Source organism: Pinus tabuliformis, chromosome 2_1, assembly GCF_031772625.1.
Source record: "Pinus tabuliformis cultivar Carrire ecotype Pingquan chromosome 2_1, CPIR1, whole genome shotgun sequence".
Taxonomy (NCBI): domain Eukaryota; kingdom Viridiplantae; phylum Streptophyta; class Pinopsida; order Pinales; family Pinaceae; genus Pinus; species Pinus tabuliformis.
Genome location: NC_142299.1, coordinates 366,583,979 through 366,656,067, shown reverse-complemented (window position 1 = coordinate 366,656,067; position 72,089 = coordinate 366,583,979).

The window sequence follows — 72,089 nt, the reverse complement described above, 5'->3', positions numbered from 1 at the left end:
CTCTACAAGTTGGAGGTAGAATATTGTTCTTCCTTGAGCACAAAAGTAGAGAAGGTGCAGAGCCGAGACATCGATGAGTTGTGGCAAAAGCAGTTGGGTCACTTGCATCATGGGGCTTTGAAAATAATGTAGCATATTTTTATCGATCTTCCCAAAGGTATGCTAGAGCAAGTTAACACATGCAAGGAGTGTACTTTGGGAAAATTCACCAAAGCTTCCTTTCACAACAGAGACAATTGAGCATAGGTGATTCTAAAGTGAGTCCATTCAGATGTGTGTGGACCATTCTCAACAGCATAAACGTAAAATCACATGCATTATGTTATATTTGTTGACGATTTTTCTAGTAAATGTTGGATCTTTTTCATGCAGAAGAAAGATCAAACTTTCACAAAGTTTTGTCAATATAAAGCATTGGTTGAGAAAGAGTCTGGAAATAAGGTTAAATCTCTAAGGAGTGATTATTGTGGTGAGTATGTATCAAATGAGTTTAAGAACTGATGTGCGGGAGAAGGGATTAAACGGGAGTTGAAAGCACCCCATAACCCATAGCAGAATGGGGTGGCTGAAAGGAAGAACATAAGAATTATAGGGGCAGCACGAGCGATGTTGCATGATCAAGGCCTGTTACACAGAATTTTGTCACTGTCCCTGTACTCCCCGTTTCTTGATCCTGGAGGACCTCTATAGTGAACCCCGCATGCTTTTCCTTCATGAAGAAACTCCCATTGTGTCCCTCTTCATGAGCAGATAAATTCCCATTTGCACCATTTCCCCTAAAACCTTTTTTTGCCCAGTTTACAGGACCGACACTAATGGCATTTGTCTCCCCTGCGCCGATGTGTAGTGATTAGCACCACTCCTCACACTGACCAAAGCGACTGAGTTGTGTTTTAGTCACATCATTCATGTTATGGAAAGTTTTTTAAATTAGAGTCGAAGCTTCTAGCTCTAGAAGCTTCATAACGAAAGTCTAGTAAATGGTTTGGCAGAGGGGGTTGAGGATGACAATTTGGGCTCCTTTCCCCTATAATGATGGAACTACCTCAAGGAATAAGTCCTTCTCCCACGAGAAGAGGATCCATCTCCCATCCATATTTCCTATATAAACCTCCCTTCTTCCCAAGCACAAGCTAATTGTAGTCATAGTTTTTAGTTGAGTGTGAGTGTTATAGTTGCAAAGTGTTGATAATATTTTGGAGTAGACAAGCAAGCTATTACTAGTCGTAGCTATCTAGCTATTTAGGGAGAAGTGTGTTTTGGTTTGGAGTGAAGCCTAAAGGGAAGAGTCTTTACAATATTGTTGCTTGAAGCCATCATGGAATGCTACCAAAAGTGTGTGTAGGAACCTGGTCTTGTCAAAGGAAGACTGCAGCATCAAGACAAATGGTTGTAATCTCTCTTTGATATTAATATATGCAACTATCAATTGATTTCCTACATGTTTTGTAATATTACATATCCATGTCTTAATGCTTCTTGACTCGTTAAGTAGGTAGAATTGCAATTTGTCTATTATTATGTTTGTATGTTGTTGTTGTTCACTTGTTTCAGGAGCTTGAAGAAGGAAGCGAGAGATTGTTGGAGCGAGCAAGCGAGGACATCATCAAGCAGGATAAGCGACCAAGAGGTAGACCATCTTGATTGACTCTAACCTAAGGAAATATTCCATAGAATGTATCTGTTATGGCTAAACCCATTATCGGGCTAGAGGAATTCATTCGTGTCCACACTTATAATTTTAGTTCACCACATATTGGTGACTCCGCTGGGGATCCCAATCCTTTTGTTTATCTTGGATTTCATGATTTCGTGAGAACTTTTCTAGTTTCACGTTTTCCCTTTGGTTTTGTTTCTTTTCTCCTATTAACTGGTCTGAATCTAAAATTCATAGTAGCAGATCTGGTCCCTATTTTCAAAAAGAAATATTTTTCCCTTAGCTGCCTCAATCAGCTCGCTTAATCCGCTGATAGTCACGCTGACCAACCTCTAGCGCTTGTTGTCAGTTTGGCAATCGCAATGATGCCTGTAAGTGAAGATTAGGGCCTTACCCCAATCTTGGCCAGTGTGTTCTGCTCTTGTGATTTTGACCCCTTAAGCCTTTTAGACTGTCTTCTCCCTGACTAGAAAGCTTCATTTAGCTTTCTTTGTATGCTTGCTTGGTTTAGCCCACCCTTTGATGTGTTAAGTCTGGCCATGTGTGAAGTTCTTTTTATTTTTCTTTGAATCCCTTGATCGACGCTATTTTTGGCCAAAAAGTCGCACCGATCGGCCATCAGCGCTAGTTGTAGTACTAGTCAATCATGCCAATCAGCGCTACTTTTGGTCCAAAAGTCATCCAGTCTCAGGGGTAAGAAAAAAAACAGAATTTCTCCCATTCCAGTGCTAGTGTGTCTTGACCCTCAAATTCTCTTCTTCCTCCCAGAAGTCACTAGGATGCTTTGTTTTCAATTGAATGCGTGAAAGAGTCTCATTTGTTCTCTTATTTTGAGTGTCTCTTTTCTCTTTACAAGCATAGATTACATTGCTTGGTTTCTCGATTGAAGCATTTATGTGTTTGGATGGTTTGATTCAGAGAAGAAGTTGTTTTTAGTTTCGTTTATCATGCTTTGGATTTGATTGATGATTGTTTGCTTGGAATTGTGAAAATTTTCATTTAAAGTGCTTTATGTGAAAGATTCATTTTTCATTTTATGAAAAGGAGAACATCATTCTAGTTTACTTAAGCAAAAATATTGTATTAGTAGCATTATTGAGAAGCTATAATTGCATCATCATGAGCATTGTAAATGAAGTGAAACTTCTTATGTTGTTATAGGAAGATTAAGTGCATTTAGGAGATTTATTAGTGAAAGATTTCATTCTTCAATTGTTGCATTAATTATGTGCTCTCTATCTCTCAATTAATGATAACTTTCATCAAAGACAAAGATCTATTTTCTCATATAGCTGCATTATAGGAGTTTTTTTTTCACATGACAACGGTAGGGCCTTGTAATTGAAACTTAATTCAAGACCAACCATTAAAATTTATTGAATTAACCTAAGGAAGCATTGAAACTTAACGCTCAAATTTAGTGGTCTAGGCTAGAGACATGTTCTGACATCTTTAAACCTAGCAGTTGTCATTCGCTTCGGCATTAGATAGTGCTAGTATGGATTTGTGCTCCCCGTATCGTCGAGTATATAATGGGAGACCCCTCTAGGCTGCAATCCTCTATCCATAGGAAGCTGAGTCGACCGCCTTGCAAACGTAATACACTAAACACAACATTCAGGGAGATTGCCTACCCGTACTTCTTGGTTCGTTGGGAGGTATTATGCAGTTCATGGTTGCCTGGTAATCCTTTTTACCTAGACCATCCAAAGCAGTCATTTGATCTTTTTGACTCATTAAACTTAAAATATCATTCAAGCACTTGTCCTTTCGAGCTCGTTTCCAATTGGAAGTGATAGAGTCACCTTTCGTCCTTTTCTTGACTCTTAAAACATGAAAAGAAAAATTTTTGTTTCATTGGTCTAAAATTAACTTCCCACGAAATATTCCTGGTAAAAGTTATCTTCCTTAGTAATTCTTTAGAGTTGATTCCAATGGCAAAATTTCCAGAGTCCACCAGTCAAGGGTTCCCCTCGAAAGGGAATCCTGGTCCTTTTTCCTTCTTTTGGAAATGTGGGTGCTCCTTATATGGCAACGTTGTCCCTCCCTAGGTTAACCATTGGTTTACCTGTCTGATTATTTTCGACCTCGATGATCCCGAGTGTCCCAACTCCTGCCCCGCCATCTCCTTCATTCGAATCACATCACGATGATTCCATGGTTGACCCCTCGCCTTCTTCCCCTATTTCTTCACCTTCCTCTTCTACTTCGCCTGGTGAAAGCTTCAAATCTAGTAACCAAGAGGCTAAGAAGAAGAAGAAGTTAGATAAGCAACAGGCCAACTATGTGGTTGTTACTTCAAATGCACCTCCTGTAGAAAAATCTTCTGACCCTCTACGGAAGGTTAGATTCCCTTGCAAGTTGTGTAAGGGTGACCATCTCCTTCGAGACTGTCCTGGCATTCCTAGAGTCTTAGAGGTATGGTCTCAAAATCTAGATCGACCATCCACATCGACCTCTAGAGATCATGTCGATGTTGCACCCTTAGTTAGCGATGGTAAGAAGAAAGGGAAGATTAGATTCCCTTGTAAGTTATGTGAAGGAGAGCATCTTCTTCACCTTTTTCCTCTTATGGATAAAGCTTCCAAAGTTTTGGAAAACCTTGTAGCTCCTCAACCCAAACTTCCTGTCAGTTATTAGAGGCTTTCTTCTGACCCTCTCCTAGTTGGTAAAGAGATTGACTTGGATTCATCTCTTGTCGGTCCTGCTCTTCTTGAGTGAGACTCTTTTGTGTCTGTTCCCGACCAACCATTTCTTGAAAAAAGTGTCAACTTGGCTCTGCCTTCAGTTGTTCACTTTGTTCCCAAGGAGAGTAGTGATCATACTGCTCATGTTCTTCTTGTCTCCTCAAATTCTCATGAATCGAAGAGTGACCCTCCCATCCCAGTTGTTCAAGAGAGTCCTTCTTCTATTCCTACAGAGCATGGAAGCAATAATTTGATACCCCCACCAAGTAGTTCTGTCATCTCTTTCGATTGGGGTCCATTGACTACTTTCTGCCTCCCATCTTATGTGCCTTTCCAGATCATAGTACAAGCCTATAATATGGTAGTACCTGGAATTATATTAGATGAAGGTGCGTCTATTAGTATCATGTCTTGTAATACTTGGCAAGCTTTGGGCTCCCCACAGCTTGTGCGTGTCACCCAGAATCTGTTGGCTTTCAACGAAGGAACCAGTCAACCCTTAGGGATCCTTCCGAAGTTCCCTATTACTTTGAGAGGAAATACCATCTATATAGATGTGATGGTAGTCCAAGGTCCATTAGATTTCAATCTCCTCCTTGGACGCGACTATGTTTATGTCATGGGAGCTCTTTTTTCTTCACTTTTCTGTGTGGTTTGTTTTCCGCATGAAGGGAGAATTGTGACTATTAATCAACTATCGTTCATTAGTCACCAGGCGTCTCCTTTGTAACCATCATCCCCTATCGGCTCTTGTTTTCAAGAAGTACCCTCCCCACCACAGATCAATTATGTGGCTACCCGTTCCATCTCCACGTCTGTTGATGATAACATAAATGGTATATTACACTATGTACTAGGGGAATTGGAACACGATCTATCTATGGTACCAATTGACATGTATTCCTCCCAGAGTGTGGTTCTTTTGTCCAGTGAAGACCTCTTGGGAGCCATGTTCTCGTATGGTTCATGAACATATGTATGAGTATATTTCCTAGTCTTGTGTCCACCTCGTTAAAAAATGAAACAAGGGGCGTGAGCATAATTCCTTGTCTTGTGTCAAGCTCGTTAAAAAATTAATCAATAAGTATGAGGATAGTTTCTTCCTGTATCAACCTTGTTAAAAATGAAACATATGTCTGAGGATAGTTCTTTTACTGTGTCAACCTCGTTAAGAAATGAAACACCTCCCTTTTCCAAATCGATTCTTTGATTAAGATCTCATAAAATCTAAGTCGAGTCTTTCCTGGATCTCGAAGGTGAACCTTCATTCCATCCACCTAGTTTATTGACATGAAGCTTGGGGGGCATGTACCTCGTTTGAATCATTATGCTAGGGGCATGCGAACTTATAGCAAGCATATCTTTTAGTGTCAAGCTTTTGTAAACATGAAACCGAATCCAAGCAGAGTTCTCCATGGTTCAAGCTTGTGTAAAAATGAACCCATGCCCAATTTACATCCCGTGATTGCCGTTTTTATCAGTTGATTTCTGCTAGATGATCCTTGGTTGTTTCATTCCATCGCCACCATCTCTTTGGCCAATCATATGCTTTCACTTGGTTTTTTTCCTTTCCTGAGGGACCGCAGTGATCAGTGTTTTTATTAGCCAACCTCTTCACCATTACATGTTTTGAGCATTTCCTCCATTGCCAGAACTAGTTGCTACCCTTTATACCACTTGTTCCTCTAGAATGAGTCACCTTTCAGTTCTTTTATGACTCGTAAAAAATGAAAAGATCATCAAGTATTTTTCCCTTTTTGCTCATTAAAGAGAATAAAATGGGAGGTCTGCTTTCAAGCTCTTTTTCGACCCTTCAAAAGTGAAAAGATAGTCGATCCCTTGTCCTTTTGAACTCGTTAACAGATGCGAAATTTCGTGCACCCAGTATAAGTTTACCCCTTTTTCGGGTTGGGAGGCACTGCTTACGAAAAAGGCACTCCTTGACTAAAATGGTCAAGAAGTTATCTCAAGTATTTTTTTCTACCTTTTCAGGCTTCAGAGACACAAATGTATGAAAAGGGACCATGTGGAGTTTTCTTTTACGTGTTTTTTTCAAACTTTCTAAACATGGAAAATATACCGAGTTACACCTTTGTCGAACTCATTAAACTATTAAACGACATCAAATTCATCATCATGACGAACATGAGCTTCTCCTTCCTAGGGCTCATTAAACTTACTAGGTCGGATTCGTCTTAAGGATGAACTTACAATGCAAGCATATGTTATCCCCTTCAAGCTTTCGATTAAAAAAAAATTGGGGTACTTGCTAGAAATGGTGGGGGAAATTTGGAAATCTATCAGTCGTGTCGGTAGCTCACTCTTGAACATGAAACTCTTTTCTCCATGTCGGGTTGGGACATCCTCCTTTCATCGTTGACCTCCCTAGGTTTAGGCTGTTCATTTTGCCTTCCATTTGATATCTACTATGTCATCATGACCACCGATCCTATGGATCCAAAAGCTGCCAAACTTCCATTTGTGTCGCTGATATGTTCAAGAGTTGTCCTTCTGTAGTTACACTAACCTCTGATTCTCTGTATCATCCAAAATCATTTGGCATCCTCTCGTCTCACGTCGATGATGTGGGATTCATTATGGCCCTCCTTCAATAAGGTCACTTTCCATCAACTTCAACTCATTATCTGGGAAGTTAACCGAGAGACTCCCTTCTAGTACCTTAGAGCTTGCATGCCCTAATGGCAAGTTCTTCACACTTGACGACAAGTTCACGTCATTGGCTTTCGATCAAGTGATTTCACGGGTGTTCGAATTCAGTTCCTGTATTCACATTCCATGAATTATGTTGATAGTACCTTGAGGACCATTGTCATTATTGGTGGTTTCTCTCATGCTTCTTAACAGTTTACATCATTGACTGGTAATCAAGCGACTTTCTAGCATGTTCGACATCAACACATCTATTCACATGCTAGGATCTGTACTTTCATTGGGTCATGTTGGAGCGCAAGACCCTGGACTCAAATCACAAAAGTCCAGGTTGCGTAGTGGTGTGACATGGTTGTGATGATATGCATGTCCCTTTCAAATGGCTAGCTATGACTAGACCATGAGTTATCATATGTGATCCTTCTCATTATTAGATGGTTGTGACCATACCTTAGCTTCATTATGATCCTCTTTGACAGATGGTTTCGCCCATACCTGGATCCACTTACATGATCATTCTCTAGATGGTTGTGTCCATGCCATGATTCATGTATCATTTGACAGAGATATCAGTTTATGTATATGTATATGTACTTTCTTGCAATTTTTTTGATGGCAGATCAGTTCCCCACACTAATTTATAAAGAATTTCATCCCTCACTCTAGATCAACCTTCACGCTTTAGGGGGCATATGTTACACATCATTTTTTCACTATCCCTGTACTCCCTGTTCCTTGATCCTGGAGGACCTCTACAGTGAACCTCGCATGATTTTCCTTCATGAAGAAATCATATTGTGTCGCTCTTCATGAGCAGATAAATTCCCTTTTGCACCGCTTCCCCTGAAACTTCTGTTTTTTCCCAGTTTACAAGACTGACGCTAATGGCCTTTGGAGCGCAAGACCCTGGACTCAAATCACAAAAGTCCAGGTTGCGTAGTGGTGTGACATGGTTGTGATGATATGCATGTCCCTTTCAAATGGCTAGCTACGACTAGACCATGAGTTATCATATGTGATCCTTCTCATTATTAGATGGTTGTGACCATACCTTGGCTTCATTATGATCCTCTTTGACAGATGGTTGCGCCCATACCTGGATCCACTTACATGATCATTCTCTAGATGGTTGTGTCCATGCCATGATTCATGTATCATTTGACAGAGATATCAGTTTATGTATATGTATATGTACTTTCTTGCAATTTTTTTGATGGCAGATCAGTTCCCCACACTAATTTATAAAGAATTTCATCCCTCACTCTAGATCAACCTTCACGCTTTAGGGGGCATATCTTACACATGATTTTTTCACTATCCCTGTACTCCCTGTTCCTTGATCCTGGAGGACCTCTACAGTGAACCTCGCATGATTTTCCTTCATGAAGAAATCATATTGTGTCGCTCTTCATGAGCAGATAAATTCCCTTTTGCACCGCTTCCCCTGAAACTTCTGTTTTTTCCCAGTTTACAAGACTGGCGCTAATGGCCTTTGTCTCCCCCGCATCAATGTGAAAAGATTAGCACTACTCCTCGCTCCGACCAGAGCGACTGAGTTGTTTTTCAGTCACGCCAGTCCTGTTATGGAATTTTTTTTAAATTATAGCCAAAGCTTCCATCTCTAGAGGCTTCATAACAGAAATCTGGTAAATGGTTTGGTCGGATGGGGTCGAGGATGACAGTTTGGGCTCCTTTCCCCTATAATAATGGAACTACCTCAAGGGATAATTCCTTCTCCCATGAGAAGAGGATCCATCTCCCACCCATATTTCCTATATAAACCTCCCTTCTTTCCAAGCACAAACTAGTTGCAGTGTTAGTTTTTGGCTGAGTGTGAGTGTTATAGTTGCAAAGTGTTGATACTATTTTGGAGTAGACAATACTAGTTGTAGCTATCTAGCTGTTGAGGGAGAAGTGTGTTTTGGTTTGGAGTGAAGCCTAAAGGGAAAGGTCTTTAAACTATTGTTATTTGAAGCCATCATGGAATGCTAGCAGAAGTATGTGTGGGAAACTAGTCTTGTCAGAGGAAGACTGCAGCGTCAAGATGAATGGTTGTAATCTCTCTTTGATATTAATATATGCAACTATCAATTTATTTCCTACATGTTTTGTAATATTACATATCCATTTCTTAATGCTTCTTGAATCGTTAAGTAGGTTGAATTACAATTTGCCTATTATTATGTTTGTGCGTTGTTGTTGTTCACTTGTTTTAGGAGCTTGAAGAAGGAAGTGAGAGATTGTTGGAGCGAGCAAGCGAGGACATCATCAAGCTGGATAAGTGACCAAGAGGTAGGCCCTTTTGATTGATTCTAACCTAAGGAAATCTTCCATAGAATGTATTTGTTGTGACTAGACCCATTATCGGGCTAGAGGAATTCGTTCATGTCCGCACTTATAATTTTACTTCACCACAAGGCCTTCCACTACACTTGTGGGTTGAGGTATGCAACACAACTATTTATTTACAGAGTAGAAGCTCGCATCAGATTCTTGGGATGAGTACAAAAAAGGAGACTTTCTCAAGGAAGAGACTAGATATTGGTGACTTCATGATTTTTGGGTCATCGGTATATTGCAATGTGACCAAATATGCATGGAAGAATCTTGAGCCGACAGTAGAGTTGGGGATATTTTTTGGGAACACTAATACACCTCACAGCTATCGTGTGTACCTACTGACCAGCAGGATGACAGTGGTTCACAAGGATATCAAATTTGATGAGGATAAGGCCATGTGATGTTTCCTTGAGAGAGAGCTTCATCTACATGTGGTTGAGGAGATTTTAGCTCGTAAGGTTGAGGAGCGTCAGAGTGATGTGGAGAAGCCACATGTAGAGGATTCGGGAGTGGAGACATCCACTCAGGTAGAGTCTTCCTGAGATGGGAGAAAGTGAACTAGAGAGGTTGATAGGTTATTATAGGATGTGAGAGAGAATTCAGCAGCACCCACATCACATCGGGGGCAGAGGAAGTCATTTGAGAGGTACACTGGATACATGGCTCTAATGATAAGATGTGTTGAGACAGAGTCATTTTCCTTTGAGGAGGCAGTGCAACAACCAGTTTGGGTTGATGCCATGGTGGATGAGTATGACTCCATTATTCGTAACAGATTTTTGGATGTGGTCCCAAGTCCGGAAAACAAGTCATTGGTTAGATCCCAGTCACTTTACAAGGTAAATAAAGTAGTGAATGGTAGTGTGGAGAAGCTTAAGGCCAAGTTTGTGGAGAAGTCTTGCAATGAGGATCTTATAAGACAGTTCGAAATGAAGGACTTGGGGCTCATGCATTACTTTATGGGCATGGAAGTATGGCAAGGTAATGGGGAACTTTTTGTCTCTAAGGGAAAGTATGCCAACGAGATATTGAAAAGGTTCCAGTGGAGATAAGTAAACCCATGGAGACTCCTCTAGCAGGTAACTTAAGGAAGGAGGATGCTACTTCGGGTCAAGCAGTCGAAGTTATTGTTTACAAATAGCTTGTGGGTTCACTCATGTATTTTGTGAACACACTACTTGACATGTGCTATTCAATTAACCAGCTTATTCAAGCGATGGTTAGGCCTACCAAGCTGTATTGGAAGGAGGCCAAGCATGTGTTGAGACACCTAAAAGGCACTACTAGGTATGGACTGTGGTACAAATGAACAGAGTGAATGAAGCTTCAAGGCTTCACTGATGCAGATTAGGCAAGGAGTCCATCTGATAGGAAGGGCACATCAAGAGGGATCTTCAGTATTGGGTCAACAGTTGTTTCTTGGTACAACAGGAAACAGAGTTCGGTTGCACTTTGTTCGGCAGAGGAAAATTACATGGCTGCAAGTCAAGCAGCATGTGAGACCATATGGATGAGGAAGATTTTGGTTGGTTGATTTGGTCCGTAGATGGATCCAACTGTGATTTATTGTGATAACCATAGTTGTATCAAACTCTCTAAAAATCCATATTTTCATGATTGGTCCAATCATATTGATATTCAATATCATCATCTTCGAGATTGTGTATTGAGGCAGATTATGTTGTTGGAGTACATTCCCACAAAGGAGCAGGATGCTGACATTTTGACAAAGAAATTGTCAAGATGTAAGTTTGAGTTTCATAGAGATAGGATTGGGGTAGTTAATCATCCATTTCTTGTTGAGAGGGAGTGTTGAGAAATGGCAACAAGAAATTCCAGTTTAATTTGTCCTTGAATTAAATTGTGAAATAAAATCGAATTCTATTCTCATAGCAACCTATAAATAGTTAATTAATTTTAATTGACTTAATTAAATTAGGAATTTTGAGTTGGAAGTCTTTTCGTATTAATTTATGTGTGATTCCTAAAGTTTAGGCATCCATGATGAGTTTATTTGAGTTATAATTAGATAACTAAGTTTGACTAAGTTATGGTCAGTTAAACTAGTTCTAATTGTTGGAGGAACTAGTAGAGGTCTAGTAGTGAGTTGGTGCACTGGTCCATCCTCAGTTCTACTCCAACTAACTGGAGACTCACTCAAGATAAACTCATGCATGTTAGTTCATAGAAATACCCAGTTGATACTAGAGTGTAGGGACAATGTACTATCAGTTGTATGATTTTATGATTTGTACAGATCATGCATGCAATTAGTTATGGACCTAAATTTGGATTGCACGGTTTTTGAAGAAGGGTTTCCCAATTATATATGGGTTGATCCCCTTATTAATTGCGCAAGGAAATAGGGGCTTGGAAAGTAGCATAATTGGCTAAGTTTTGGCTAGAGTGGGCTTGTGAGGCAAAGAGTTGATTATACTTGTGTAGGGATTGTTTTAGAGAGAACAAGCATTGTATTTTCATCTTGGATTCCTAATTAGTGCAATATAGATAGTCGAGGTTTTGAGAAGTTGCTTTCCCCATATAAATATTGTTTTATATGTGATTTATTATCTTCCTTTTGTTGATTATTATTTTCATCGATCTATTGGTTTCCATTGTTGAAAGTAGAGTAAATTCTTGTCTTGTGTTTTAGAAAATAAAATGAGTTGTTGAATCTATAGGAAAATCTACATGGTATCGAAGCTGAAGATAGTATACTATAGGATATTTCAAGTTTTGGGATTATAGGTGAAATTTGAATTTGTAATTCATACCTCAGGATCGGAAAATGGATTTCTATAGTTTGAGACTCGAGTATGCCTTAGAAGGAAACTAGAATTACATAGCATGGAAGGATAGGATGGAAGCAGTGTTAGAGGACAATGGCCTCAAGGAACTCATTGATCAAGACATTTCTAAGCCACCAGCATCGAATGCTAATGGTTTGGCTAAACGGAAGAATTGTGTGGAAAAGGAAAATCGATACCACATTGTCTAGAGTATCCATGACAAGGAAAATCCATACTCAATGTGGAAGACATTGATAGACCTGTTTCAGAATAGCAGTGACCATAGGAAGTTGGCACTGAAGGAAAAACTCATAAATATGAAGATGTAGAAGGGCGACTCAATTCATAAATACTTGACCAAGTTCACTCATTGTTGATATGAGCTTGGAAGTGTTGGGATTATTGTTGTCGAGGATGATATGGTGAGCTTAACTCTTCTAGGACTCCCCAAGAGTTGGCATAGTTATCAGGACTCTATCAATGGGAGGGACAAGTTTCCAGATTGGGAACAGTTGTGGTCGGATTTGATGCAGGAAGAGATTAGAAGAAACACCAAAGACAGTCCCTCATCAAACACTGATGATGATGAAAATTGTGCCTTAGCAGGTAAGGAAAAGAAAGGGAAGGGGAAGTTTCCCATTCCAAATTGGATTCTTGTCATGGAGGCAAGAAGAAGGACATGTCAAAAGTCAAGTGCTTTCATGGTCATGAGTTGGGACATTTTGCTACAAATTGCCCACTCAAGAAGTCCAGGAAGAAGTCCTCGGGAGGAGCAATAGGTGAGGCTCTCTCCTCTCAATCCAAATTTGACTTTACCCTCATTGCATGCATGGTGTCATCAATGATGGGTAGTTTATGATACCTAGACAGTGGAGATTCATTCCACATGACTTGTAACAAGGAGCTCTTGGGTGACCTCGAGTAGAAGGATATCCGGATGCATATCGAGATGGGTGACGATGGGAGGTATATTGCTATTGGATTGGGTAAGGTTACCTTTTAGAGGGTTCCAAGTGCTCCTCTCACCTTGAGAGATGTTATGTATGTTCCCAGGTTGAAGAATAACTTGGTATTTGTTGCCATGCTGGAAGATAGAGGCTATGATGTGATCTTTATTAAGGGAAAGTGTAGAAATTTTGAATAATATGACACTTATTCACAAAGATTATCCCGATTATACACTATTGCGGAATACATGCATAATACATAACCTCCTCTATGTTGATCATCAATTTAGCAGCATTAAAAACAATGAAACATCAATCATATGCGCACATTATATACAGCTGAAAACCCCACACTATCTGTATATTATAATGATTGAGAACATGTAACAATACATAGTACAATACTCCTCACAAGTACTCAGTACTATCTCCACCTGTTACACACAAACTAGCTCAGATCTGATGCCTCAAATCTCCTCCACTGTTTTCCTGCCTCCACTGTGCAATCCTGCATAAGAATAATGATGAATGGCTTAAGCAAACTCATATTTCCTTGGCTGAACCATGCAATCCTCATTGGCATAACTCAATCCCATTGATTGTGCAAGATCTCATGCACAACTATAGTCACAACTGATAACAATCTCAACCTCTAACACCTGTCTCCACTGAACTGTCCATGCGCTGAGTTAACTGATGTATTCTTTAGTTAATTTATGAGTTAATAATTAGTGAATTAATTAATAATTAATTCACATCACTCATCACTATTGTATTATGCAGTTAGACTAAATACAACTAGTTCAACTAAGTCAAACTGAACACAACTCCATCAACTCCTCAATCAACTCCACCAAACTCAACCACTTGAGTTCTAACTGAAGTCCATCATGCAATATCTCAACTGACCCATAAGAAAAGTGTATTTCCTTCTGACAGCTGCATGCACCACATCCGTAGCTCGAACTGAAGTGCTCCAAGAGGATAGATAATGTTTATAGTCCAAATATTATTAAGAGCTAATAATATTCGACTGTTCTATTTTTAGCCTAGCAGTCTAAAAATAGACTCCGCCCATATGTCTAAAAATAGAAGTCCATCTATTTTTACCAACATGACCAATCATCCACAAATAGCATCCTTCAACTCATAGACCATGATCCATATGTCTAAAAATAGACTTTGCGCCAAAAATAGCCTGCAGGCCCACTTAGTGAAGGTGACTCCTTTCCACTAAGCTCCATCATCTTGTTGCATTTTCAACACTCCCTCTCAACAAGATATGGATTATCTGCAACCCCTATCCTGCAACTCTGGAATGTTCTGCATGCAACACATTTTCCCGGTCCACTTGCTCCAACAACACTTGGAACAAAAACACTCCCAACTGACCACTCTGTTGGGCTAGGAACATACTTTGATGCTGAAGCTCTACCTGCTGCTGACAAGTGCTCCCTCTCTGACATCCATGCTACCATAACATCTCCATGCATCTCGCACCATTGCACACTTCTCTGTGCCACCTAGCACTATGCAAAACACTTGTGCCTCTCGCATTGCTGCAGCCTGCTAGCTGTGCGCTGTCCTGGGATTCCCTACATTGTCGCTCTCTCTGCCTCTCCATTTGCATCTGTCTCTACCCAAACAGTTAGTTCCTGCTACTCCACATCGGGGCTCCCGTAGCAAGGTCTCATCCAAGAGGTTGGGTACCTCAAGGATCCTGCCCCTCCTCCTTGGGACGATCAATCCACATCACCCCACCTCCTACCTGGAGATATGGCTACATGCGATCCCTCTGCCCACTTGGCTTGAAGTTTCCCCCTACTAGAGGTCTCTGCATGAGTAGATGTCTCTACTCGATCTCCTCTCAGCTTCCCTTGTTGTGGCTACTCCACAACCTCCTGAAGTTGCTGCACCAATTGTGGCTCCTCCACAATCGTCTGAGACTTCTTCTGGCTCTGCATGTTGAGAGGTAATATACGCTCCCTCTCAACCACCAAGTCTCCATCAGTTGCCTCGCTGCTCAAGGATTTGCATGCATCTTGAACCTCAAGAGCATACAGGTTCTTGACTCATGAACCAATCTGCTTCACCTATCTAGTGATGATGTGTCTAAGGAAAACCTTTCCCTTACTGAAGACTACATCATAGCCTCCGCCTTCCAGCATCACGATCAACACCAAGTTTCTCTCCACTCCTGGTACATACTTGACATCGGTCAAGGTAAGGCAAGCTCCATGCTCCCTCTGAAAAATAACCGTGCCTACACCTGAGACACTATACTTCTCATCATTACCCATCGCTATGAGTATCTGGAGATCTTTCTCCTCCAAAGTACTGAACAAACTCTTGTCACCGGTCATGTGGAAAGAAGCTCCACTGTCAAGAAACCAACCACTTCCCACCATGGATGAAACCATGCATGCGAAGAGTGTAAATCCAACTCGAACTATGAAGCAAGTGCCTCACCTTCAGATCCTTCCTCGGATCCCTTCTTGGATTTCTTCTTTGGGCAATTAGTAGCATAATGACCCAACTCATGACAACGAAAGCATCTCACCTTCGACTTGTCAACCGTCTTCCCATCATTGGAATAACTGGATTCAGAAATAGAACCCTTCTCCTTCCCCTTCTTCACCTTACTCACTAAGGCACGGTTCTCCTCATCATGCATGGATGAAGAACTGTCTCTGGTGCTCCATCTGATCTCCTCTTGCACACGATCCGACCAAAGTCTCTCCCATCCTGGAAATTTCTCCCAACCATTGACAGAGTCCTAATAGGAATGCCAACTCTTTGGAATACCAAGGAGAGCCAAGCTCACCAAGTCCCCATCATCGACAGTCACCCCCACACTTCCCAACTCATCCCCGCATTGGGTGAACTTCGTGAGATACCTGGACATACTGTCTCCATTCTCACACTTAATGTTTTTGAGTTTATCCTTGAGCGCCAACTTCCTTTGGTCACTCTTTCTTTGGAATAGATCTATAAATTCTTTCCACATCAAGTATGGAGAAGCCTTTCCATGCAGGTTGGATACAATGTGATCCTTCATGCCCTCCAACAGAATCCTTCGACACTTTGTTGTCTTCTTTTGCCAAGCCACAGCTTCAGCAGCATCAGTAGGTTTTGGGACTTCAGCCTCTATGAAATCCTTCAACCCATTATCATCTAACACCACCTCCATCCTATCCTTCCATGCAATATAATTTGAGCTGCCCTCAAGAGCATACTCCAATCGCAATCTATTGAAAGACATTGCAACGTTGACACCAAGAAAACACTGCTGCAAATTCAAATTCCACCATCTCAAAACTCAACTGCTTCTGATCTAAAATTCGTGAGAACAAAGTATTTCTCGTACAGAGATTGACTGTATGGGCATTTACCGGATATCTCACCTTCCAAAAGGAGGATGAATCCAGAGGCTACCTGGCCCGATTACAGACTCTGCCTGAAGAAATAAAATGTAAACACTTTCTGAATAATAGATCTGATTATCAACTCTGCTATGATACCATGTAGAAACTTTTTCTACAAATCATCTAGCTCTGATACCATGTAGAAATTTTGAATAATATGACACTTATTCACAAAGATTATTCTGATTATACACTATTGCGGAATGCATGCATAACACATAACCTCCTCTACATTGATCATCAATTTTGCGGCATTAAAAACAATGAAACATCAATCGCATGCACACATTAACACAGTATGTAACCCGGGGAAAGCATACAGCTGAAAACCCCACACTATCTGTATATTATAATGATTGAGAACATGTAACAATACATAGTACAATACTCCTCACAAGTACTCAGTACTATCTCCACCTATTACACACAAACTAGCTCAGATCTGATGCCTCAAATCTCCTCCATTGTTTGCCTACCTCCACTGTGCAATCATGCATAAGAATAATGATGAATGGCTGAAGCAAACTCATATTTCCTTGGCTGAACCACGCAATCCTCATTGGCATAACTCAATCCCATTGATTGTGCAAGATCTCATGCACAACTATAGTCACAACTGATAGCAATCTCAACCTCTAACACCTGTCTCCACTGAACTGTCCATGCACTGAGTTAACTGATGTATTCTTTAGTTAATTTATGAGTTAATAATTAGTGAATTAATTAATAATTAATTCACATCACTCATCACTAGTGTATTCTGCAGTTAGACTAAATACAACTAGTTCAACTAAGTCAAACTGAACAGAACTCCATCACCTCCTCAATCAACTCCACCAAACTCAACCACTTGAGTTCTAACTGAAGTCCATCATGCAATAGCTCAACTGACCCATAAGAAAAGCGTATTTCCTTATGACAGCTGCATGTGCCACATCCGTAGCTCGAACTGAAGTGCTCGAAGAGGATAAGATAATGTTTATAGTCCAAATACTATTAAGAGCTAATAATATTCGACTATTCTATTTTTAGCCTGGTAGTCTAAAAATAGACTCCGCCCATATGTCTAAAAATAGAAGTCCATATATTTTTACCAACATGACCAATCATCCACAAATAGCATCCTGCAACTCATAGACCATGATCCATATGTCTAAAAATAGACTTTGTGCCAAAAATAGCTTGCGGGCCCACTTAGTGAAGGCGACTCCTTTCCACTAAGCTCCATCATCTTGTTGCATTTTCAACAGAAAGGTGTTCCTTCATCACATAGCCATAGGACAGGTAAAGAGGATAGGGATTCAGGTGAAGACTCTCTAAAAGTTGGAGGTAGAAGATTGTGTTATCTTGAGCACTAAAGAAGAGAAGGTGCAAACCTAAGACATCGTGAGTTGTGGCACAGGTGGTTGGGTCACTTGCATCATGGGGCTTTGAAAACCATGTAGTAGATTTCTGTCAGTCTTCCCAAAGGTACGCTAGAGCAAGTTGACACATGCAAGGGGTGTACTTTGGGAAAATTCACCAAATCTTCATTTCACGACAGAGGCATTCGATCACAGATGATTCTAGAGTGATTCCATTCAGATGTGTGTGGACCATTCTCGATAGCATACATAGAAAACACAGGTATTATGTTATATTTATTAACTATTTTTCTCATAAATGTTGGATCTTTTTCATGCAGAAGAAAGATCAAACTTTCACAAAGTTTTGTGAATTAAAAGCGATGCTTGAGAAAGAGTTTGGCAAGGAGGTTAAATCTCTAAGGAGTGATAATGGTGATGAGTATTTCAATGAGTTTAAGAACTTATGTGTGGAAGAAGGGATTAAATGAGAGTTGGCGGCACCCCATAACCCACAGCAAAATGGGGTGGCTAAAAGGAAGAACATAAGCATTGTAGGGTTAGCATGGGAAACATTGCATGATTAGGGCCTTCCACTACACTTGTGGGCTGAGGCATGCAACACAGCTGTTTATTTGCATAACAGAAGCCCACATCATATTCTTGGGATGAGTACTCCAGAGGAGGATTTCTCAAGGAAGTGACCAGATGTTGGTCACTTCAGTATTCTTGGGTCATCTGTATATTTCCATGTGAACAAATATGCACGAAAGAATCTTGAGCCAATAGTAGATTTGGGGATATTTTTGGGGTACACTGATACACCTCATAGCTATCGGGTGTACTTTCCAACCAGCAGGATGACAGTGGTTTGAAAGGATATCAGATTCGATGAGGAGAAGGCCATGTGATGTTCCCTTGAGAGGGAGCTTCAACTACATGCGGTTGAGGAGCCTCAAATTGATGTGGAGCAGCCACATGCAGAGCATCCGGGAGTGGAGACATCCACTCAAGCAGAGTCTTCCTGAGATGGGAGAAAGAGAACCAAAGAGGTTGATAGGTTATTATAGGATGCGAGAGAGAATTTAGCAGCACCCACATCACAACGCAAGTAGAGGAAGTCATCTAAGAGGTCAACTAGATACATGGATCTTATGAGCGAATGTGTTGAGACAGAGCCATCTTCCTTTGAGGAGGCAGTGCAGCAGCCGATTTGGGATGATGCCACAATGGAGGAGTATGACTCCATTGTTCATAACAGTTTTTGGGATGTGGTCCCAAGACCGTAATACAAGTCATTGGTGAGCTCCCGGTGGCTTTACAAGGTAAAGAAAGTAGCAAATGGTAGAGTGGAGAATCATAAGGCTAGGTTTGTGGCTCGAGGCTTTTCATAGGTAGAGGGGATTAAGTATGATGAGAACTTTTCTACTATTGCAAAGTACTAATAGATTAGATCCATATTGGCACTATTAGCACAGATGGGTTGGAAGATACATCAAATGGATGTAAACAAATCCTTCCTTAATGGTAAGATTGAGGAAGAGGTGTATATTAAGGAGCCTGAAGGTTTTGAGACCTTTGATTGTGAGTTGCATTTGTGCTGACTCAAGTGAGCATTGTATGGGCTGAAAGCACCCTATGCTTGGTACACTAGGATCGAAAGCTACTTCATCAGGTTGGGCTTCACAAAAGGTGAAGCAGATGCGAACCTGTACCACAATGTGGTGGAATGTAAATTGTTGATCATTATTTAATATGTCGACAATTTGATTCTGACTGGTGATGATAAGTTGATCATGTCTTTGGATGAGGATCCTATAAGAGAGTTATTATTGAAGGACTTGGGACTCATGCATTACTTTCTGGGCATGGAAGTATGGCAAGGTGATGGGGAACTTTTTGTCTCTCAAGGAAACTATTCCAGCTAAATACTAAAAAGGTTCCACATGGAGAGAAGTAAACCCATGGAGACTTTTCTAGCAGGTAACTGGAGGAAGGAAGATGCTACTTCAGGTGTAGTGGAAGCTATTTTTTACATGCATCTTATGGGTTCACTCATGTATTTGGTGAACACATGACTAGACATGTGCTATGCAATTAACCAACTTAGTCAAGCAATGGTTAGACCTACCAAGTTGTATTGGAAGGCAACCAAGCATGTGTTGAGCTACCTTGCAGGCACTACTCAGCATGGATTGTGGTATAAACAGGGAGATGGAATGAAGCTTCAAGGATTCACCGATGAAGATTAGGCAGGGAATCCATCTGGCGAGAAGAGCACATCAGGATGGATCTTTAGTACTAGGTTGGCAGTTTTCTCTTGGTACAGTAGGAAACAGAGACCAGTTGCACTCAGTTCGTCAGAGGTAGAGTACATTGTTGCAAGTTAAGCATCATGTGAGGCCATTTGGATGAGGAAGATTCTGGTCGTTTGTTTTCTCAACAGATGGATCCAACTGTGATTTGTTGTGATAATCAAAGTTATATCAAGCTCACTGAAAATCCAGTTTTTTATGATCGGCCGAAGCATATTGATATCTAATATCATCATCTTTGATATTGTGTATTCAAGCAGATTATGTTGTTGGAGTACATTCCCACAGAGGAGCAGGATGTTGAAATTTTGACAAAGGAATTGTCAAGATGTAAATTCGAGTTTCACATAGACAAGTTCGATGTAGCTGATAATCCCTTTCTTGTTGAGAGGGAGTGTTGAGAAATGGAAACAAGAAATTCCAGTTTAATTTGTCCTTGAATTAAATTGTGAATTAAAATCAAATTATATTCTCATAGAAACTTGTAAATAGTTAATTAAGTTTAATTGACTTAATTAACTTAGGAATTTCGAGTTGGAAGTATTTCTATAGTCATGTATGTGTGATTCCTAGATTTTAGGGGTCCAATATGATTGTATTTGATTTGTAATTAGATAACTAAGTTTCACTGAGTTATGGTCAGTTAAACTAGTTCTAACTATTGGATGAACAAGTAGAGGTCTAGTAGTGAGTTAGTGCACTGGTGCATCCTCAGTGTTACTCCAGCTAACTGGAGATTCACTCAAGAGAAACTCATTCATGTAAGTTCAGAGAAATACCCAGTTGAGACTAGAGTGTAGGGACAGTGTACTATCAGTTGTATGATTTTTCGAGTTGTATATATCATGCATGCAATTAGTTATGGACCTAAGTTTGGATTGTGTAGTTTTGGAAGAAGGATTTCCAAATTAAATATGGGTTTATCCTCTTAGGAATTGTGCAAGGAAATAGGGGCTTGGTATGCAGCAAAATTGGCTAAATGTTGGCTAGAGTGGGTTTGTGAGGCAGAGAGTTGATTATACTTTTGCAGGGATTGTTCTAGATAGAACACGCATTGTATTTTCATCTTGGATTCCTAATTAGTGCAATATAGATAGTCGAGGTTTTGAACAGTTGCTTTCCCAATAGAAATATTGTGTTATGTGTGATTGATTATCTTCCTCTTGTTGATTATTTTTTTCATGGATCTATTGGTTTTCGTTGTTGAAAATAGAGTAATTTCTTATCTTTTGTTTTAGGAAATTACATGCGATGTTGAATCTACGAGAAAATTTACATGGTATCGAAGCTGAAGATAGTATACTAGAGGATATTTTAGGTTTAGGGGTTAAAGGTGAAATTCAAATTTGCAATTCATACTTCAGGATCGGCAAATGGCTTTCTAAAGTTTGAGACTCGAGTATGCCTTGGAAGGCAACTCGAATTACATAGCATGGAAGGACAGGATTGAAGTAGTGCTCGAGGACAATGGCCTCAAGGAATTCATTTATCAAGACATTCTTAAGCCATCAGCATCGGATTCTAATGATCTATCTGAATGGATAAATTGGGTGGAAAAGGTGAGGCGTATTATTCTTGAGGGAGTTCGAGACCACATTATCTCGAGTATCCATGGCAATGAAACTCAATACTCAATGTCGAAGATAGTGATGGACCTGTTTCAGAATAGCAGTGATCGTAGGAAGTTGGCAATGAAGGACAAACTCAGAAATATGAAGATGGAGAAGGGTGACTCAATTCAAAAATACTTGACCAAGTGTACTCATTGTCGAGATGAGCTTGTAAGTGTTGGGATTACCGTTGTTGAGGATGATATGGAGAGCCTAGCTCTTCTAGGACTCCCCAAGAGTTGGCATAGTTATCAGGACTCTATCAATGGGAGGAAGAAGCTACAATATTGGGAACAAATATGGTCGGATTTGATGCAGGAAGAGATCAGAAGAAACATCAAAGATGATTCCTCATGAAAGACTGATGATGAGGAAAAGTGTGCCTTAGCAGTTAAGTTGAAGAAAGGGAAGGGGAAAGCGTCCCATTCCAAATTGGATTCTTGTCATGGAGGCAAGAAGAAGGACATGTCGAAAGTCAAGTTCTTTCATGGTCATGAGCTCGGACATTTTTCTACGAATTGTCCACTCAATAGGTCCAAGAATAAGCCCTTAGGAGGAGTGGCGGGTGAGGCTCTTGCCTCTCAATTCGAATTGGACTTTAGCCTCATTGCATGCATGGTGTCATAAATTATGGGTATTGTATGGTACCTAGACAGTGGAGCTTCATTCCACATGACTAGCAACAAGGAGCTATTAAATTACCTGGAGGAGAAGGATCTCCATATGCATATCGAGATGGGTGATGGCATGAGGTATAATGCTATTGGATATGGTACGGTCGCCTTTCGGAGGAATTTGGGTGCTCCTCTCACCTTGAGAGATGTTATGTATGTTCTCAGGTTGAAGAATAACTTGGTATATGTTTCCATGTTGGAGGATAGAGGCTATGATGTGATATTTAGTAAGGGTTAAGGTGTTCCTTCATCACATAGCCACGGGACAAGTAAAGAGGATTGGGATTTGGGTGAAGAATCTCTACAAGTTGGAGGTAGAATATTATGTTTCCTTGAGAACATAAGTAAACAAGGTGCAGAGTCGAGACATCAGTGAGTTGTGGCATAGGAGGTTGGGTCACTTGCATCATGGGGCTTTGAAAATCATGTAGCAGATTTCTACCGGTCTTCCCAAAGGTCGACTAGAGCAAGTTGATACATGCAAGAGGTGTACTTTGGGAAAATTCACCAAATAGTCCTTTTACGACAGAGAGAGTCGAGCACAGGCGATTCTACATTGAGTCCATTCAGATATGTGTGGACCATTCTCGACATCATCCAAGGCCAAACAAAGGTATTACGTTATATTTGTTGACGATTCTTCTCGTAAATTCTGGATCTTTTTCATGCAGAAGAAAGGTAAAACTTTCGTAAAGTTTTGTGAATTTAAAGAATTGGTCAAGAAAGAGTGTGGAAAGAAGTTTAAATCTCAAAGGAGTGATAACGGTGGTGATTATGTCTCAAATTATTTTAATAAAAGATGTGTAGAAGGTAGGATTAAACGAGAGTTGACGGAACCCCATAACCAATAGAAGAATGGCATGGCTGAAAGGAAGAACATAAGAATTCTAGGGTCAGCACGGAAAACGTTGCATGATCAAGGCCTACGACTACATTTGTGGGTTGAGGCATACAACACAGCTATTTATTTGCAGAAAAGAAGCTAGCATCGGATTCTTGGGATGAGTACACCAGAGGAGGATTTCTCAGGGAAGAGACCAGATGTTGGTCACTTTAGGATTTTTGGGTCATCAGTATATTTCCATGTGACCAATGATGCACAAAAGAAGCTTGAGCCAAAATTAGAGTTGGGGATATTTATGGGGTACACTGATACACCTCAAAACTATCAGGTGTACCTGTCGACCAACAGGATGACAGTGGTTCGCAGGGATATCAAATTCGATGAGGAGAAGGCTATGCGATGTTCCCCAGAGAGGGAGCTTCAGCTACATGTGGTTGAGGAGATTTTAACTCCTAAGGTTGAGAAGTCTCAGATTAATGTGGAACAGCCACATGCAGAGGATATGGGAGTGGAGACATCCACTCAGGCAAAGTCTTCTAGAGATGGGAGAAAGAGCACTAGAGAGGCTGATAGGTTATTGTAGGATGCGAGAGAGAATGTGGGAGTACCCACATCACAGTGCAAGAAGAGGAGGTCACCTGAGAGGTACATTGGATACATGGCTCTTATGAGCGGATGTGTTGAGATAGAGCCATCTTCCTTTAAGAAGGCAGTGCATGAACCAGTTTGGTTTGATGCCATGGTGGAGGAGTATGACTCCATTGTTCATAACATTGTTTGGGATGTGATCCCAAGATTGACAGACAAGTCAATGGTGAGCTCCTGGTGGATTTATAAGGTAAAGCAAGCACAAGATGATAGTGTGGAGAAATATAAGGCTAGCTTTGTGGCCCGAGGATTTTCTTAGGTAGAGGGGATTGACTATGATGAGACCTTTGATCCTGTTGCAAGAACTCATCGATTAGATCCATATTGGCACTATCAACGCAGATGGGTTGGAAGATACAACAGATGAATGTAAAGACAACCTTCCTTAATGGAAAGATTGAGGAAGAGGTGTATATTGAGCAGCCTGAAGGTTTTGATACCTTTGGCCGTGAGTCGCATGTGTGTTGACTCAAGCAAGCGTTGTATGGGCTGAAGCAAGCACACAAGGATTGATAACTACTTCACCGGGTTGGGCTTCACAAAAAGTGAAGAAAATGTGAACCTATACCACACTGTAGTGGAATGTAAATTTTTGATCATTGTTTTATATGTCGAAGATTTGCTTCTAACAAGTGATGATAAGTTGATCATGTCTTGTGACAAGGATCTTGCAAGAGAGTTATTAATGAAGGACTTAGGGCTCATGCATTACTTTCTGGGCATGGAAGTATGGAAAGGTGATGGGGAACTTTTTATCTCTCAAGGAAACTATTCCAACAAGATAACTCCTCTAGTAGGTAACTCGAGGAAGGAAGATACTACTTCGGGTGAAGTAGTGGAAGCTAGTGTTCACAGGTAGCTTGTGGGTTCACTCATGTATTTGGTGAACACACGACTCGACATGTACTATACAATTAACCAGCTTAGTCAAATGATGGTTAGACCTACCAAGTTGTAGTGGAAGGCGGCCAAGCATGTGTTGAGATACCATAGAGGCACTACTCAGTATGGATTGTGGTACAGACGGACAGAGGGAGTGAAGCTTCAAGGCTTCACCGATGCAGATTGGGTTGGGAGTCCATCTGATGGGAAGAGCACATCAGTAGGGATCTTTAGTATTGGATTGGCAGTTGTTTCTTGGTAAAGCAGGAAACAGAGTCCAGTTGCACTCAGTTCGGCAGAGGCAGAGTACATGGCTGCAAGTCAAGCAGCATGTGAGGTCATTTGGATGAGGAAGATTCAGGTTGGTTTGTTTGGTCAGCAGATGGATCCAACTATGATTTACTGTGATAATAATAGTTGTATCAAGCTCTCTGAAAATCCAGTTTTTTTATGATTAATCAAAGCATATTGATATCCAATATCATCATCTTTGATATTGTGCATTCAGGTGGATTATGTTGTTGAAAATAGAGTAGATTCTTGTCTTGTGTTTTAGGAAATTACATGCGATGTTGAATATACAGGAAAATCTACATGGTATCAGAGCTCAAGATAGTATACTAGAGGATATTTCAAGTTTTGGGGTTATAGGTGAAATTCTAATTTTCAATTCATACTTCAAGATCGGCAAATGGCTTTCTACGGTTTGAGACTCAAGTATGCCTTGGAAGGAAACTCGAATTACATAGCATGGAAGGACAGTATTGAAGTAGTGCTCGAGGACAATGGCCTCAATGAATTCATTGATCGAGACATTCGTAAGCTATCAGCATCAGATTCTAATGATCTATCTGAATGGATAAATTGGATGGCAAAGGCGAGGCGGATTATTCTTGACGGAGTTCGAGACCACATTATCTCGAGTATCCATGGCAGGGAAACTCCATACTCAATGTCAAAGACAGCGATGGACCTGTTTCACAATAGTAGTGATCATAGGAAGTTGGCAGTGAAGGACAAACTTAGAAATATGAAGATGGAGAAGGGTGACTCAATTCAAAAATACTTGACCAAGTTTACTCATTGTCGATATGAGCTTGGAAGTGTTGGGATTACCATTGTTGAGGATGATATGGAAAGCCTAGCTCTTCTAGGACTCCCCAAGAGTTGGCATAGTTATCAGGACTCTATCAATGGGAGGGAGAAGCTACAATATTGGGAACAAATATGGTCATATTTGATGCAGGAAGAGATCAGAAGAAACATCAAAGACGATTCCTCATGAAAGAATGATGATGAGGAAAAGTTTGCCTTAGCGGTTAAGTCAAATAAAGGGAAGGGGAAGGCGTCCCATTCCAAATCGGATTCTTATCATGGAGGCAAGAAGAAGGACATGTCAAAAGTCAAGTTCTTTCATGGGCATGAGCTCGGACATTTTTCTATGAATTTTCCACTCAATAAGTCCAAGAAGAAGTCCTCAGGAGGAGTGGTAGGTGAGGCTCTTGCCTCTCAATTCGAATTGGCATTTAGCCTCATTGCATGCATGGTGTCATAAATGATGGGTAGTGTATGGTACCTAGACATTGGAGCTTCATTCCACATGACTAGCAACAAGGAGCTCTTCAATTACCTGGAGGAGAAGGATCTCCATATGCATATCAAGATGGGTGATGGCAAGAGGTATAATGCTATTGGATATGGTACAATCTCCTTTCAGAGGGATTTGGGTGCTCCTCTCACCTTGAGAGATGTTATTTGTGTTCTCAGGTTGAAGAAGAACTTGGTATCTATTTCCATGTTGGAGGATAGAGGCTATGACGTTATCTTTAGTAAGGGTTAAGGCGTTCCTTCATCACATAGCCACGAGACAGGTAAAGAGGATTGGGATTTGGGTGAAGAATCTCTACAAGTTGGAGGTATAATATTGTGTTTCCTTGAGAATGAAAGTAAACAAGGTGCAGAGTCGAGACATCAGTGAGTTGTGGCATAAGAGGTTGGGTCACTTGCATCATGGGGCTTTGAAAATCATGCAACATATTTCTACCGGTCTTCCCAAAGGTAAGCTAGAGCAAGTTGATACATGCAAGAGGTGTACTTTGGGAAAATTCACCAAATATTCCTTTCACGACACAGAGAGTCAAGCACAGGCAATTCTAGATCGAGTCCATTCAAATATGTGTGGACCATTCTCGACATCATCCACGGCCAAACACAGGTATTATGTTATATTTGTTGATGATTGTTCTCATAAATGTTGGATCTTTTTCATGCAGAAGAAAGGTCACTATCGCAAAGTTTTGTGAATTTAAAGAATTGGTCAAGAACGAGTCTGTAAAGAAGGTTAAATCTTTGAGTGATAACAATGTTTCTTTTCAAAGAAAGTTAAGTGAAAGAATTATAATCATTTATAAAGCAATGGCCACAATAAAGGGTTATATAGCAAAGGAATATGCCAGATTCTATCATTTTTATTTTGCAAATCAACATATAACTCTATTTCCTTGTTGAAGATCAATAATAAAGAAATATTAAAAGGAAAGAAAATTGTTAGAAACAAAATGAGTGTTTAAATATTTGTACATAATTGATTTTTTTTAACCAATTAATATATTTAATTATGATTAATATAATAATTTAGCAATGTACATAATTTGGTATTTTATAAAATTATCTTACTACAATTATTTAATTGATTCATGTATAGCTTTTGATAAAATTAAACAAACAAATTCATGTTATGTGATTCAAATGCAATAAGATACTAGGTCGAGTCATATGGGAAAGAAAGAAAATTTCAAATGCAATAAGATTCTAGGTGGAGTCATATGGGAAAGAAAGAAAAACAAAGAGAGATTAGGAATTTTTAAAAAAAAATCAAAGAAAGAATTATCAAATGGATTGCATAAATGATGGAGAAATCATTGCATTAATAAATGGGTAAATGAATGCTTATAAAAGAAATGCAATATTACATGTAGCATATAGCTCAAAATACAAGATATTAAATAATTCTTTTCGCATTAATAAATTAGTAAATGAATGCTTATAAAAGAAATGACATACTACATGCAGCATAAAACTTAAAATAAAATACAAAGACATTATAATTATATATATATATATATATATATAATTTTTCAGTGATAAAATAAATAAATACTATAATTATATATAATTACATGTAAGTATAATGAATATTGTTTGTATTCATATTCAATTTTATTTTATTTCTTAACTTTATAAATTTGCATTACTTAAAAAAGAAAATACATGATGAGCCATATCTAGATGGTCTTAATCAGAAATCAAAGATAGAGGAACATAAGTTTCCTCCAGACATCAAGATAAATTGACTCCTCATAACAATCATAGTTCATTTTCCATACTCCAAGGAGTTGAGACAATTCAAAATACAATGACTTAAACCAAATGTTATGCATCCACAAACCAGAGGTGACTATATAACAATAGTTACAAGAAAAATTTAACCAAAAGCCTTGTAGCCAATATCCAAAGGTAACAACAAAGTCGACAGTAATACTCCACAGATAAAAGACACGGGTAAAATATTTCAAGTGGCACTGGCCACAAGCATCTTCTCCCACGTAACCAAAGGTCAACCACTATTGTTGATTTACTAAGTCGATGTGATAGGGCCATCCATCACTAATGGAAAACAAAGAGCTGACAAGCCAAACAAACTATGATGAACTTTGAACAACAAAAATAGCAGGAGTAATGTACTACAAGTCCTTGCTCACACCAAAACTAGTACAAAACCAAAAGGAACACAAACATGACCCAACATCTCCGCAAGTCCCTGTTGTTGAGAGAAAGTAAACCATCAACATCACTGAAATAAAATTGTCAAGAAAAGGACAAAACTTTGATACTATTTTCTAGTCTTGATATGAAGAAATGATAGTAAGGTCTTGGGCATTATCAATTGGTGGATCAGTAGGATTCGTGAGATCCCCCGAGGCTAATTCTAACACCAGAAAACACTTCACATGACTCAAACGATATTTAATGTTACTAAGACAAAAAGTTTGATTACTTAACATACACTTGATGTTCTCCAACCCAGAAAACACATTATAATTTTCAACTTGTGTGTCCTTGAAAATTAAACGTAATAGAGTTTCCATTTTTTGATGCAAGGACAGAGAATGCAAGAAATGAAGTATCCTCTTCTAAAATATGGCCAAATCCGGGACCCATTTCAAACCATCACTAACAATTTCCAAATCATAATGATAAGGGTGATCCCTTGAATCTTTTGACTCTAACAACAAAATTTCTTTACACACTTCAAGGGGGGCAGCATCAAAGAAAGTTGTCACTGCGTCTTAGGCAAAAGGTTGAATTCATTTGACTCCAACACTACCTACACCACCTCTTTTGCACACCATTCTCTGGTGAGAAGGCATAATGTTAGAAGCCAGAGAACAAAAAACAACCACTAAGAGCACCATGACCAAAAAGGCAAGAAAACGGACAAACCACCACCCCTTCAATGCTAAACCAAAAGACAACTAGGTCATCCCCCTAATTCCACACCAGAGGTCCAAATTCCAGTAAGGTTTAAAATTCACCACACTTTAAAGAGATAATACACCTAAAAATCCAATTCCATACCAAGGCTTGAAGATTTTGAATACCCAAACAGGCCACAAGAATAGTCCCAACACCGAGGGAAAATAACAGCAGAAACGAGGTGTTACTAAATTTAAAGAAACAATTTAGCTCCTAATTTGACTTAATAATGCCCCAATTCACAAACCCAGAGTACTCCAGAGTTGTAAACCAAAGAGATCTAAGAAAAACCCTAAATATATGCTAACCCTCTACTAATTGAGACTGTATACCAGAGTTATGACCCCAGGAAGTTGATGTACCAGTTTACCCCAGTGGGGCCCACAAACTTTTGGTGCTTCATCTCCTAGGGTTAGGTTCTTTTAAGCATATGGTTTTCCATTACTTCTCAATAATAAATAGGCCTTCGAGCCTCATTTTAGCATAGTTCATAAGGCATGTAGGCACCACATCTCTTCTTAGAGATAAGCTACCATCATCTGGCCTAGTTTATTTCCATTCTATATGTAAATAATTATCAATACTTTGTTATTAATTAATTGAAGTTATGTTTTCGTTATATATTTGTGTTTTTGTTTATCTTTTTATTTCATTTCGTTCCTTCATAAATATGGATCATTGGTATCATGAGGATGACAAAGGTTGAAAGTGTAGTTCATTATCTTAGCAGGGTCAAATAGGTACGTGATGATTTCACTGCTATTGGTAAGGCAGCTGCACCCACAAAGTTAGTCAGGATAGTTGTAGCGGGACTACCTAAGTCTTGGGAGGTACTTGGAGATGTTATTACCTCTAAGGAGAATCTTCCCAATTAGGACAGATTCTGGGATGATTGTGTGCAACATGAGATACGGAAGACTGGCATTGGTGGGGTGAAGATAGCAGATGAGGAGGAGGTAGCCTTGACAGCCAGGGGGAGAATAAAGGGAAGGCCAAGAAAGGGGCCTCATCAAATGGGGCTAAGGGAAAGGAGAAGAAGAAGAAGAAAGCTAGAAACCCCTCTGCTTTAATACCACACAAACAAATGACCAGGGTACCAACATTCACAAACAAGAACCGGATAAGGATAAGAAATACCTTTGAATTCGCTATACAAGATGGGTGAAGTTGAGTATACAACTATCTTTTCAAATACAGATCCAAGATATGTGGCTTGAAAATAAAGAACGAACATCAACCCCACAATCTAATCAGCATGGACGAAAACGCAAATAAGACTGCAGCCTCACAAACAAAACCCATCCTAGTGGCATGCAAACGAAATATTAAAGAAATCACTACCAAATAAAACCAAGTGCAAGAGGTTGAGAATTAATCCTCACCTCTACTCCATTGCTTAGCATATCTCTGCCACCCCATAACAATAAGCATGCATTTATAACACAAAGATATCAGGTGTAAAGACTAACTCCTCTTACTCGTGCACTGCCACGCCATGACTAGAAAAAGACAAATGTAATACAAACACGTCTTTTAAGACATCTCCATCCCTCCACCATTCGCACCCATCAAGGAATTTATATTCAAAATGTTAAAACAAATATCTCATCATAATATATCCTAATTACATACATATATTATTTTCTATTCATAATCATCTATCTCTTACATCACAACACGTGATTAAAATTCTTTATTCTTCTCATGTTCAATCTATTTATATGATCATCATACTTTTTAGTGACAGATATAGATGAGTAACAAAAAAAACAAGATTGCAAAGCTATAATGTCTTTTTAGTACATCAATCACACACATGTTACAAACAAAAATGTAATTAATAATGAATAGAATAAAAAAACTATAAATGAAAATATTTATATAGAATATAATGAATTATTTAAATCAATACCACTCAAATATAAGTGGTTTGATCTTTTTAATAGATCACATATAAAAATAGATGAGATACCCCTCTACTTTTAATTAATTCAATTAAATCTTTATTAATTATAAATAAAGCATATAAAAATTAAAATCTATAGAGTCAAATACTTTTCAATTTTTGGGAGAAGAAATATAGTTTATATATACTAAGAAATAAATAAAATTTTGATAAATTTGACTTGAAAAGTATAAATCGGAAATTTCTCTTTTAAAACTTCAAAATGATATCCCACACATGGAAGTGATAAAAAAACCGGAAAAAAAACATTTTAAAATTTTGAAGAGAAAGATGTCTATAAAGAAACGTGTACAAAATTGATTCAATTTAAATATTCAAACGTACCTAATGACCAAGTTCTATCAACCATTAAATAGACCAAAGAAATGGAAAATTATATAAATTCGGGGTTGAAGTTTAATAAGGGCTACAAGGGAACTTTGTCATACAAGGGAAACTTGGTCATCATCTCAATCACATGAATCTCCATGATGAGTAGTGAACACACCACCTTCAACATCTTTCCGAAGCAAAGACAAAATTCCATTTGCTTTCCAAGGAATCACAATTTTCAATATTCCATTTAGAAGGCAATCCTAGAGCCATAAGAAAAAACTAAAAGTCAATATAGAGTGATTCAACCTAAATACATTAATATTGAATGGAGATATGACAATCTTCTCATATGATTTGATAATATGCTTCAAAGATGGAACCTTTTTGGATGGGAGGGATGCTATGTGAGGTTGTGGTATTGAATGCTATGTCAGATTGTGCTCTTTAGAGTAGTGTTATATAAAATAGTATTCTCTATTGTTGATTCATTAATCATTAAATTTTCACATTTATTAATATATATCTAGTATGGGGATAGATGATCGTGTTCTTTTTCTAATGGGTGTTCCCATTACCACTAATAAGGTACATCATATCATTGGACATAAGGGTAATTCTATAACCATAAAAATGATGGAGAAACTACAAAAACTTGAGTGAGGATCATCTTATATTATTAAGGTTCCTTATTCAAGTAATTAAGTTGAATTTCTTTAGCCATTCAAAAGTATTATTATGCAAGCAACCTTATACAAGGGAAATTAAATAAATGTGTTAAAAAGTGTTTCTTATATGGGCAAGTCTCACCCACAAAATGGGTCACTACTTCATGTGGACACTACAGTCACAAATCAAGTGTTATGACCCAAAGGGGGGCTATATTGGGTTAAATGTATATGGTATGACCCCAAGGGGGAGGGAATATATGGGTTAAAAGTACATATAATATCTAAATGTATATGTAATACGGTCATCCAAATGATGAAGGAGAAACATGGGAAATGTGTAAATAAGTATATATAGAGATCATATACATCCAAATCTATGTATTTAATAATGATTATATGACCTCTATATATACATATTCACACATTATCCATGTGGCCCCTACATAACTAGGCTGACTCTATTATATATACATTTACATATTTCATGTGCATTTAACCCCATATTCCCCCGATGGGGTTGTACTATATACATTTAACCCAATATAGTCATCTCTTGGGGTCTATTGTAAAAACTACAACAACCCCCCTCAATTCATCCTAGTATATTATTTCTCGGAGTAATTTAAGGGTCCCACCTAATCAAAGGCCTCCTAATTTAGCTTACAAAGATTTATTGACCTTTCTCTCTCTAAGATTAGCTTTCTGTGAATCTGAAGACCCATTAGGAAGGATTTTAAGTCTAAGCATTTTTTCTCAACCCAAAGATATAGGGGGAAACTAATAATTAGTCCAGTGATATAAAGGAGCACTAATGGTTAGTCCAGCAATATAATCACTCTAGCAGCTCCTTATGCTAGTGAACTAGCAAGTCTCAGGGAAAAAGCTTTAACTTGGGTTTTTCTTGCAATTTTTTTTTCAATTCAATATATCATGCCACTGAGCCTTAACTCAACGATACATCACTCCTCTAACCCTCAAACTAATGAAACTACTTTCTTTTTTTACTTGAAACCTACTATGTAGCATTTGAGCTTCTTTGTATTTCCCTTATGAGAATTAAATTAGTGTTGTATCACACCCTTGATCATTAGCTCAATGATATACTCTTAGCGTTGGTCTTCAAGCTTACTATATTACTCCTCTGGAATTCCATATCTCCCCCCTGATCCTTTAATCAACGTTGTATCACTCACTAAGCATCAAGTTAGTGATATAGTCTCATTTCTTAGTCGTAAACTTGTCTTATGGTTCATTCACTGAATGTATCACTCCATTGATGGATAGTGTAGCAATGTATCACTCTGTTGTGCATTAAGGTAGCGACACACATTGATTTTTGGGCTTAAACTTATCTTGTAGACTTGTTATCTTGGTCTATTGCGCCTCTCAAGGATAGTTAGCAACACATTGCCTCACTATGCACTAAGTAGAAATACCTCACCCCATGAAGATCAAGCTAGCAATATGGCATTTGTTTTTCTTCTCTTCCACACATGACACTTCACTCTTAGTTTTTACATCTATCATTGACTTAACTCCTGGTGAAAGTAAAGTTACAACGAAATTTATTGAGGGAAATAATACATCTAAGCCTAATGGAAACTCTTTAAAAGGACCCATAGCACTCCCTTTTCCTCACATCACTTAGCTCTTGGAACTAAAGAACTTCATCTAAAGAGTAATACACCTTTTTTATTCTTCTTGCACTATATTAAGCTATCTTAGCTTAGGTATCTAACTAATCACACCCATTCAGATTCAATTTTGTCTTGTTTATTTATTTTATGACTATTTATTTTCTTGACATCTATTTTCTTTACTTTATAGCACTTCCACACTTATTTTCTTGCTTGATTGAGAATTTTTAGTCATTTTTCTCGAAACTTTAATTGCGCTTGTTTGCTCTCCCATCAACCCTCGTCCTCTGAAGGCCCCCATTCCCTAGAATGACCTTGTGAATCTCATGAAATAGGGTGAAACCCCTCAATTTAGCCCAAGTAACATTTTAAGTAAAAAAATAAAGGGACTCACAATTGTAATTTGACTTACCTTGGCCTTTTCTCTCTTAATTAGACGACAGAAGTGCACCCCGGACAACCATGAGTTGATTTTTGACCCCTAGATCATTTTCCCATATCAACAAAACTTTGAATCTCTCTTTATAAGGCCCAGCAATGCTAAGTTCTCATTTTCCCTTAGTTTCCTAAGGTTATTCTCACCAAAACACTAAGGGTTTCATGCCCAGTGCCAAACAATTGCATTCAACTCAGCTTTTTCATTTAATCTTGACCAACATTTTCATTTCTAGTGTTGGCTTTATGAACAAGTGTATTTCTTTCCCAAAAACCCTAGCCTTAGGAGTCCTTGTAATACAATGACACATCTATATGGAGAAATACCAAGCCATCATAGACAATATTGTGAATTTTTTAGCTATAGTGGCATTCAAAGCATTACCCCTGGTTAAACATGATAGCCTCAATCTTTCTTCACCACAGGAACCCATTTTCTTTGTGTTGGTTTTAGAAGTAGTGAGATGAACTAGTAGATAGGAACAACTAGCCTTAAAACCAAACTTATTAATTCCATGCATATAACATTTTGGGCTAATATGCATACTAGATGTTTGTTTTTTTATTAGATGTGTAGGAGGATCATGCATGTGTCAAATAAAATGGCCTACAAAACCCCTGGTGGTTAAGAACTCAGATGAAGAGGCCTATAGATCAATTGGTTTATAATTTTGGGATACTCCATGCTTCATTGGCAAAGAGAAAGCCCACCTCCAAATTACTAAAACTCATAAGTTTATAGGGTTAGTAGAAGGTCTTGGTTGCACAAACTAGCAGTTCATCCCCCTTGTCTTTCCATATGTAGAGGTAGTTAAGTGATTGGCGAAGCATGTTGATCCTAAGGAAGCCATGATCAGGGATAACCATGTGAAGCCCATTTCTTTGTTCAATGCCTTAGCCATTGAAACGTATTGCAAAATTTTTGAGGAGGAGATGACTTTAGACAAACACTAGCTAATAGATTTCAAATTTTTCCCAAGGAGCTATTAAAGACATGGAGAACCAACAATGAAACATAGATTTAGGTCCTAGGAAAGAAAGGAATATATTGTAAATATGTTGAAAGCTCCTTTTCAATTATTAGCTACCATTTTATGCATATTGTATGGTTGGTCAACTGTTGAGACTTTCCTAAAAGGATGGGTGTCTTTAATATACATCAGAGCAATTGATGGAAAAAATTAGAGAGAACCTCGGTGGAGCCTGCCAAGTAGTAGATAATATTGAATTCCTTCTTAGTCTCCTTGAATACAGATGTAACGACTCTCTTAGAAAACTTCAAAATGCCGCTCCAGCATGGAGAGTCTATTACCTAGCAGTATTAAAAAGATTACATCATATTATCAAGTTGGCCTATCTTCAAGAATTCCTTAAGGTCCCAATTAGAGATTCAATCATATTGTAGCGTATGTCAGTTTAGAGTTTTGAAAGTTATTTCCTTTGATTGTATTTGAAAATCATGAGAATTTAAAGAGTTGTAACTTCCATGGATAAGCCCAATAGTCTCAAGAGGGAGTTACGAATCCAACCTATAAACAATGTAAATTGTCTTATACATTTGATTTTTTTGTAAATCCTTATAAACCAGAGCTAGGAAGTTGGTGTATCTTGTATTCATCAATATCTAATATAGAGAAGCTCAAAAGGACACTACTAGAATTGTAACTTAGCATACATTTTGTTTGTTTTAGCTTATTCTTTATCAAATCGATTAATGTGTGCATTCTATGAGATTTATTACTACCAATTAATGGACTAATTTGTGAACTAGGTAATTCTTTCTTACATGGTTATTGCTTATGTACTTATGCTTTCTCTAATGAGAACTTATTAGAATAGAAACTGAAAGTTATGTATTTTTTCTTGTAATTTAAACATTCAGTTTCATCCTAGATATCAACTAACTATTTATGTGGCCTTCCACTTAGGGTGTTTATTCATTCATTGCTTCATGTTCTCATCTATCATTCAGGTCTTAGTAAATTTAGATGAGTTTCAATTTTTAAATTATATAGTTGTTATCTTAGCCATTGCATCTTTCTACTATGATGATAATTCAATATATCCATTCATTAAATAAAAAACATAGCTACCGATCAAACAAGAAAGTGAACTGGTACCCGTTTTTTTGAGGTAACAAAAAATCACCCGATTTTGAAAAGTGGTGATGCCAGAACACACCTTTTTTGTTGAGCATATTTTTGGCACTTTAAAATTTCTTATATATCAAGTATGAATATTTTTTTTCGATGTTAGTAATTTTCATGCTGATTTTGAAAAGTGTTGATGGAGAATCGACACATTTTTTAGAGGGCTTATTTTTGACACTTTAATTTTTTTTTATGTATCAAGTGTGAACATTTTTTTTTTGTTAGTGAATTTCATCTTGATTTTGAAAAGTGTTGATGAGCATCAACCCTTTTTGTTCAAAGGGCCTAATTTTTACACTTTAAATTTTCTAATAAATTAAGTGTGGATAATTTTTTTTAAATGTTGGTGATTTTCCTGTCAGTAATAAAACATAAAAATAAAAATAAAAAAACATGACAAAAAAAAATCAAATACAAGAAAAAAAAAACAAAACAAAACAAAAACAAAAAACCTATAAAAATGTAAAAAAAATAAATAAATAAAAACATAAAACATGACAAAAAAAAAAAAAAAACACCCAAAATTAACTTGTAACACCAAAAAACATGAATAAAAAATTAACAATAAATAAATAAATATCAAAAAATAAATAAATAAATGAAAATTTTTCAAATTATATATATAATTTAATGAAAAACAAATTGAACCATAGAAAAAAAATCTAAAAACAATTTTTTAAAGTTAAAAATAAATAAATAAATAAAAATAAATTGGAAAGCAAAAATAATAATAATAATAATAACACTTTAAAAAAAAATTATAAAAATACAAAATACAAACAAAAATATAAATATAAATAAATAAATATAAAATTTTCAAAACCTATTAAAAAAAATCAAAACAAATTAAAAAAATTAAATTAAAAATAAATAATAATAATAATAAAAATAAAATAAATAAATAAAAACAATTAGAAAAAACATTTAAAAAAATTAATTAAAAAAAATGTTAATTTTTTTTTAAATAAAACAATTAAAATTTTAAATTAAAAAAAAACAATCCCTCCTCCCCACACTTGGCCCTCTCCCCTCCCCCCTTGGCGCTCCCTCACCCCCGACTGCTCCCCCCACTCATCCCTCCCCCCCGACGCCTCCCCTTTCCCCTCCCCCCTCTGCCTTCCCTCACTCCCCCTCCCCTTTCCATCCTCAGCCCTCCCCCTCCCTCCTGCCACCCAACCCCTTCGCTCCCCTCTCCCCCCCCCCAAAACGTCCCTCACCCCCTCTCCTCTCCCCTGACACCCACCCACCACCCTCCCCTCCCCGCCCAGGCCCCCAACCAGCAGCCAAGAGCATGGTGAGCGGGTGTCGGTTGAGGGGAGAGGGGGGTGAGGGACGTGGGGGGGGGGGGAGGGGAGACGAGGGGTTGGGTGGTCGGAGGGAGAGGGAGGGTCGAGGGTGTAGAGGGGAGGGGGGTGAGGTAGGGCCGAGGGTGGAGAGGGGACGGGGCTGAGGTAGGGGGTAGGGGTCGGGTGGAAGGGCCGAGGGTGAGGAGGGGTGGGGGGTGGTGGGGGAGAGCAGGGTGAGGGAGAGGAGAGGGAGGGAGAGGCGAGGGTGGTGAGGGAGGCGAGGGGAGGCTGAGGGGGGAGGGGAGAGGTGATGGGTCGGGGAAGGCAAGAGGGGAGGGGTGTTTTTTTTATAATTGTGTTTTTTATAATTTTATTTTTTTTAATTGTTATGTTATTTATTTTAATTGTTTTTTTAATTTTATTTATTTTAATTGTTTCTTTTTTAATTTTTTTTTTAATTTTAATTTAATTTAATTTTTTAATTTGTTTTTATCTTTTTATTTTCTGTTTTTAATTTGTTTTGAATTTTTTTTTTAATATGTTTTGAATTTTTTTTATATAATTTAATTTTTTTTAATTGTTTTGAATTTTTTTAAATATTGTTTTTAAATTTTTAAATTTTCGTTATTTTTTTAATTTTATTTTATGTTATTTCTTTATGTTTTTTTATTTTGATTTTAAAAATAATAAAAATAATAAAAAAAATAAAAAATTCTTAAATTTGTATTTTATTTTATCTTTTATTTTTAATTTTGTTTATTTAAATTACTTAATTTAAATATCTTTTAATTTTTTATTTTGATTAATTCTTTTTTCTAACTTTAAATTTAATTTTTTCTTAATCTTTTTTTAATTTTAATTTTTTTGGGTGATTATTTTAAGTTTTTTTTTTTCTAATGAGATTTTTCTTTTTTATTTGTTTTTTTATCTTAAATATTTTTATTTTTTATTTTTTTTTGTGGTTTAATTTTCTTTTCTTTAAATTATATGTTGTTTTTTTTTTATATTTTTTTTTATTTATTTATTTTTTCTCGTTAATTTTTATTCAGCTTTTTTATTTTTATGAGTTAATTTTGGTTTTTTCTAAATTTTTATAGGTTTTTTGTTTTTTTTTCCATATATATATATATATATATATTTTTTTTTTTTTTATTTGGTTTTTTTTTAAGTTTTTTTATTTTTATTTTGATGTTTTATTACTAACATGTTTTTATTATTTTTATTTTTGTCATGTTTTACGTTTTATTTTTATGTTTTATGTTTTTTTTTTACATTTTTATAGTTTTTTTGTTTTTTCTTTAAGTTTGTAATTTTTTTTAATGTTGTATTTTATCTTTGTAAAAAAAATTTAGCACTTTTTTTCTTTACATGGTATGGTTAATTTTTTCTACATTTTTTAGTTTTTTGTCATTACTATATATTTTTTATCTTTGATTTTTAGTCATGTTTTTATTATGTTTTATTACCTGTTATTATTTTTATTTTTTTATTTTTTTCAATATTTGAATTTTTGTTTTCTTTTGTATTTTTGTGTTTTTATTATTATTATTATTATTTTCAATATTTGAATTTTTGCTTTCTTATGTATCTTTCTGATATATATATATATATTAGGGTCTTTGTCAATGCTTGTCTAGCAACCCGATCCCATTATGTGGAATTTGATAGTTGATTTTAAATTTTTCGTTATAATGAATAGAGTTTGGCCCATAATGTGTTAATTTCATGGTTGGTCTTTAAGTTTTCATTACAATGGGTTGAGCTCACCTACACTACGTGTCAATTTGATAGTTGATGTTTACATTTTTTTTGCAATGTCTCAAGTTGTCTTAGGCTAAGGTTTTAAAATCGCTATACATTAACATTTAAAAAAAATAATCTTGGTGTAATAACTCTTTCATTCAAGTGTTCATTTTTTAAGTTTTTTTAGTCATAAATTTTTTCCACAATGTCATGCTTGAAATATTTTGAAAACTTGAGAATTTTTTGTCGTCACAATCTTATGGTTTTAATTGCATGGTTGAAAATTTGTCAATATTTTAATGTTCTTTCTAATTCATGATATTTTATCTTTAATGCTATCATCGAAAACAATTACAATTTCAAAGTGTTTTAGAGTCAAGATATTTTATCTTTAACAACGTGGATGGAAATAGTTGAAATTATCAAACATGATATTTTATCTTTAACATCATGTCTGAAAATTGTTGGAATTTTACAATTTTTCAAAGTCCGGATATTTTCTCTTTAACGTCATTCCTAAAAAATCTCAAAATTGTAACCCAACTTTTTTTTTGTTATTCCATAATAAACAAAAAAAAATTAAGGATGTTTTTTTCATCCAATTTTCAAAAAAAAAAAGGTTTTTACTTCCATTTAAAAAACTTGTTGAAAATTTACCCATTAAAAAAAAATAAAACATCGTTCTGGAATAAACAATTTTCATTTTTGGGTTGTTTTTTCATGTTTTTTTGGGGTTTTGGGCTCGAGTACCCTTTTTGAGGTAATAATTCTCGTTTCATCCATAGCTATGTTAAAATACCAAGCATGGTTACCAAGCCAAAATCTAGATGGGTCTATTACCACAAACAATGTAAGGTCTAGTTGGGAACTTAGACTAGGGAGAACCATAGTGGCTAATGTTGCATCATTTATCCTTTTCAATAGTTAATTTCATGCTAGAGGGATTGCATGGCTGGTAAGATCCCTGAATCATACCATTCAAATATTTCTGGAGTATAAATCCCCACCCAACAGCCTCATACCCCTCTCATTTATCCATAGCATATCAAATAGGAAATGAGCTACGAATACAATTCCTTTGAAACTAAAAACCTTGTCTCCCAGAGAAAAATTGTACTTTGTCCCCTCAACACTTGTGAAATACCTTAGGTGTATTACTTGTGCTTACACAAAATATATGATAAAGCTATATGTAGCCCCTCTCATCCCCGGGAAAAGAGCCACCTAAAGACCAACCACCAAGGATGGTGTCTTGGTTGAATCTATTGAGGACCTTTTTGAATTGTATTTCAATGAAATCTTTGAACCTTTTGGTTATATGATATTCACTCCAACTAGTTCTCCTCCCCATACCATTCACAAACCATCTAATTGTAACACTGGAGCTATTCATATCAACCATACTTATTCCTCTTCCAAATCCAAAGAAGAACTTGGTCAACCTGACATAATGGTCTGTAAAACTCAAGATAAATGGATGTCCCAAATAGCACTCAATATTCATCCTCCATTCCTTTATTTTCCGAGGCACCCTAAAAGTTTCCTACCCAAGTTTGATCTTGGCAAATCTGTTACTCTAGATGAGCACATAAATAATTTCTATCTAGCATTGCATTTTATGAATGTGGTTCATGGGGATGTAGTCTACAAGATTTTTCCCTATCCATTTGAGAATAAGGCATGTACATGGTACTGTAATATACCTTTTTCCTCAATAATAATATGGGATGCATTTGAGAAGACCTTCCTTAGTAAATTCAGAGAAGAGAAATACCCAGCTACCCTCCTCAAGGAGCTCATTGCAATTAAAATGGAGAAGAAAGACAAGGTCAAGATGTTGGCTTATATGGGCCTGACCCAGGTTTGGAAGAGTTATTTAGCCAAACAAATCTCGTAGGTACCGCCCCTTTTGGAAACGGCCCGTGAAGCGCGGACTGAGGTCTCACCCGAGGTAGCAGGGGAGGGTGTTGGAACCAGGTTTCCACACCCTAGGGATGTCTTATTATGGTCTAGATATTTCGCACACTGGTTTACAGCCCCGCACTGCTCGATATTCTCACAGATCCAGATTGATTATGTCTTTCTTATTAGTGCACTATTCTATTGGAGGATGCGGTTACAAATTAACAAGATCTTTAAGAAAACATTTAACCAACACAACTAATTCAAGAATTAAAATTAACCCAGATTTACATTCATTCATACCATAAGCAGATTAAATTAAACAAATATTATGAAAGTCAGATTCGCGACAACTCATAAGGGATACATAATTTTAGAAGAAACTTATCTTTATTCCCACTTATCCTCAATACATTCAGATCCACCCTGTGTACTCAGCTGTAGGGGTCCGCACACATAACTATGGACTTTCTAGGCCTCTGCGCACACAACTGCAAAGCCTCTACCTACTACCCCAACCCTTGACTTGGACTTTCAGATGCTTTCAGACTATCTTCTTCCAAAACCCACTACATTCCATATTTCCCAAAAAAAACTGCCTTTCCCTCATAGAGTTGTGCTCTATTTATACCCTTCCTTGGCCCACGATCCCTACGCTGGCCGACTCTATTTATATTTCTTTACATTATTTTCAGGCGGACTACCCTTTAACTCAATCCTATTATACTTCGCACTCCACATATTCGGAGTTTTTACAATAATTTAATCCTACTTTTTGGGCTTTCTGCCCCAAAACCGTTACACGGGACCTCCGCTACCCAATAATCCCCCAACACAATCATTGTGACTCATCCTGAGTCACTCGCTGATGCGACTAAACACTCTGCCTTGGCTTCGCAGTTCGCCTCCCTTTGAGTGGCGCTCGTCGTCCTACTGCACCTTCATTGTCTTCTACAACGTTTCGTTTGGCTCCTGCTTTAGTGTTTCTACCACGTCTCGAAACCGATGATGCTCATTCTGCTCTACTCGGTTAACACAGAACACCCCCATATAGGATTTTAACACGAGCAGGGGAACCGCATTTGAGACCTCCCGGTACCACCACAGCCGCTTCTGACCTACGTGTCTTCTCTTCGCACCGTCTGCTGCAGCGTGTGTTGCAATTTTCCAAGACCCTGGCTGCTGTCCGCAAGATCCCAATCTTCGAGGGACATCAGAGACGACTTATTAACTGCATATCTACCCATGGTCATTGTCTGTCCATCCTTCCGTTGTTCTGTCATAGTGCGTCGGCCTACCCCTGGGCGAGGTGACGGCATCCGCACCAATTTTGCTTCATGTTCCCTCTTTTCCAATACATCCCTTACCAGTGATGTTGTAGCCTGCAAGATGCCTGCAGCGGTCAACACCATACTCCTCAGAGAGTCCTGCTTCTCCAGTGGCTAGATCACTACCGTCGGGCACATGCCTTATGCAAAGATAATGAACAGCTTCATATGTTTTTCCGAAGTGTAGGCCGCCCTTGGTGATTTATAAGCCATGCGAATTCAAATTCACTTCTTACCACCTGTTCCAATGCATGTAAAGTTCTCGTGTAAAATCTGTGGCAGCTCGTTTCATATCTGGCTCGTACTATTTCTCTTAATTTCCCGTCGCCCACTCCCTTTTGCCATAATGTAGACATCTTGTCATGAATAGTGACATCAACAGTCATCATTTTTTGTATTAGTGCATCCACATGATCCTTTTCGCACAACCGCAATCCTTGTATTTGGTCAAATGTACGCGCACCATAGTACTCGCACATCTGTACCCCAGGCTGCTTTATCGTCCCCCGCTCTCTTTCAACTAGGTGGAGCGGTGACACTATGCTCTCTTTGGTTAATCAGGCAGTCGGCCCACCTATGTAGAGCTTTAGGCGACTACCATTCACTCTTCCTAGGAAGGGGTCTCCATTGAGTTTAGCCAGTTGAACCACGCCCCCATCAGTAACTTCTTTGACGACATAGGGTCCCAACCAGTGCATGCAGAGTTTACCTAGGAATTTTTCGAACTTACTATCATAAAGCAATACTAGATCATTTTCCTTGAAGGTGCGCACCTTGATATGGCAATCATGCCACGCTTTCTTGCATTGTTTCTGTACCTGCTAATGGAATCCAGCTAGAAAGCGTTCCTCCTCCAATTCTTCTAGTTGTGTGAGCCTTTCTTCCAACGTCCCACAGTCTGCCATACCTGTGATTGCCGCGATCTGCAGACTAGGCACAATATATTCCATAGGCATAATAGCCTCCTTGCCATAGACTAAGTGAAACGGTGTCTGGCCTGTCAGCTTCTTGCACGTAGTTCAGTATGCCCATAGCACAGCAGGGATGCACAAGTCCCAGTCAATTCGTCGTGCATTACAGACTTTAGTCAACATGGTCTCCAAAATTTTGTTGAAGGCCTCGATGGTCCCATTTGCTTGCGGATGGTAGGGCATACTCTATTGGTGATATATCTGAAATTCCTCAGTGAGTGCGCTGATCGTTTCATTCAGAAAATGCGTTCCCCTATCACTCATGAGAATTTTTGAGTAGCCAAACATGGTCAGTACGTTCTCGAACAAGAATTTTGCTATTGTCGCAGCCGTGCAATCCTTAACTGGCTGTGTCTCTGCCCATCGGGTCAAACATTCGATCGTGGTGATGATATAACGTGTGCCCGTCTTTCCTCGCAGTTCAATAGGCCCAATGAAGTCGATCGCCCATTTCTCAAATGGTTATAGCATCATCTGTGGTTTAAGGGGCATTTCCTCCCTCCGCGATGGTTTGCCCGTCCGTTGGCATACATCGCAGGCCTGACAGTATGCTTTCGAATCTTGATGTAGAGTGGGCCACCATAATCTGGCGTAAAGAATCTTCTGGGAGGTGGCACGACCTGCATAATGTCCGCTAGCAACCCCTCCATGTGCTTCAGCCAGGATCTATCCATGCTCGAATTCTGGTACATATCTACAAAATATTTCATCGTTGCCCATCTTGTAGAGGTGGCCTGCAATTACGGTAAAATCTGTTGCGCGTATCACTAATTCCTTCTTTTCCTGGACAAAATACCCCTGTGGCGTAGTTCCTGTGGTCAAAAAGTGGATAATATCTTCAAAGTGGCCATCTGCAACACGCATGGCATATAACTGGGTGTCCGGGAGTCCCTCTTCTAGATTTGTTGGTTCTTCACCAGTCTCAATTCGGGACAGGTGATCCGGACCTGCATTTAGACATCCCAGCTTTACAACAACCTCAAAGTCATATTCTTGAAACAATAGCAACCATCGACAGATGCGCCCCCCCAACACAGGCTTATTCACTAGGTACTTGAGCACAGAGTGATCAGTATACATCTTAAAATGTCCTCTGAGCAGATAGTGACGAAACTTTTGGAGCGCGTATACCATCGCCAATCCCTCCCGCTCAGTAGTAGAGTAATTCTTTTCTGCTTTGGATAATCTGCGACTTGCGAATGCAATCGAGTGATCAATGCCCTCCGCTCCTTCTTGAGTGTGTACCGTCCCCAACGCGATACACAACGCATCGACATGTACATGAAATTCAACGTCCCACTTCGGAAAGACCAAGATAGGGGAAGACGCCATCTTTTCCTTAAGCGTTTCTAGGCTTTTGTTACATTCCTCGTTCCAGCAATACATAGCATCCTTCTTCAGTAACTGTTCCATTGGAGCCATGATCTAGGCGTAGCTTTTTATAAATGTCCATTAGTACCCTGTGTGTCCTAATGTAGTGTGGAGTTGCTTTACACTTCGCGGTGCTTGCATATTTAGTATGACAGCGATCTTTTCCAGATCCACCATCAGTCCTTGCTTACAAACCACATGGCCTAGCATGTTTCTGAAAGGGACGAAGAAAGTACACTTTTTTAGGTTGAGCGCAATATGGTGCCAGTGGGAGGTATCCAACATCAATCGTAAGCTCATGACATGTTTCTTAACCAAGCCAAATACGGTCCAGTCATCTAGGTAGACTTCTAAGAATTTGTGGATAAATTCCTTGAACGTGGCTACCACAATACGGGAAAATATTTCTAGTGCATTCTTCAGCCCAAAGGGCATTACTGTACACTGAAAACAACCCCATTCGATAGCAAACGTTGTCTTGCTCCGGTCCTCTAATGCGATCTTCATCTGATGGTACCCGGAGAACCCGTCTATGAAGGAGTATGCTTCCTGCCCGCCCACATTTTCTAGTACCTCATCTGTAAAGGGTGTTGGAAACGGATTGTTAACACAAGCATCATTGAGCTTCTGCAGATCTACACAAATGCAGATCTCATGCTTTTGTTTCTTCTCTTGTACAACCATAGGGCTTACCCAATCGGACTCCTCGACTGGTTCAATAATTCCTGCTGCCAACATCTTGTCAAATTCTTCACGGACCTTTGTTTTGTATTTTGGATTCAATTAGTAGGGTCGTTGTTTCACTGGCTTTTCATCTGGCTTCAAATTTATCTTCATCATTCCTAAGTCTCCTCGAATCCCTTTCAGCTCTGTAATTTTTGTAGGGAATAAATCTCAGTATTCTTGGAGCAACTGGACAACCTTTTCCACCGTGGCGTCGTCCCAATAGTCCCCAAGCGTAGCATACTTCGGCTCTTCCTCTTTTTCGATATTTACTTGCTTTGTTTTCAATGGCGTCGTGATGTCTGGATCTTTTATCTCGAGGCCGTGCACCTCACGACTCCCTTCGGATTCTGGTATATTGATATTACGCAGGTCATCCTCATCACCTTCTACTTGTACATTGTAACATGCTAAGGCCTGGATCAACTGTCGCGACCAGTCTGATGGCACTACTTCTTCTAGTTTCAGCAGTGTTCTATATATGGCGGTTTTTACTAGCTGTAATGCATCATCCATGGTATCCATCCATTGGTCTTCAAATATAAATGTCGATAGAAACCCTTCGCGCAGGATATCCCACTCTCTGGTGCCATGTTGGAGCTCTGTTTCCGTATACCAGTTCCTTGGAATGACATCCAGGGTATGATAAAATAAGTGCACCCATTCTAGTTGAGGCTCCGCATCATAAGCTTTGGTCCATTTGGTCAAGTGTAGGCGTGGATCATCTCATTCATCATATTTCTCCATTATTTGTAGCTCTGGTTTCCCAAATCTTATCTACATCATGCGCCTGCAACTTTGCCAATTTTCGAAGGTTCCTTCATGGGTGTCCCACCATCACACTAGTGTCACACACAATGTCCATTTTAGTGCATCAAACCGTTGGTACTCTAGTACTGTTCTTTCGAATTTAACCAGGAATTCATCCACTACTGTCAACCCATCATACATTGGCAGGTCACGGTTCTGAGCTTTAATGCAATGCAGCGATTTCGTCATCATATTACAGTGTAACATGGTTACCCGTTCACCCTGTTTCACCATCGCTCGTCCTCTTCATCTGAATCACTGGTGCATGAGTCGGCGTAGCCCCGCGAGAGTCTATGCTCCTCCTTTGGCCTATTTGCAGCAATTTTGTAGATACAATCCAATGCATCGTCCTTTTCTTCATTGCGCATAGGTTCTGTGTAGCGCGGTCCATCTATTGGATCTAGCAGAACGACTACATGGAGCGACTTTTTCTCAAATATCATCTTCCTCTGTTTGAGGTCAATAACCCCATTCATGTCAGTGGCCCAGTCTATCCCTAACAATGCAGGGTATGGGCTACTTTCATCCATGATTTCAATAACTTCAAAATCCATCCAGGTACTTGCACCATCAATATCTACTATAATTCCTTGCAATCTTCCCATGGGCAAGATCTTCTATTGATTGGCCATCTGCAATTGGATAGGAGACCATTGTAGTGTAGGCTTACCCATGCATTCCCAAGTCTGTTTAGGAAATACATTTGCATCCAAACCTAGGTCCAGAATGACCTGATCCATCTCATAGTCGCCAGTCTAACCTAATCTCCTGACCTGTCCGTGATGCATGTCTTCCTAACTTCCGGACTGCGCGAGGTTCACCCCATCCTGCACATCTATTAATCACTTCCTGTAACCCTTTAACTGCCATGTTGTTGCGAAGTAGTTTTATGCATGTCTCTAAGAAGGTAGTCAACATCGAGGGATCCTTAGCTAGCTCAAGTTGATCCCTACTACCTTGGGTAGAGACGCCTGTGAAGCTTTCCCTAGCTTCCATATTGTCCTCCCCATTGACCACTCGTGTGGCTACGCCGCTTCGAACTACATTGGTTACCGTGGGTTCGTCGTCGCGTGGTTCGGTTCTCATCATATGCACGTTTTGTGTTGTTGTAGGAGGCGCTACCTTTTTGTCATGAATTTGTGTTATTAGCATGGCGTAGTCTACCAACTCATGATCGAATTGCTCACAAAAAGGACATGATATTCGAGTTGGATTGGTACAATCCCAAGTGTAATTTCCTAGTCCTCCACATTTGTAACAGATTAGCTGCCCGCGAGCCCTTCCTAATCCCATTCCGCTCCATCCTGGGAACCCACTGCGCGCCATTGCCACTGCTGGATCCTGACCTCGCACCTCAGTCTACATTCTGTGGGCAGGTGCCTGGTCCATCAACATTGGATAGCTACGGAAATCTCTTTCTTCGTGACCCACCGATCTACAAAATTTGCAAAAGAGCTGCTAGGGGGTCTGGTTGTATTTTGGCAATAGATTACAGTTATCAGTGTTGTTCTTTCCTCCTACTTGAAAAATTGTGCACCAGAGCGGGGCGATTGCGCTCGACCCTGCCTGTGCCTCTGATCGCAATGGTGTCAGCCCCCCGTGACCACAAAATTCACTGAGACCAGACAGTGATCTTTATCGTGTCCCTGGCTCCTGCACTTTATACACCAGACTTCCTCCCGGACTTCTGAACGCAGTGTATGTTCCCATTTTAACTTCTGTATTTCCAAACACAAATTTTGGACCTGCGCTTGGATTTGCTGAACTCCCAACCCTGGGTCTTGTACCGGGGTTTCGTGCAGCCGCATTGTTGCCTCCAGTGCTTCCGCTTGGGTTGAGATTTTTTGTTGTGGCAACGCCGACTTCAAATATGGTGTTAATGATGCGATGAACCAAGTGCGGTGTTGTGCATCCATCAGGGTCATGTTGGCCTCGCGAATGGTGCTTTTCAACCTTTGATCCAAGTCTCACAGGGTCTCATCCGACATCATCATGATATCTTTGACTCCTACAACTAACTTTACTTCTGACTTTGGCCGGCTAAACTCCTTTGTTAATTCAGTATGGATGTCTGTTATCCCCACCGTTGGGTTGATGTTTGAATACTTCATGTACCATGTTAGCGCTCGATCCTGTAATGCGCTGACTAAGATGGCTTTCTTGATATTATCATCCGTGACTTGCTGCGCGTTCCATACTGATGTTAGCACAAACCAAAATTGTTTCGGGTCTTCACCTCCTGCTCCTTTGAACACTGGTAACTGAATCGTGTTCGCCATAGTTACCCTTTCTCTACTACCGTCCCTGATCCTTTTGATTTTTCAACGTTCTTTTCTATAGAGTCCCCGCGTTTCACACCAGACACCCCTTATGCAGATCCTGGTCCCAGCAACGGAACCATTTGTTGGCTTATATGGGCCTGACCCAGGTTCGGAAGATTTATTTAGCCAAACAAATCCTGCAGCTACCAGCCCTTTCGGCAACAGCGCGTGGAGCAGACTGAGGTCTCACCCAAGGTAGCAGGGGAGGGTGCTGGAACCAGGTTTCCACACCCTAATATTGTCTTGGTGTGGTCTGGAGATTTCGCATACTGGTTTATAGCTCCGTGCTACTCAGTATTCGCACAGATCCATATTGATTATGTCTTTCTTATTAGTGTGCTATTCTATTGGAGGATGCGGTTATAAATTAACAAAGTATTTAAGCAAACATTTAACCAACACAATTGATTAGTGCATTAAAATTAACCCATATTTACATTCATTCATACCATAAGTAGATTAAATTAAACAGATATTATGAAAGTTAGATTCGCAACATCTCAGAAGGAATACAAAATTTCAGAAGAAACTTATCTTTATTTCCACTTATCGTCAATACATTCAAATCTGCCCTGCACACTTGCTACAGGGGTCCGTGCACACAGCTGCAGACTTTCCAGGCCTCTGCGCACATAGATGCAAAGCCTCTACCTACTACCCCAACCCTTGACTTGGACTTTCAGATGCTTTCAGACTATCTTCTTCCAAAACCCATTACATTCCATATTTCCCAAAAAGAACTGCCTTTCCCTCATAGAGTCGTGCTCTCTTTATACCCTTCCTTGGTCCGCGATCCCTGCGCGGGCCAACTCTATTTATATTTATTTACATTATTTTCGGGTGGACTACCCTTTGACTCAATCCTATTATACTTCGCACTCCGCATAATTCGGAGTTTTTACAATTATTTAATCCTACTTTTTGGGCTTTTTGCCCCAAAACCGTTACGCAGGACCTCCGCTACCCAACACAAGGATTTCAACCAACATTTCACAACCTTACTTGGAATCTCACAGATGATTCACAACATGTTGATGCTCTCACTATTGAATAGTATACTTCATCTATGAACCCTTTCATAGCTATTCTTGTGAAGAGAGCAGGTAAGATTTCTTAGAAAATAAGAAAAGGCAGAAAGATTCTCTTATATTGATAATTTTTGTAGTCTTATTATATTCTCTTTATGTTCTCCTTTTATCTTTGTTTCATCAAGAAGTCATCAAATCAAAACATGAAAATGAACGGCACTAGATGTAGGTACTCGACCAGGGCTAAAACCTCTCTAAAGGGGAAAACCCAGTCAAACACTTCCACTAGTAAATCAAATTGAGATAGACCAAGACCTTAAACTCAAAAAGACCTACCTCCCCCGCCAAGTCAGCCTTCCAATATGATTTAGAAAACTCCAGTAATATCTTCTTTTCCAACAACTTTAGCCCAACAAGACTACATAATTTCGACCCCCGACTTCTTTAGAATTTTGGCACAACCATAGTACTGCAATTTTGGCCCTTCCAACAACCTAGCAACTTTGCACGTGTGAGGAAAGGAGAGAGAAAATTCAACCTCTTATGCTTGACAAAGACTTCCTTCTCCTTTGCTAGGGTTTTTTTCCTCTCCCTTGAACTTTTCACCCTTATTCTTTCTCGAGAAACTGCAAACCGAACTTGTTGTGAATATGTTCTAAATGAGTCAAGTTCTTGCCCTTTTATAGTGGTTGTTATTGGATGTGGATCCTGATTATCTTCCTAATTTAGAGATATTTGTTTCAGCCGAATTTATACCCCAAGAAGACTGTATACCCCTCCACACAGGGGGGACTTGTCCCCCCTCACGGGGGTCAAACAGGGCCATCAGCCTCAGATGGGGGGTCCTAGGGTCAGCGAGCCCCCGACGGTGATTCAAGGCCAACACCCCCGAAGCTAAAAATAGATGTAAAATTGCCTTGTAAAATATTGTAATTTCGTAGTCAATCTGAGCCATTCATTAGGTGGATGATCTGACGATAAAAGTTATGTTTAATTAGGTATTTTTTCCCTAGAAGGAAACCCCTCGCTATATATGAGGGAATTGTATTGCGTCTGTGTATATGTGTATTTTGAGCGAGAAAGAGAGAGGAGACTGTGTGAGAAGGAAGTGGAAATTACAGCGGATCTATTGTAGGTTGTATCTCTTCATTTTGTTGGATAATATAAAAGGAAAGACTGGTTATTTCTTCATGGACTTGTTAAAAATAGAAACAAGAAATGACAAAAATAGAATCCAGAATATTCCAATTTTAATTTGTCCTTGAATTAAAATTTTGAATTAAAATTCAAATTTACTCTCACCAGTTGCTTGGAATTAATTAATTAATTTGTTATGGATTAACTAGTTGGAGAAATTCAAGTTAGAAGTCCTCCTGAAGTCATGCGACAGTTATCCCTTAAATTAAGGAGATTATCCCTTAATTACGGAGATAAGATTGAGTTATATTTGAGTTGTAATTAGTTAGCTCAGTTTACTGAGTTAAGTCCATTTAAATTAGTTTCAAATCGTTTGAGGAACTAATTGTGAGTTATCAGTTAGTTGATGCATGCTTGCACTCAACCAGTGTACTCCAGATAACTGAAGATTCCCTCATCAGAAACTCATGCATGTCTATTCTAAGAAAGACCCAATTGAGCTAAATTTCAAGGACAGTGTACTATCAATTACATGTGTTTTCATATAGAGGAAACTAATGCATGCAGTCAAGGTAAGGTTCCTTGAGGATTGCAAAGTTCTAACAGTGCGTTAGAGCAGTTTGTGAGAGCAGTGTTACACTGGGTGAAGGAGATCATCCCAGAGGTAACTGTGCAAGGAAATAGGAGCTTGGAGGGTAGAGGAGAAGGCTTGTGAGAAGCTTTGATTGCCTGTGAGCATCCACGAGGATTGTACTGAGAGCTGGCTAGCTGTGAGAGCTAAGGCTTAGTATAATTCTAATGTATTTCCACCTTGTATGATAATACAGATGGTGGGGTTTTTAGTTGAGGCTTTCCCTGAGTATTTTCTATGTTTCATGTACATTGATTCTTCTTCTTCTGGTTATATGTGTTCAAATCGATCTTGCTCAATCTTTAAGCTTCTGCAAATTGATAGTAGAAGTAAATTATATTATTTTGCTTTGGTATATTGCATTATCGAGTTAATCTATAGTCGGATTTTCTACATAGACCTCAGAGGTAGATTTGTAGAGAATTTGTAGGAAATTTTACATGATATCGAAGCCAAGTTTATCGGAGCTTTGAATAGTATACGGAGAAGAGAATTCGAAGTTTGAAGTTTGGGGTTGCAGGTGAAAAATGAATTCTTATCATACTTCAAGGTTGGCCAATGGCGTTCTATGGCTTGAGACTCGAATATGCCTTGGAAGGAAGCTCGAATTACATAACATGGAAAGATCACATGGAGGCTATATTAGAAGACAATGGCTTGAAGGATTTCATTGATCAAGAAATCCCAAAGCCAGGTTCAACTAATGCACAAGAGTTGGTTGAGTGGAAGAAGTGTGTGGCGAGGGCGAGACAGATCATCCTTGAGGGAGTTTGAGACCATATTGTCTCGACTCTCCATGGGAAGGATATTCCATATTCAATGTGGAAGACATTGAAGGACCTCTACTAAAATAGTGGTGACCAAAGGAAATTGGCGCTCAAGGATAAGCTTAGAAGAATCAAGATGGAGAACGACAATACTATTTCCACATATCTGAAAAATCTCACCACCTGTAGAGATGAGCTTGCAAGTATGGGAATAACTACTGTCGATGATGATATGGTGAGCCTCACTCTCCTTGGCCTTCCAAAGAGCTGGAATAGCTACCAGGAATCTGTGAATGGAAGGGAGAAACTGTCGGATTGGGAACGAATGTGTTCGGATCTCATGTAGGAGGAGATAAAGACGAGCACACAAGATGGTTCTTCATCCAAGGATGATGATGAAGAAAATATAGCCTTAGTAAGTAAGGCAAGGAAAGGGAAGGGGAAGACGTCCCATTCGGAATCAAATTCTTCTCATGGAGGGAAGAAGGGTGACAAGTCTAAAGTGAGATGCTTTAATTGTCACGAGATGGGACATTATGTGACTAATTGCCCATCGAAGAAGTCCAAGAAGGGATCCTCAGAAGGATAGGAAGGTGAGGCATTAGCCTCTCAGTTCGAAATGGACTTCACCCTCATCACATGCATGGTGTCATCGATGATGGGTTGTGGTTGGTATCTTGATAGTGGAGCCTCATTCCACATGACCGGCATTAAAATTTTATCCAATACCTTGGAGGAGAAAGACCTCAAGATGCGCATAGAGATGGGTGACGACGAAAGTTTTAGTGTTTCAAGAGTGGGCACGATTGCTTTTCAGAGGGAGCATGGAGCTCCTATCACCTTGACAAATGTGAAGTATGTGCCTAGACTGAAGAAGAACTTGGTATCGGTCGCGATGTTGGAGGACAAAGGCTACAATGTTGTCTTCAGTAAAGGAAAGGCGTTCCTTAGACACATCACCATGAGACAGGTGAAATAAATTGTTTCACGAGTTAAGAACCTATATGCTCGTGAGGTTCAAGATGCATGCAAAGCCTTGAGGAGCAAGGCAAATGTTAGAGACTTGGTGGTTGAGAGGGAGAGTAAATTACCTCTCAACATGCAGTCCCAGAAGAAGTCTCAGACAATTGTGGAGGAGCCACAATTGGAGAAGGCAGAGGGATCACATGCAGCCATACCTCTAGGTGTGAGGTGGGGCAATGTGAAGTGATAGTCCCATAAAGGCTGAAATTGGGCAAGGTCCATTGAGAAGTTTTATCTCACGGATCATAACTTGCTACGAGAGCCCAAAGTACATAGTAGCGGGAGGAATCAGTGGGATTGATGCAGTCAGAGACTTTGATGATAGACGCATCATTCTGGTTCAAGTTGGATGTTTTTTTGTTTTTGGAGTTGCTGGAGTGACAACACTAGAGAGAAGTGTTGCATGCAAAACATTCCAAAGGTTCAGGATGGGGATCAAGTTGAATTCCTTTCTTATTGAGAGGGAGTGTTGAAAATAGCAACAAGAAATGATAAAAATAGAATCCAAAATATTCCAATTTTAATTTGTCCTTGAATTAAAATTCAAATTTAGTCTCACCAGCTCCTTGGAATTAACTAATTAATTCATTATGGATTAAGTAGTTGGAGAAATTCAAATTAGAAGTCTTTCTGAAGTCATGCAACAATTATCCCTTAAATTAAGGAGATTATCCCTTAATTAAGGAGATAAGATTGAGTTATATTTGAGTTCCAATTAGTTCAATTTATTGAGTTAAGTCCAGTTAAATTAGTTCCAAATTGTTTAAGGAACTAATTGTGAGTTATCAGTCAGTTGATGCATACATGCACTCAACCAGTGTACTGCGGATAACTAAATATTCCCTCATCAGAAACTCATGCATGTCTATTATGAGAAAGACCCAGTTGAGCTAAATGTCAAGGACAATGTACTATCAGTTGCATGTGTTTTCCTATAAAGGAAACTAATGCATGCAGTCAAGGTAAGGTTCCTTGAGGATTGTGTAGTTCTGACAGTGTGTTAGAGCAGTGTTACAATGCGTGAAGGAGATCATCCCAGAGGTAACTGTGCAAGGAAATAGGACCTTGGAGGGTAGAGGAGAAGACTTGTGAGAAGCTTTGATTGCCTGTGAGCATCCATGAGGATTGTATTGAGAGCTAGCTAGCTGTGAGAGCTAAGGCTTTGTATAATTCTGATGTCTTTTCGCCTTGTAAGATAACACAGATAGTGGGGTTTGTAGCTGAGGCTTTCCCCTAAGTATTTTTTGTTCTTCTTCTTCTGGCTATATGTGTTCAGCTCGATCTTTCTCAATCTTTAAGCTTCCGCAAGTTGATACTAGAAGTAGATTATAGTATTTTGCTTTGGTATATTGCATTATCAAGTTAATCTACAGTCAGATTTTCTACATAGATCTCAAAGGTAGATTTATATAGAATTTGCAGGAAATTCTACAAGATGTAGCCCAAATAGAGTGAACCATGTATATTTGTGTCTCTATTGTTTTATGTGTTTTCTTTGTTTATGTTTCTGCAATATTTTATGTGTACCATTGTTCTGTAATATATAATTTTCTAACAACTGGTATCAGAACCAAAGGTCTATCTGGATGATAAACTCGCAGGAGAGAAGGGTTCCTGGTTTGAGTGGGAGAAATGGAGGAATAAGGTCGGTTTAGGGTCAAGAAATTTAAAGGGCCGAAACTACCATTTGTGGAAGATGCATATGGAAGATTATTTGTATCGGAAATATATGTACCTACCATTGAACGGATAAAAAAAGAAGTCGACAAGTACGATAGACACAAAATGGGAGATTCTCGACAAAAAGACACTCATAACAATACAGTTGTGCCTAGTGGCGTCAGTAGCCTTTAATATTTCAAAGGAAATGAGAACGGAGGGTTTAATGTCAGAATTGGCCAAACTATATGAAAAACACTCAGCCTCAAATAAGGTATTTCTTATGAAGTGTTTATTTAATATGAAGATGTCATAAGGTGGATCTGTTGTTGATCATTTAAATTAATTTAATACGGTTACCAGTCAGTTAAGTTTTGTAGGGGTAACTTTTGATGATGAAGTTAGGGCTCTGTTATTTCTATGCTCATTGCTAAAAAGTTGGAATGGATTAGTTATGACCATTTAGCATGATGTTGCTGCAAATATGGCAGGTCATAGAGATAACATGAGGAGTACCACAGGGTATGTGTTTACTATAGGTGGAACAGTTGTCAGTTGAATTTCAAAAATACACAGTGTTATTTCACTTTACATGATGGAAGTGGAGTATGCTACTATTACAGAGGCTAGTAAAGAAATGATTTGGTTACAAAGGTTTATGGATTAATTGGGTAAGAAGCAAGATATGGGCAGGTTATACATTGACATCCAGAGTGTCATGCATCTTGCAAAGAAATCAGCATTTCATTCCAATACTAAACATATACAACTCTAGTAACATTTCATACAGTTAGTGTTGGAAGATGGGCAGTTGAAGTTGGAAAAGACACACAAGCTAGAATCTTGCAGATATGTTAACAAAAGTTGTAACCAGTGAGAAACTGAGATTCTACTTAGTTTCAATTGGACTTAAAGTATGATGATGAAGATGAGAAACATGTTATGAATTATCCGTGATATTTTTAAGTAAGGTTGTGAAATGTTGGTTGAAATCCTTGACCTTCTCTTTCTTCTCCATTTTAATTGCAATGAGCTCCTTAAGGAGGGTAGCTGGGTATTTCTCTTCTCTGAATTTACTAAGGAAGGCCTTCTCAAATGCATCCCATATTATTATTGAGGAAAAAGGTATATTATAGTACCATGTACATGCCTTATTCTCAAATGGATAGGGAAAAATCTTGTAGACTACATCCTCATGAACCACATTCATAAAATGCAATGCTAGATAGAAATTATTTATGTGCTCTTCTAGAGTAATAGATTTGCCAAGATTAAACTTGGGTAGGAAACTTTTAGGGTGCCTCGGAAAATAAAGGAATGGAGGATGAATATTGAGTGCTCTTTGGAACATCCATTTATCTTGAGTTTTACCAACCATTATGTCAACTTGACAAAGTTCTTCTTTTGATTTGGAAGAGGAATAAGTATAGTTGATATGAGTAGCTCCAGCATTACAATTAGATGGTTTGTGAATGATATGGGGAGGATAACTAGATGGAGTGAAAATCATATAACCAAAAGGTTCAAAGATTTCATTGAAATAAAATTCAAAAAGGTCCTCAATAGATTCAACCAAGACACCATCCTTGGTGGTTGGTCTTCAAGTGGCTCTTTTCCTAGGGAGGAAAGGGGCTACATATAGCTTTATAATATATTTTGTGTAAGCACAAGTAATACACCTAAGGTATTTCACATTAGTTGAGGGGACAAAGTACAATTTTTCTCTGGGAGACAATATTTTTAGTTTCAAAGGAAATGTATTCGTAGCTCATTTCCTATTTGATATGCTATGGATAAATGAGAGGGGTATGAGGCTATTGGGTGGGGATTTATACTCCAAAAATATTTGAATGGTATGATTAAGGGATCTTACCAGCCATGTGTTATGAATATTATTCATAACAATTAGCTACATTAAATAAATATAAATATTAAATAATTAAATATTATTTAGGTTAATTAGTCATTAAAATTAAGTGAAAATGCATGTCTAAAAGACATGCCCATTCACGAAAGATCACCTGCTGAGGTATAAAAGCAGGGTCCTCATTGTAATTTAAATCATCTTATACATTTTATATAATAATAAATAATTATTTTAAATACCTTCTGTGTATTTTAACGTTCAGGTTACCAGCTATCAAGTTTTCATGCTTCAGCATAAGTTTTTATGCTACACCGTGCAATCCTTCTAGCAATAAATTAGCTATGGAAAAGGATAACTGATGCAACAATAGCCACTATGGTTCTCTTTAGTCTAAGTTCCCAACTAGACCTTACATTGTTTGTGGTAATCAGTGTTGATAATATCGGTATCGGGAAAATATCAGAGAGGGTCTAGAAAATATCTTATCGGCAATATCGGCGAAAATATCGGCAAAATATCGGCAAATATCGGCAAGCATAAAAAATGCATAATATATTCATTTTTTTCAGATTTCTAAACATATAAAGCAATAACAACATGAACTAAACACATTGGCACATAAATATGAAGAAGGCATTGATATATATGATGTCAAATAGAAATGATACATCGAACTTCAAAGGCGATACCAAATCCTGTTGATCCCTTATAATTGTCCAATCAAGGACTCAAACAAAATAACATCACATATCCTACTAATCCCTGATAGTGATAAATTGATAATTTTCCAATCAAGGACTCAAACAAAATAACATCACATATTCTGCTGATCCCTGATAGTGATAATTGTCCAATCAAGGACTCAAACAAAACAACATCACATATATAAAACTTTAAAAGTATTTCATCATCATGAGTTATAAACTTATATGTAGCAAAAGTTGCAAAACAAATAAAACTAGCAGCTATCTATCTGAGACCATTGGCCTCTCCCTAGCAGCTTTCTTTCTGTCTTGTTCAGCAATTGCTTCACGAGCTTTTTGTATAACCTCTGCACTAGAAACCATACAAGGCATCACATCTGCATCATATGCAAAGAGTTTAGCCAGATGGTATTTCAATCGTGTAATCCCTCCTAACATCTTGGTCCCACACAAGTTGCATGATATATATGCCTGATTTGCCCCACCAACAGCCTCCCCATACTCCCAAAATGGGTCCAAGGCTTTTGGCATATTTGACATTTGTAGTGAACTAATTCAAACCTAGGGCACAAAAAAAACAAAAAATTGGCATTAAACCCCCCAACACAAAATGAAAAAATAATAAGTAATAACAACCTCATTCAAAAAAAATTACTACATTGTTTGCATTTTGCAATGTGAATGAAAAATGGCAATAAGAGGGTGCATAAGAAAGTTGAAAAAAAAAATGAAGCTTGCTATCCAAATATGGAGAAAACCCTTGCATTGGTTCATGGGCATGAAAATCATAGCAAATGGAAGAAAACAAAGAAACAAAATGTTGGTAGGCAAAGAGGCAAGCAAGCATAACCCTAAATCTATGAAAAAATCATTAACATGGGGGTTTTTAAGAACATACCTGCTAATGGAAGAAATGAAGTTTGTCTCACTATTCTTCAATCTTTGATCCACAAAAAAATCTTAATTGGTGGTGATAATCGTTGTTTGATCTTCAAACCCTCCTTGACAAGCACCACAAAAATCTTTCCCTTTCTTCTCCAACACTCAGAAACAAAATGAAGAAAAAAAAAACCAATTTTCGTTTTATCTAGCCGCGGAAAAACACGCCCGGCGATATTTTAGATCGTCGCACGATATTTTCGAAAATATCGCCGACATTTCGGAAATCGCGCGATATTTTCGGGAGCCTAAAATATCCCGATATTTTCGGGGCAATATATCGGCTCGTCGAAAATATCGCGATATTTCCTATATTCGGCGATATATCGCCGATATTATCAACAGTGGTGGTAATAGACCCATCTAGATTTTGGCTTGGTAACCATGCTTTGTATTTTATTTAATGAATTGGTATATTGAATTATCATCACAGTATGATTCACAACTGGTATCAGAGCCAAAGGTCTATTTGGATGACAAACTCGCAGGAGAGAAGGGTTCTTGGTTTGAGTGAGAGAAATGGTGGAATATGGTCGGTTTAGGGTCGAAAAATTTAACGGCCAAAACTACCATTTGTGGAAAATGGATATGGAATATTAGTTGTATCAGAAATATATGTACCTACCATTGAGCGGATAAAAACATAATTCGACAAGTATGACAGACACAAAATGGGAGATTCTTAACAGAAAGGCACTCAGAACAATACGGTTGTGCCTAGCGGGTCGATAGCCTTTAATATTTCAAAGGAAACGACAACACAGGGTTTAATATCGGCATTGGCAAAACTATATGAAAAACCCTCAACCTCAAATAAGATATTTCTTATGCAATGTTTATTTATATGAAGATGTCATAAGGTGGATCTATTGTTGATCATTTAAATGAATTTAATACAGTTACCAGTTAGTTAAGTTCTGTAGGGGTAAATTTTGATGATGAAGTTAGGGCTATTTTATTTTTATGCTCATTGCCAAAAAGTTGGAATGGATTAGTTATGACAGTTAGTAACTATGTCTCTAGATCTAGTACTTTAAAGTTTAATGATGTAGTTGGTGTTGGAAATACTGAGAGGGGGTGAATCAGTATTTCTTAGCAATTAGCACTTTTTAATCCTTTTCAGAGCATTAGTTGATCTTTAGTTATTATTATTGTTCTTCTTGACATGATCATAAACAATAATAAATAGTAGACAACAACATACAACAATGAAAAAATATAAAACAGAGGAAACAAAGTCTTTTAGGTGGAAAACCCCATACGGGTCAAAAACCATTGAATGCTTCTTTAGTAATTGTCTTCTCTTTGTTAAAACAAAATTGATTACATCAAGATTTCAGCTACAACTAAGGGAGGCATCAACCCCCTAATTCATAGGCTACAACTTGTAGGACGCTACTAGACCCTAATATCATGTTGCAACTAGAAGGAAGACCCAACACTGTATATATCAGGCCACAACCTAATGAGTGACCAAACACTTTGTTTACCAACTGCTGTCGAAAAGGATGCTTCGCTACCCTGTTAGTTTATTAGCCACAATTGAATGGACACCACAACACCCTAGGCAAGCCACAACTTTCCCTAGCACCACCCTACCACCCTTAATTGTTCTCAGGCCAAAACCTGAAGGTGACTACAATCACCTCCCTTGATGAGCCAAAAGACCACATTTCACAATTTTCAGACTGAATCCCGTGTACTCTGAATCAATGTAGAATATTTATAAGAAAGATGTAGAATAAATTTCAAATCCTGGTAGCCACTGATCATTGTCCCCACAAACTGATCATTACACAATTCAACACATCAAGCTATCATTGTTCAACTGCACATCACTATCAGTGCACATTGTATATCATTGTCACTACAAATCACTACATAATTGTTCGCTATCACTGCATGTCACTGCTCATTGATAATCAATGCACACCAACATCTATCATTAGGTTGCACATGATGTTGCAACCATCTGGAATTGCTATCAAATAATGGCACAAACCAAGGTGCCTCAAGTCATTCCTATGACTTGTTATCAATGCTCTCAAACTATGCCTACTGAGAGCTACCAACATATGCCTTTTCACTATTGATCAGTGCTCATACATTACTGTCCATCTTCACATCAATCTGTTGTACTATGAAATGATATTTCCCTCAAAGACCTGCTAACTTGTAAGGTCACGACTATGTCATCACTACAAGACTTCTAGTACAAATCCCTAGGTCATCATAGTCATAAATCCAATTCAAAGTCAAAGTGTCAACTCACAATCATATAAGTTCTATTGATACAGTCAACCATATGTTACTGCAAAGTCAACTGTGTATCAAGTCTATGTGTCAATTCAATAGGCCATGTCAATGTCATTGTAGTCGGAGGAAACTCTTATACTAATGTTGCTACAAACAACTCTATATCTATAAATTATGTCAACACGTTGAAGTGTTAAGCCAATTCTTATGTTGGATCACTATAGTCAAGCTCTTCTTGTGTCACTATAAGACACCAGGTTTATAAGTCAATTTAAATCATACACATGCATTACTATCACATCACATGTGACAAACACAAAAGGAGATATAGTCTCATCTCATCAAAATATAGTCACATTACTAGTAACATTACTGTTAGTTCATTGCCAAGCCTATATGTCAAGTATACATATTTGAACCACTGCTAAGTGTCCCTAGGATCACTGTTAATATAATTTGCAACATTCAAACAATGGACCCTAGTCAAGCTCACTATTATCACAAATATGTGTCAATGTTTTGTTTAGCAAGATTGTTGTCATGTCACTGTATATCTAAGGACATAGTACTATTATAAGATCTCTCCCACTATCTTACTAATACTGTAAACACAGATCTTACAATCAATATTATTTTCTTGATTTTCCATCTTCAAACAATAGCACACACTGCATAAGTCAAGCCATGTCACTGTTTTCACTATTACACTAGGACTGTCACATAAATGTCTATATGTCAACAAAGTCTAGTCATCAAAAGTCATTATCATCATTATAGTCTCACTGTTTTTTTTTTATTGTTGTAGGATCACATGAACTAAGATTTACGGCATAATGATTATTTGGTACTACATTTTGGTTCAGAATTGCAATGAGAGGTTTGTCAACAAGGCACTAAATCAATCATTAGCTTAGTGCATTTTTTAAAATAGTCACTGACATGGAATGAGATTACAGTGAGAATTGTTGTCATATATTGAAAACCGTAGGTGAACACACTTCCTCTTCAAAATTTGAATGCCATCAAATAGTAGCATGATTGCTCCAATGGTACCACAACCATTCATTTCTTATTCCATGAAGATAAGGGCTTGACACAAATGGATACACATCAACTAAGAGTTATATAGTGTTGATTAAAATCAAGGGAAAAGGTTGTTGTCACAAACAACCCCTGACTATCTTGTCCTAGGTCTGCAATTAGAAATGTGTCATATGAATTCCAAGTGATCTTTAGAAGCAAATTTTTCATGTTCAGACTTCAACAAAAATTAGGATAACGACTTCAAGCCAATCTGAAACATTTATTGTAGTTATTTCCTCTTGAATTTGGACGGGTCGGCCTAATTTGACAGTCATATATGTATACCATGGTAAAAGAGAGTTCTGCAACGACAGTTTGACAACTTTAATTATGCCTAGAACATTCGTTGTTATACAATTAGCCTTGGGCACTGTGATAACGTTATGAACTAGAGAAACCGCAGACATTAACAATTATCATTACTTGTCATAGAATTTCTAAGAAACCCTGGGCCGAGAATGGGCCTTGATTCCACTGTGTTTTCTTTCAAAACTTATAAGGATGTATTATCCTAGGGCCAAGTATGTTGTCTCTTTAAGCTAAACGAAACCTCAAACGAATCCCAAGTTCCAATCAAGAAATGACAAAATAAACCAAAGACCAACCCACTATAATTCCTTCATTTTCTTCCTCAGGCACCCGAAATTTTCAGAGTGTAATCATAAGAACAATTCATGTGAATTTGGATACGTTGAGGTAAGGTAAGGTCTCCTTTTATATACCAATTTAAGGGCTTCCTAAAAGCTAATCGTTTGAGGAATAAAGGGGCTCCATGAGAGCTAAAACATAAAAGTTTAACTAATTTTCATCTGGTGAAATAAGTAAGAGAGTCATTTCCCTTATTGTGAGTAGATTAGGCATTAGGATTTAGTGAGTATAGGAATTATTTCTATAGATTAGGAAGGGCTTCCTAATGTAAATGTTGGAGGATAATTTAGGATTTTAAAACTTTATTAATTGTTAACTTTTTTTTAAATGGAATTTTGAATTACTATCTTGAACTTTAACTGAAACCCACTTAGCCTTTATAATGAGGAATTAGTCCTTACTTAAGTCCATGAGTGTGAAATATATGTGATACCTTGTCTTAAAGTGATTCCTACACAAACAAGGACAATTAACACCAATTGCTTAATTTTAGATGCCCACAATCAACGAGAATATGCCAAGTTACCACCCCATGGGGTTTTAGCCCAGAAAGTGGGGTCTCTGACTTCAAATTCGATTTTCTCTCAAACTAGGAGGGCTTATGTCCCATACCACATACCATCATAAGCATATTTCCGAGGAGAATCAATGACATGGATCTCCAAGTCAAACTCAATATTTTGACCCTTCAAAAACACTTGACAATGTCGGGGTACATCCTCAATCCATGGAACCCAAACCCTAGGACTTAGGTTTTTAACCATCCAACAATATAACTACCATATTGATGTAATCCGACAATTACTAAGAAGTGTGCATTAACCATTTGACATCAATGAATGTTGTTTTTGGTCAAAGTCAAACCTAGTCAACTCCATGGGTTGACATCAATGACAACACCATCCAACAGTTGGTGCTATCCTTAGCGAGGAAATATGATAGAAAAGCTTCGATGAGACATTAGGTAATGCTTTGACTGCAGAGACTAGGGTAAGAAAAATGGAAAGAGGAAAGAGTCCAAGAAATCATAGTAAGTCAAAGAAAGGCATATCCAAGTCCAGATCAGGGATAGTGTGCTGGAAATGTGGGAAGAAAGGACACATGAAGAAATATTCTAAGTCTCAGAAGGGAAAATAAGGAGACACACAACAAGAAAATGATCATGAATTGAATGTGACAGGTGATGTGTTGCAAAATGCTTTTATTTTTTCATTAGAAAATATTATTGATGTCTGGGTGGTAGATTTAGGAACCTCTTTCCATGCCACACCTGATAGGAAATATTTTCATGATTATGTTCAAGGAGATTTTAGACAGGTTCGTTTGGGTGATGATAAACCCTATAAAATCATTGGAATGGGTAAATTTTTCATAAAGCAGCAGAATGGAAACCAATGGCTATTGAAGGAGGTAAGACATGTTCTAGATCTGAAGAAAAATCTAATTTCAACAGGGAAATTGGGAGGTGAAGGTTGTGTAACTACTTTTACAGATAAAACCTGGAAGGTCACTAAAGGATCCCTAATAATAGAAAAAGGAGAAAATTTTGGTACATTATATTTATGCAATGGTATTTCTAATTGTGTTAATGTTATAACCTCCACAAGACCAGATACAGCATTGTCACGTCATAAGCTCAGCCACATGAGTGAGAAGGGGATGCAAATTATTCACTCAAGAGATTTGTTGCCACGTGTGAAGGATGTTGATTTGGATTTCTATGAGAATTTTGTTCATGGAAAACATAAGAGAGTCATATTTCTCAGAGTTGGGAAAGAAAAGAGGAGCGACAAATTAGAGCTTGTGTATATATATGTATGGAGACATGCTCAGCTATCATCTCTCAGTGACTCTCGTTATTATGTTACTTGTATTGATGATGCAACCCAAAAATTTTGGATTTATTTTATTCAAAATAAATCTGATGTGTTTGATACATTAAAGAAATGGAAAGCTTTGGTTGAGAATGACACAGGAAAGAAGTTAAAATGTCTCTAATTAGACAATGGAGAAGAATATTGCAACAAAAGTTTGATAAGTATTGTTCATAGCATGGAATTCATAGAGAGAAGACAGTTCTAAGAACACCACAGGAAATGGTGTGTCAGAAATGATGAACAAGACAATTATGGAGAGTGAAAGGTGCATGAGATTGCATGTAGGATTTCTTTTACAAATTTGGTAAGATGTTGTAGATATTGTTATTTATCTAATAATAGAGGGCCTGCAAGTTCCTTAGATGGTGGTATTACAAAGGAGGCATGGATATGTATAAAGGTAAACTACTCATTTTTAAATACTTTCGGTTGAGAAGCCTTCGTCCACGTTAATAAAGAAAATATAACAAAGCTTGAGGCAAAATCAAAGAAATGTACCTTTATTGGATATGGTGTTAATGATTTTTCTTATCGCTTATATGATTATGAAAATCAAAAAATCATTAGGAGTAGAAATGTCATATTCAATGAAAGGGTCTTGTATAAGGATTAGATGCAGGAAAAGAAACAAGAAAAATAAAATAGATAATGCACAGTGCTTTATGAGATCACAGAAAAAGTAAAGGTGTCAGAAAATCATAATGATCAACATCCACAACAACAACAACAACCACAACAGCAACAGACACCTCAAACATCTGAAAGTGGTGTTATAAGATCTGGCAGGATAAGTAGACCCCTTGAACGATACTCTTCCTCATTATATTATGTATTGTTAATTGATTCTGGTGAACCGTAATGTTATGAAGAAGAAATGCAGGTAGAAACTAGGAAGAAGTGGGAGCTAGCTATGAAAGAAGAGATGGACGCCTTGGTACATAACCAAAATTTGGACTTAGTTAGGTTTCCTACATGTAAAACAGTATTGCAGAATAAAAGAGTTTACAGACTGAAGGAAGAAGATGGAGGTAGAAAAAGGTATAAAGCTACACTTGTGGTGAAGGGGTTTGCACAAAAGAAAGGTATATACTTGGATGAAATATTTTCTCTTGTTGTTAAAATGACTTCAATCAGAATTATTTTAAGTCTAGTAGCAGCAGATTATTTGCATCTTGAGCAGTTAGATGTAAAGACAACCTTTCTCCATGGGGGTTTTGAGGAATAGATCTATATGCAGCAGCCACAAGGGTATGAGGTCAAAGGGAAGGAGAAACTAGTGTGCAGGTTGAAGAAGCACTTGTATGGCCTAAAACGGGCTCCAAGGCAGTGGTATCTAAAATTTTACAGCTTTATGTTTGAACAAGATTATACTAGATGTCACTCTGATCATTGTGTTTATCTCAAAAGGAAAAATGATAGTAGTTATATTATATTGCTATTGTATGTAGATGATATACTTGTTGCAGGGTCTAACATGCAGGAAATAAATTTTCTCAAAGGAAAATTGGCAAATTCATTTGCAATAAAGGATTTGGGTGCAGCAAAACAAATCCTTTGTATGAGAATAACTAGAGATGGGAAAAATCGCAAATTAACATTGTATCAAATTGAGTACATACAAAAGATGATGAAAATATTTAATATGTAGAATGCAAAACTAGTTACTACACCTCTGGCTAGCCATTTCAAACTAAGTAAGGAGATGTATGCAATGGTCTACACAAGGCCTAACATTGCACATGCAGTGGGAGTTGTAAGCAGGTACATGAACAATCCAAGAAAATAACATTGGATAGTAGTGAAATGGATTCTCAGGTATTTGAGAGGTACCAAAAATAAAACATTATGCTTTGGTCGTTCAAACATTGCTCTACACGGATATGTTGATGTAAATATGGCAGGTCATAGAGATAACATGAGGAGTACCACAGGGTATGTGTTTACTCTAGGTGGAACAGTTGCCAATTGGATTTAAAAAATACACAGTGTTATTTCACTTTACATGACGGAAGTGGAGTATGTTACTATAATAGAGGCTAGTAAAAAAATGATTTGGTTACAAAGGTTTATGGATTAATTGGGTAAGAAGCAAGATATGGGCAGGTTATACATTGACATTCAAAGTGTCATTCATCTTGCAAATAAATCAGCATTTCATTCCAAGACTAAGCATATACAACTCTAGTACCATTTAATACGGTTAGTGTTGGAAGATGGATAGTTGAAGTTGGAAAGACACACTAGCTAGAATCCTACAGATATGTTAACAAAAGTTGTAACCAGGGAGAAACTAAGATTATTCTTAGTCTCAATTGGTCTTAAAGTATGATGATGAAGATGAGAAACAAGCAGGTCCAAAGTGGTATCATTGTCCAGCAAATGAAGCAATGGTGGAGTTACTATAATCAGTCTCCAAGTGGTATATTGTTGGGTGTGGAGCCTAATTATCTTCGTGATTCAGAGGTCTTTGTTTCATCCGGATGTGGGTCCGGGGACCAGCAAGCCCTTGGTGGGGGTTCGGGGCCAGTGCCCCTGAACTAAAATAGATGTAAAAATACCTTGTAAAATATTGTAATTTCGTAGTCAATCTGAGTCATTCATTAAGTGGATGATCTGATGGAAAACATTTTGTTTAATTTAGGGTTTTTTTCCCTAGAAGGAAACCATCGCTATATATGAGGGAATTGTATTGTGGTTGTGTATATGTGTATTCTAAGCAAGAAAGAGAGATGAGACTATATGAGAGCGAAGAGGAAACTACAGTGGATCTGTTGTAGGTTGTATCTCTTCATTTTGTTAGATAATATAAAAGGAAGGACTAGTTGTTTCTTCATGGATGTATGTGAACCACATATATCTGTGTCTCTCTTGTTTTATGTGTTTTATGTGTTTTATGTGTTTTTTATGTTTTTGTTTTTGCAATATTTTATGTGTATCATTTCTCTGTAATATATAATTTTCTAATAGTTGTCTGAGGTCGAATTCCCTTTATGAGGTTGACTTGTCCTTCTTTAAGGCTCACTTGGTGGAGGAGGCCTAAATGACTTATTTTATACAAAAGTAAATTTCTTTCTTGACTCAAGAAGCCTAAGAAGGGTCTATTACATAATGAAAAGGACAAGGACTCTTGACATAAATCCTAGAAGCCTACAATGGAGGCTTTGACCTAAAAACATAGACCCAAGCATGAAACCCATGCCTTGATAAGTCAATTTATTTTATAATAAACTTTATTTTTCTTTCTTTTCATTAAATAAAACTTATGAACACTGACACTAGTTACAATCTTCAACACTCCCTCTTAAGTAGGGAGGTATTCCTAATTACATTTATACAAAGGTACATGGAACTTCTCAAATGATATATTGTATGAAGAGTCACAACACACATAGTGATATAGATTAGATACCTAACTAGGGTACTCTAACCAAGTGGGACTACGGTTTACTCAAGATTTAGCTACTTTAGGTACCATCGGGATTTTATGCTCTAACACCAACCCGACAATCTAGGTGTGTATCCAAGGTCGTAGCTCCATGACTAATGCCACCCTCCATGACTAATGCCACCCTCCCTATTTCGAGATCTAGACATCAACACATAGGTCAGCCAGATGTCCTCCCAAGTATCTTGTTGCCACAATATGCTTTATCTCTCCTTATCAACTAAATCAAATATACACCACTCCAAGCATGCTTCAAATGTTCAACCTTTCTAGAGAGATATCATGTACATTCACAACCCAAATTAGTAATAAACCTTCAAATATATATACAAGTAAATACAAACCTTTGGGGTCCTTAATCATCCTGATGCTACTTATATCATCATCAAGTTATACAAATACAATTTTTCGGAAACTTTCTTCTTTCACTTCTTCAGTAGCACCAAATACAACTTCAGTATTTCTCAAGTATTTTTCATGAACATCCATCTATATTTATTTTATTCAGTCATTGGTTTCATTCTTTCTTCAAGGTACTCATTATGACTACCATATTGTTGAAAATTGTAACTAGGCTCGGTCTTCATAATGACATATAATTATGATTTTATGTAATGAGATGTAAAGAAGAAAAATAAAATTATTGTATTGCTTGCTTCATCGGTTTTATGAGCAAGAGATTTTATTTTTTAGTCAAGACTCCCATTCAGAGTCTTTAGAAATTATTTTTCATCTAGTCATAAAATGATAGAGTCATTGTCATGTAACGAAGTCATGTTACACTTTGTATAGAGTCAATCTTGTGTATGTAAAGTATCCTCCAAGACCTTGTCACTTATCCTCTTCAAGTTGGCCTATAACGATGGAAGAAGTTGCTAGAAGAAGTTGGCCTAACTACTTGTGATCATGTCGGCCTAAAGGACATGAGGAAAGGTGTATATATAGGCACACTCAGCCTCACTTAGAGGCAAGCAACTCGACAAGAAATTTGGTGAAGAGAAGTGCGAAGAAGAGGCTACAAAGGAGAAGTATGAAGAAGGTTTCTTCTGGGGAAACAAAAAAGGTTTCTTCTAGGGAAGCGAAGAATATTTCTTCTGGGGCTGCAAAGAAGGTTTCTTCTGGGACAACGAAGGAGGTTTCTTCTGGGTCAGCTTAGGATTGTTTCTTCTGTGTCAGCTTAGGATTATTTCTTCTGGGTCAGCGAAGGAGTATTTCTTTTGGGGTCAGCAAAGGAGAGTTACTTTTGGGGATTATGAAGGAATGATTCATCTGGGGTCAGTGAAGAAAGGGTTATTTTGGGATACTAGTTCTAGGTGACCGAGATAGAGATCAAGACTAGAGACCAACATTCTCTAGAGGAAACGAGTAATATCATAGAGACCAAGATTCTCTAGAGGAAGTCGAGAAGAAGCAGTGTGAAGGATAGAGATTGAGTTTCTCTAGAAGGAGCCAAGGAGAGTAGTTTGAGATCAAGAAGAAAGTCAAGAAAGGGGAGAGGCAGAGCATCAAGTTTAGTGACAAGGTTCTTGGGAGGATACTAGAGTCAAGGGTCTTTGTCATGGTCTTAGTACTCATCAATTGAAGATCTAGAAGAAGAATTTTGATCGGGTTTTCCTCGCAAGAGGTGAGAGGTTTTGGCCCTAGCTAACAAGCCTACACACTATGTCACTTGTCTTTTATTGTGCATATTGGTAATTGTCTTGACAAAAAGAACACAATAATAACATAACGAAGAAAAGACTATAAGATAAGAAGTAAAAGTATATCACAATAAATTATCAAGCTGATAAATCTTTCAGCTATTCATGCCCTAGATTGCTCAACAATAATATTCCCTCCCTCTCAACTGGGGAGATGTACCTTTTATTCTATCCAAGCTCCCTCTCAACTTAGGGAGAAAAAAACATCATGTATACTTCATTATTTGTCATGTCATCAAGGTCATATTCATCATCATCAGTCTTATAGTTTCCTTCCCATGCTCATCATTATTATCATCTTCAATTATGAATATCGCAACATCTTGAATATTATGTACCTACAAAACTTTAATAGAAAGTACAACCAAATACAAATATACAAAAGCATGAAGTCAATTATATAAAAATCATGTCATTTGAATGGAAGCATCAAAACATTCAGGCTTTAGACATCATATACCTAAACTTCTTTAGGTTCATAATCAATAAGGGTCACATATTTTTACATACTAAACTTCAACTTCTTGCTAGGGTTTTGTCATAAACCCTAGACTCAATCTTTGAGACATAAAGCCTTAGATAATAATCTAGTCATAGTACTATACATGTAAGGTTTCAACAATATGCTTTTAGAATTTACATGTCAGACTCTACTAGGGTTTGTTGCAAACCCAAGATTTTATCATCAAAGCTAAATCATATCAATAATTGAAAATAATATCATCATGTCCTAGAATATCAATCTCTACTAGGGTTTTGTTACAAACCCTATATTTCACAAACTAAAACATGAGTATCAACAATTAATTTAGCATACTCACATATACATATCTAGGTGCATTAGCATTTCACACCAATATCTACTAGGTAAACCCAAGATCAATACATCAAACAATTTTAACTAGGCTAGGGTTTCAATCAAACAAACAAATATACACCTATGGTTTAATTTCTAGGATCTTATTATAGATATTGCAAGAGTTTTGTTGATAAAACCTAATTCACCAAACCATAAAAATCTAGCGTTCCATTTAGACATTAATAGCAAACCCTAAAAAACTAGGGTTTTTACTTCAACATTGACACACCCTTAGCATTAAGAGACTAGGGTTTTACAATGAACCTTAAAGGTTAGGGTTTCATCAAAAATAAACAAATGAAAAGAGATAGTGTAACAAGGGTAGATTCTATTTAATGATCAAATACCCTAACAAGAATCTCTATGATTCAAAACTATACACATAAGAGAGTTAGTAATATAACACAAATTTCAAAAGAAAAGTGATCATACCTTTTGTATAAAGAAAGCTTGGCAGAAATCTTGTAATTTGTGATGAAGGGATTACTTTGCAACAAAACTTCTTCCATGTTTCAATTCTATCCTATGAAGTTTACTCCATAATTTGTGTGTATTTTGCAATCTTTACTATCGAGGAAAATATAAAGAAAAGGTTATTAGTATACAATATAAGAAAATCTCGATATGAGGAGGAAACCAATCATGAAAGATAAAACAAAGAACAATGTGTTAATCATTTGTTAAAATGGTGAAGGCTCCCTCTAAATCCAATATTTTTTAGGGATACCTACAACTTATCAAAACAACTTCAAGAATTTCTAGCAAGACATATTAGATCTATGGATCCTAAAAATCAAAACATTAAACATTAAACATTAAAAATCTTAGAATATTAGATATAGAAGGATATGCAAGAGAAGACTCAATAGTATAAGTCTTTGACCTAAAATTCTTCAATCTTGTTCTTCTTAGGTGGAGCTTCATCAGTGACATTCGCATGTTCTCTTTCTCTCTTCTTATTCCTTGGATTTCCAAGACAATGAATTTTGTAATGGCCCATCTTATGAAAATTGTAGCATTCAATCTTGGATAGGTCAACTTTATTCCTAGGTCCTTTAAGCTTCTTGAACACACCCTTCTTCTTGTGTTGAGAAGTGTAGGCATTTCAAATGTTGTCTTCTTCATCCTCGACCTTGTTATTTACTAATGAAATGTGGGCATATTCTTGACTGCATGCACTCCACATATCTTCAAAGGTAGGATTATCTTTCCAACTCTTGATCCCTAATGCAAAAGAGCTCCAAGATTTTGGTAAACTTGGTAGTGCAGCAATCACGAGTCATTTCTCTGGTACAAATTCATCTATAGCTTGGATTTCATCTCTTATTCGAGAGATCCTTACAAAATATGATGAAACAATATCATCTTTCATCACCTTAATTGTTCTTAGTTCATTCTTCAAACTAGTTATCTGACCAATATTCTCGATGGTGAAAAACTTTGAGAGGGCCTCATACATTTCTTGAGTGAAAT